Source organism: Salarias fasciatus, chromosome 12, assembly GCF_902148845.1.
Source record: "Salarias fasciatus chromosome 12, fSalaFa1.1, whole genome shotgun sequence".
In the NCBI taxonomy this organism is placed as follows: Eukaryota; Metazoa; Chordata; class Actinopteri; order Blenniiformes; family Blenniidae; genus Salarias; species Salarias fasciatus.
Genome location: NC_043756.1, coordinates 12,971,672 through 13,039,341, shown reverse-complemented (window position 1 = coordinate 13,039,341; position 67,670 = coordinate 12,971,672). Strand labels below are relative to the sequence as shown.

The window sequence follows — 67,670 nt, the reverse complement described above, 5'->3', positions numbered from 1 at the left end:
TTCAGTGTACCTCTTTTGTAGAATTGGAGTCGTTTATAAATTAACAGTAAAAAGTACAGATCATGTACAGAAACTCCAAAAATATTAATCATCATGCTTCAGACTAAATGGGACAAAATGTATGTTTCAACACAATGTGTTAATCACATCAACTGTGAAAAAGTCAATCCCAAATAGATACAGCACAATCGTTAAGCAACTCTGCTACATTTAGACTGATGTCCATCTAGACTCTGGACTGCATGTTGAAAAATCCACATTTTGTTTTAACTTGAGTCCTCTACGTGTCATTGCAGGTCGCTAACGAGACCCATGGACATGTGGGTGCAGATCTGGCTGCGCTCTGCTCTGAGGCGGCCCTGCAGGCCATCAGGAAGAAGATGGACCTGATCGACCTGGAGGATGAGACCATCGACGCCGAAGTCATGAACTCGCTGGCTGTCACTATGGACGACTTCAAGGTAAGACTTCATCTGGTGTTAATATAGGATGAGAGGAACCAGTGGTCTTCAGAGTCATTAATCCTGAACATTGGCTTTCAGTGGGCTTTGAGCCAGAGCAACCCATCAGCACTGAGGGAAACGGTTGTTGAGGTTCCCAACATCACCTGGGAGGACATCGGAGGTCTGGACGACGTGAAGAGGGAGCTGCAGGAGTTGGTGCAGGTATGACCTTTACTCAGCCACGAGAACATTTGTGAAAAAGGGAATTATACACAGAATTCAATCTCTAATTCTGTTTTATTCTTTTCTACTTCAGTATCCAGTGGAGCACCCAGACAAATTCCTGAAGTTTGGCATGACCCCATCCAAGGGTGTGCTTTTCTATGGTCCACCCGGTTGTGGTAAGACTCTGCTGGCCAAAGCTATCGCCAACGAATGCCAGGCGAACTTCATTTCCATCAAAGGACCTGAGCTGCTCACCATGTGGTTTGGAGAGTCTGAGGCCAACGTCAGAGAGATCTTCGACAAGGTCAGACTTGGATTTAACGTATATTGTGCAGTAGAGTCACAGCTTTTAGATTTCTTCTACTGTACAAGCCTGAGGTCTGCATCGATTTTGTTTAAGATAAGTTTATGTAATCATGATTTTGTTTTCAGGCCCGTCAAGCAGCTCCATGCGTTCTCTTCTTTGATGAGCTGGACTCCATAGCCAAGGCCCGTGGCGGGAATGTGGGAGATGGCGGCGGAGCTGCCGACCGCGTCATCAACCAGATTCTGACCGAGATGGACGGCATGTCGAGCAAGAAGAACGTCTTCATCATTGGAGCAACGAACAGACCAGACATCATTGACCCTGCCATCCTGAGACCCGGGCGTCTGGACCAGCTCATCTACATCCCCCTGCCCGACGAGAAGAGCAGGATCAGCATCCTGAAGGCAAACCTGCGCAAGAGTCCCATCAGCAAGGTGATCATCGTTGATACACAGACCGGAGGTGTCAGACAGGCCTATTAGAAATAATGGGCCCACAATGGCCTCCAAGTAATGTTACGAAGAGAAATATTAAGTTGTTTTGAACAAGAATTGTAAAGTATGTTTTTTTTTTTTTTTTTTTTTTATTATTGATTACTTAACTATTCTGACCAACGTTTGATCAGAACGTGCTCTGTATGGCTCCTCAGTGCTTTTGATAGTTATTCTTTTTGTTTCATTGTACTGAAGTAACAAGTAATCAGAGGTATAAATGGTGCATAGATGTCTTTTAGGTGTTACAGCTATAGATTCCTTTAAGTTTCATGCAGTTTGTGAACAGTTCAGTTCCAAATATTTTCTTTGCTTCAAAATACCTTGTTGGATTTGCAACTTGAATTTACAAAATATTAATTCTGTTAGGTAATTGGGGGAAACGAAGCTCAGTCAATTTCAACCTGTTTTGCTTTGGTTTGACAGGATGTGGACTTGGACTTCCTGGCTAAAATGACCAATGGCTTCTCTGGAGCCGATCTGACGGAGATCTGCCAGCGGGCGTGCAAACTGGCCATCAGAGAGAGCATCGAGAACGAGATCCGCAGGGAGAGGGAGAGGCAGACCAACCCTTCAGCCATGGTCGGCACTTTTCCTGTCATGTTCACTTTTCTACATCTGCATGAACATTAGAGCAGCACAATAAGAATATATTTATATGAATTGGGCCAAATTATCCAGAGTACATACATTTCTGTCCGGATCAGCCCTAATGAGCATCAGCACAATCGTGATCTGCTTCTGTGTTGGATCCTTTTGTTTTTGTTTTGGTTTTTTTTTATTATTTTTTAATTCTTTCCCCCTGTTTTGGTTCCCAGGAGGTGGAAGAGGATGATCCCGTGCCAGAGATCCGGAAGGACCACTTCGAGGAGGCAATGCGGTTTGCTCGTCGCTCCGTCAGTGATAATGACATCCGCAAATACGAAATGTTTGCTCAGACGCTGCAGCAGAGCCGTGGCTTCGGCAGCTTCAGGTACTTTTCCTTCACATTCTTAATCTTCCTTTCTGATAATTCAGGAACGACAGTGCAAGGTCGATTTATCTCCTTGCCCTGCTGTGATTATGAGAGGTTATGATTTACCATTTGATAAGCAGATCGCTCAGTTTCAGACAGATTATATAATCTGTGTTAAAGTCTCAGTTGAAGCTTTAATGTGTCAGTCAAAGTTTCTTTGCTCAACTCAGAAAATTGTCAGTCCTTACTACGTCAGTGCGTTGAATGGAAATAGTTTGCCACAGGCGGAGACGACTGGACAGGTGATAACCTTGTTCCGTGTCTTTCAGGTTTCCCTCCAGTGCTACAGGCGGCAGCGGGCCAAGCCACGGCTCAGGCGGGACTGGCAGCGGCCCAGTCTTCAACGAAGACAACGACGATGACCTTTATGGATAAACATACACTGCCCCGCGGTGGTCAGTTCCGGGATCACACCTGTACAAATTCTCACCAGATTCCACATTTTTAGGACTTTGTGCTTCTTTCATGTGTTCCTCTTTTTGTATGATTTCCCTCGGAGAAAGCATGTAGCCGCTTGGTTTGCCCTGGCTTTGATGTGGGTGGGGTATTGGGATGTTGGAAATGGAAGGTGAGTGACTGATGCCGATTTGTTTTTCTTTTTTCTTTTTTTTTTCTTTCTTCCCAGTGGGATGAGGGGGGCGGGGTGGGGGGGTTGGCGTTTTATTGAGTGGCCTCATTCTCCGTATATCACAACCAACATGAATGGCGATAGTGATGGGATTATATGCTAGACTCGGAAAGAAAAGACAAAAACATATTGCTAATGACTTCCTTTTTTTTTTGTTTTTTAAAAAAATAAACAGTAGCATATAATGTATTACAAATTTGTCAAGGTTATGTTGTTGAAAATAAAATCTCACGAAATTGAATGGTTTGATATATTTATTAAAACAGTGCACATCTCATCAGGTTACAGGAGCCTTCAAGATGTTTTCTGGATGTTTTGTCACATTCGAAGTCACAATTTGACAATTCTGAAGATGTTTTTTTTTTCCGCACTGTAAGATTAAAGTTAGCTCATAATGTGTTTTCAGAGTGGTGCAGTCACGTGTTAAAACATGTTAGAGGGTTGGATGAAGCAGCAGCACTTCTTTTACTGGCCACATAGTGTCACTCTGGGTATGGTGGAGAAATCAATGCAGCTGTTTACTTACTGAGGAAAGCAAGTAACACAAGAAAAGTGATTATCTGAAGATGGTTTCTTTCTAATTTCAGACTTAAAAAAAAAAAGTGACATCTTTGAGTGTAGATTCAGTAAGCATCGTGGAAAGGGAAATGAGGATGTCCTGCGTCTCTCCAGACTTTCTTCCCATCTCTCTGGAATTACAGAAAGAAGACTCGGGTCACAATCCATTATTTTATGTATCCGAAGAAGGATTCTAATGTAAGCCTGTGACTGTACGCCTGTGAGGACGCAGGGACAGCGCTGTGCACATCAGCGATGACTCCACCGAGCACTTTCCTCCTCCTGGCTTGGCTGGTGGAGGCTGTTATATATATAAACATGAAATTCAAGCTCGATGAGCCGTCTGAGGAGCAGTGACTCACCTCCACTGTGGGAACGATGAGGCGCTCATTACAGTTTATGGATTCAATCAGCTTCATGTCTTCTTGCGACAAGGAGAAGTCGAACACCTCCAAGTTCTGCTGAATCCTGGAGGGGGTCACGCTCTTGGGGATACACGCCACACCTCTCTGAATGTGCCACCTGGAAGTGTTGGGCAACCGGGTTACGCTCGTATGGGTGTGAGACGCTGAGGCTCGGTGGTTCGTCCGACCTGAGAATAATCTGGGCTGGAGTTTTCTGGTGTCTCTGGCTGATGGCCGCCAGGCGAGAATCCTCCAGCAGGCATGGCTGGTCAGGAGAGGCCCAGGGTCTGTCTCCACTGCCCAGAGGACTGTAAGCCGTCACACTCACTCCCACAGACCTGAGAAGACACAGCAAACTGTAGGAACTGTAATACAACAGCCTTGGGTGCTGCTAACAGGATTTCTTTGCATTTTTGATGTGATTTTTTAAAAAAACGTAACACTTGGTTTCTTTTTAATGCACTCCTACAGCAGCGCTGTATGTTTCGGCGGCATTTCACTGACCGACAGTGTGAGAGGAGATCTGTTTGAGACAGATAAGGATGACACTCCACCTGCAGCACAGAGAGACACAATGTTTGGTCAGAGTTTTACCAGAAACGCGTCGGAGAGCGGCGCCGTCTGGACAGTTGTACCTGGTTCACCACAGGCTTGTGTCTGGCTATGCTGATAACGTCATCCGTCTGCCTCGCGTTGAAGTTCGACAGCCCGACGGCCTTGACCAGACCTTTATCTACGAGGCTCTCCATGGCCCTCCAAGTGTCTCTGTAGTGTGTGTCGGAGTAACGGATACTCCCGTCGGCCCGTCGAGGCATCAGCTCCTGCCCGCGTCTGAAACACAAGGCTGGTCTTACAGGGAGTTGCATCTTCATGCAGAATAATGAGAAGCAGATCGGTGACAGTAATGTGTGGCTGAGTCTGCAGATCCTCACTGAAACGCCATGGGCCAGTGCATCAGGTACAGGTCGACGTAGGAGAGACCCAGGTGGGCCAGAGTGGTCCTGCAGGCCTCTTCCACATCCTGAGGCTCATGCTTGGTGTTCCACAGTTTGGAGGTCACAAACACTTCCTCACGACGCAGGGCCTGGAGTTTAAAATAAAGGATTGTAGAAAATGTGGACGTTCAGACATCGGGATCGCTTGGATTTGCACAGGCAGCAGGTGGACAGTTTGATCCCCCATCTCCGTGGGAGCTGAAAGCCCAGTAACTGTTTTTTGAGATTGTTTCACCATGCTGAGGTCAGGGAAACAAAAGCACTGCTGATAATATTTAACTGATCAAGCATGTGCCAGAGTCAGGGAACACACACTGGTCTCAGTCATATCACAGGGATTGAGAAAATTAAAGGTTAAATTTGGAGTCTGCTGCTCTGTCTGATCAGTTCCGTGTTTTCACGAGATTATTTTAGCCGGGCGCCAAGATCATTTCAAAAAGGTTCATAAATTGAAATACTGGTGATTAGTTTATCAAAATTTCTCTCCCAAACCCACGCTCCCCTGAATAAGTTTTGATTAAAAAGCATCAAATATTATCAACACCTATTGCTTGATCCAAGGTGAAAACTGTCTATGGGAAGAAAAAGTCTTCATGGATACATCACTTATCAGCAAGGAAGGAATAAAGAGAGTGATGAAAAGAAGAAGCTAAGTGTTCATTCTGGCATTCATAAAGACGAACTGTACCCTTGAAACTTGCAGTGAAGAAAGGCAAGGCTAAATGTAATTGGGAATAAAATTTGAAATTGAAGTACAGAACCATCTAACACGAGGTCTTGGACAAAATCATTGGAAAAAAATATACATAGTTTTCTGGCTCTTGACAACAACCCCGATGCCCTCCAGTCAGGTTTTTGTTCACAGCGGAGCACAAGAGAGGGATCAGCTCCGCTTTTACCTGATCTTAGTTCTGCATTTCACAACTGAAACAAATAGACTGGAACACTGGGTGAGTATCTCTGGCTGTGTATTAGACTGGTTTAAATAATATCTAAAGGACATTGATTTCTTTCGGTCACCCAATAAGTCCACATCTGATCTAATCAAAAGTATCTGAAGTTCCTCAAGCCTCCATCCTGGGCTCACTTCTGTTTAACATTTAACAGATGACAAAGCGATTAACATCTCTTGTTCACCAGGAGGATATTATTCCGATGTAATCACTGGATGAATTTATGGAATAAGACCTTTGTTTGAATGTGCCAGACTTTTCTTCAGGTTTAGTGCTTTCTTTTGATCTTAATAGAAGGTTAGAAGCAGAAACAAAGCAGCCAGAAAACTGTTGGCTTGAACTCTAACCTGAATCCGACTAGTCCTATTTAAAAAATTACAAACACAGTTTATCATCTAGTGAAGAAAATAGTAAGAGTGAACGGTTTGGAGTCTCAGCAGGATTTAGAGATGCCGATCAATGCATTTCTCTTTAGTCGACTTATTGACTGTAGTGCTTTCTCCACTGGTCTCAAAGAGTCTGTCAGACTGCTGCAGCTGATTGAAAACCCTGCTGCTTTATTCCTCACAAACACCAGGAACAGTTGGCCACATCTTGCCAACTGTACATGATAGTTGGTGTAACCCACTTTTTATTACCTTTCTGAAATATGCTTTATTAATACAGTGGTTTTGCCTTTTCTTTTTTTTTTTTTAACATGAAAATTTCCTGAATGTACATTTAGGATGAGACAAAAGATCTTAGAATGTTTATCTAAAAGTACAATTTATTGATAATTTCAAGCCCCTTCAGCTGCATGACAGCTGAGCAGAGCTTTCTTATTTTTAAAAGTACAAAACAACTGATTGATCGGACCTCAGGCTGACACTGCTGACTCCAAAGCCACAAATAACTCAGAAAAAATGTGTATATTTAAATAAAGAATCATCCGTTTCACCTTTCCAGGTCCGATCCACAGAGCCAGAGCCTCTCCGACCTCCTGTTCGTTGCCGTAGGCTGCAGCACAGTCGATGTGTCTGTATCCACACTCCAACGCTGCGAGCACAGCCTGCTTCACCTAAGAATGAACACAAACAACCCATTCACTTCACATCCGGTCGTCTATTTTTTAGCTTACAGAGGGTGAACGTGCAAACTCTAGACAGAAAGCGCCCCGAGCCCAAAATCAAACTGCAGCTTTGACCTTTTTCTTTTCAACAAAATGTAAAATGTAGATGTGGTTTCTCCAACAGGTCCTACCTGACCGGGGGAACTTTTCCACGTGCCAAGACCAACCATGGGCATCCTCTGGCCCGAGGAGAGGGTAACAAAGCTGCTCATGGTCCAATACTGAGGACAGACATGGATGGTGTGTGTTATCACCTCATATGTAGTCTCAAATGGAAAGGTGGGGTGGGGGGGGTGGGGGGGGGGGGGTGGGGGGGGGGGGGCAGTCCAGTCATCATGTTCAAAATCCCGTTACTCTGTCACTGATTATCACTCACATCTGAATTCATTAACTATGCAGGACAGCAGAGGCTTCATGCATGGATGGATGCTCCTCTGCGTGTGCAGAGTTTTCACAAAGCAAATGTAATCAGAAAAAATAACATTTGCAAGTGTTTTTTTGTCAGTCGTTGTGTGTTTTTCACCCCTACCAGATGAATGTGGTCTTTCAGTGGGAATATGAACCCTCTGTGAACTCAGCCATATTGCTACAAACGGCTGATGCAGCTATGTGACATCCTAGCACAGCATTATAATCTCATCATGTGACACACACACACACACACACACACACACACACACACACACACACACACACACACACACTTGGTTCATCAGCCACTGCAGATGTTTCACATGATCCTCAAGCTTTTGTTAACTAAAATCACCTGCCCCACTGACCACCTCCTGACTCCGCTGCAGCAGTGTGTAATCCAGACATCTTCAAACCCAGCGAACATTTAACATAAAGCTGTTCAGGTTTTGGTTCGTACCTGTGATGGCTCTGGTGGCTGAGCTGGTGATTGACTGCAGGCTGTGTCCTCCTGATTTTTAGCAAGCCGGGACCAAAGTCTGTCTTTTTTGCTTATCTGTTGTTCAGTCTGGCGGAAAATGTCCAAACTCCACAGAACTCGCTGTCAAACTGCTCACCAGTGCAGCAGAACATAGAAATAAACTTGAGCTTTATTGGTCACAGATCAGTTCTTTTATATACGAAAACATTACTAAAAGCTTGACACTGATTTTGTCTTTGACATGATGACATTTTTTGTCTTTATCATAACTGTAGTACGAGTATTGATAAGTGCAAATACTTGTATTGGTCCTGATCATATGTGAACATGTTTTCTTTCTTCACCTCTTCTCTTCTGCACTTCTACACAAAATCATTATATCTGGATAAATTATTGAGAAGTTTTTCATGAATAATAGCAGTGATACAAACATGTAAACACTCTGGAATGCAACTATTAGTCATATAATATTCTAATTATATGAAAATAAAAAAAGTATTAAGAAATACCAAACAAATCTATTCTGAAACAGTTTTCCCATTTCATCCAGACAGCTGTTAAATGTTGAGGATGATTCTTACTGAAAAACCAGTGACACAATCTGTTAACTGCACACATTTGTTTTATTTGTTTCCATTTCAAAAAGTTCATAAATATAATCAAATGCACATAAGCAGTGACAGTAACTCAACAACAGCAGCAGCATATGTGAGGTCTGCTTACAGCCGCAGTCCAGCGTCCTCTGAGGCTCTGAGAGGCCGGACGATCACACACTCAGACAAGTCATTCAAGTCGCTCATCATCTCATAGAATCTTCGGTATCTTCAACAACATGAAAGTGCATTTATCAGCCACAATGCATTCGGACATTTCCTCCTAAAACATAATAAGTGTTTGTATATGACCTACCAGAACTGTCTGCACGTTCCATACACACTCACGCATCTCACCTCTGCTGTAAACTACAGTAGGAAGAGCTGACGAGAGCTTTCAGCTCCCCCTGCAGCTGGGACAAAGAACAGCTGCTGCACGGTTACAAAACCTGTTTTCAAAACAGGGGTTTCTATTCAAGTCGCAGTACGTATGTAAAGTTCAGTGTACAGATGTCACAGAAGACAGAAGCAGTGATCAAATCACAAACTGAGGACTCCATGGGACCAAAAAGTAGACACCAGCGTGGTCTGTTTTTGGCACTGCTCACAGTAGCACCGAGACATGGCCTTCAAATGCCACAAGAGAAAGCGGAATATTCACATCAGAGTTGGGTTTCCCAGAGGACTCCCCATTTCCTTCATGCTCACATTCCTCTGGGATATCCAGCCTGTACTTGTATGGCACTTTACAAAGATGCATTGGCAAGAAACCCTCAGTCTCGTATCAAATCTCCCCCTACAAATGCTTATATACAGTACAATATTGACTTTACATTGCTTACATACTGTTTTTCTGAAATTACCAGCTCGCGATGGTAACGTCTCACACAGCATAGGGCATCGTCTGTTGTGCACTCCACATGGCTGTTGGTTAATATTACAGTGTGACCTGTGTGTGTGTGTGTGTGTGTGTGCGTGTGAGTGCGTGTTCACATGTGTGGTATGAAACTGGGCTTAAGGCACCGGATTGTCCCTCAGACGCTGAGCCAGGCCGTTTGGTGCAGAGTAGCCACACAGCTCAGAAGAGAAAAGCACCCATATTATTTGCAGTGTGTAATATCCTGCTGTTACAGTATGTGATTGTCATTCCCAGATTTCACTATGTAGCCAAAAAAGTACTACTATTATTTGATATAATGCAGGCTTTTCATGTGCGTCATGGCTTTGCACACATCAACTTATTTCGGGGGACACAGATCATACTAAAGGGCCTACAGACTTTCAAGCAACAATCCTTTAATGGACTGAAAACATGAGAAAAAGTCAGTATGAAGCAGGGGAAAGTTATGCTAAAACCAGGATTAGCACTGAACACACTGAAGCTGCTGGTACACTCAAGGTAAAAATAAAGAATCCTCTTTGGAAAAGAAAATATTGGAAACAAACGTTTCTTTAAAAAACATCTCACACTTCATCCTATCACAAAAAGACGAGGATCAGAGAGTCGGCTGGACGGCATATAAAACCACTGACAAATCTGTAAAAAACAGTTAAGAAAAGAAGGTCCGGTAGAAGCCATGGCTGTGCCGAGCTCAACCCCAGCACTGCTTCTCTGCGTGTGTGTGTGCATGTATGTGTGTGTGTGCGCGTGTGTGTCAGAGAGTGCCTGTGTGCACTTGAGCCACAAGACAAAAAAAAAAAAAGAATAAATTATGTGCAGATACTGCCATTCATGTTGACATTCTTACTTCATCCTCCCACTGGGAAACCTCTAAAACCGGCTGCGTCTGTTTTAACGCTGCTTTATCAAACACGGAACAAAGGAAAGCTAACTCTAATATAAAGGGGGAGCGATGAAGAAGAATGACGGCAGTTTGTTTCTGGGTAACACTGGAGTGTGTGGCGGTGGGGGGCTGGGGGCGGGGGGTAAAACAGGGGTGTCGTCCTACGACTGCGGCAGGTGTTGTCTGATAATCTCTTTGGACTGAGGGGGGATCCTGTCGGGGAAGCGGACCGAGAACTCCACGATCAGGTCCCCCCGCTGCGACGGGTTCTTCGGGAACGGCAGGCCTTCCCCCCGGACTCGCTTCACCGTTCCGGGCTTGATGATGTCGTGACAGGGGAGCGAGATGATGCGGTTCTCCAGCGTGGGAATACTGACTGTACAGCCGCACAGCGCCTGGAGAGGAGAGGAGAGGAGGGAGACACGGTTAACGTCGTCAGTGGGAATGAAATACCGGAGCCCAGAATATCTCCTTGACTTAATGTTTCCATGAAGCAAAAACTGTTTATCTTCCCCCCAGTACGTCACCACGAGACAAACTGTGCTGTGTTTTCATGGCGCCATTGAGTTTGAGGGCAAAAGAAACAGCGATTGTGTCTTTTAGTTAAATCATTGGGAAACAGTGGAGTCGAAACAGCTGCTTTTAGAACAACAACATTAAGAAATCATGACTTGGCAGAAAACATGTTTTCCTCTTTTCATGTGTGTGTGTGTGTGTGTGTGTGTGTGTGTGTGTGTGTGTGTGTGTAATTTTGTGTGCGGGGGCTGTTCTAGAAACCTAAATTTGTTTCACACGCTCTTGTAATGGGGTCTAGTCACTGTTGTGAGGACAGAAAAGCAAGTGGTGAAAATAATTTTCTTAATAAGCGAACACAAGTTTCAAGGTTCGAATATGGTTACGATCAGAGTTTACTGCAGAGTTTAAAGTAAATCTGCCTGAAATCAAGTGCCCAGGCATGAAAATACAGTGTGTGTGTGTGTGTGTGTGTGTGTGTGTGTGTGTGTGTGTGTGTGTGTGTGTGTGTGTGTGCGTGTGTGCGTGTGTGTGTGTGTGTGTGTGTGTGTGTGTCGGAGGGTCCACACATTGCACAGGGGGGTAATTTTAGCAACAGTCTCATAACTGGGGCTAATGAAGTGAGGCAGGAATTGGCTGAGCTCGTAAATAGTTGGAGCGCTTGTCAGATCCCCACATACATGCGCACACACACACACACACGCTTACAAACACACTTTTGCAAAGCTATCATTGGTAGGACATTGCACTGACAGTCATTCATTGAGGCCGACACGTCCGACATTAGAATCTTAACCTTAACCTGTCTTCATTTCACCATTTATATCAATCAGGACAAGAGAAAATACTGTTTTGACTGAGTCTGGTTCTCAAAAGTTTCCTGGTCCTGGCAAGACTAGTGGCTGCAGGAGAACTGGTCCCAAAGAGATAACAAACACAAGTACACAAACACACACACTAAGCCTTTCCTCCTTATCAAAATGCCCAATGAATCCAGTCAGAGTGTGAAAAGCTCTAAACTAAACACAGAGACCTGTGGTTATCACGACTTCACAGGCTTTCCAGTTAGCATCATTCACCAGATTAGCGCTGAGTAGAAAGAACTATTTAAAACCACGACTCTGTGAATGAACAGACACGAGTACAAAAAACTTCTCTTGCATAATGAATTTGAAGGCAACTGTTACCAACTGTATCCTCACACGTAACAGAGCTTGTGAAGAAATGCCATAAAGGTGTGAAGAAAGAAAGTCGTCACTGTGGAAGATCTATGCTTCTATGCTGAAAGTTGAAGGGTTCTGGTTGTGATTGTAGGTGAGATGGGGAAACGTGGACTCACAAAACTATCCAGGGATGAAAAACAGGTTAAACATGGAAAGTCAGAGGATCAACGTAGTCGCAATATAATTTGGAAGCCGACGGTCCACAGCTTTTGAACCAGTCAGACGTTGAACTCTCACATTTTTCATATTTTGTCAGGAACTGAGCAAAGCTGCAAAAATTCCGTCTATAAACAGATGAGCAAAATTTCAAGGGAATCTATTATTAGGTTGTTGAATTACTTTAGTCAGACCTCCAGTTCATTGACTGATGAACCACCAGACAATGAGTCATCCAGTTTGATGCTGACAGTCTACACTTAATAAAGATAGCTAATGTGTGATAAAAATCTACATTTCATTAACGAGACTCTATTGCATAAAATCCATATTCCCAGAAGTGTCTAACATCAAATTTACTAATATCGATTGTTACCTTTGACCACAGGTTCTCCTTGTTGTGACAGTAACAAGTAACTCTTGTACTGCATTGATTTATTTTAGTTCTTATTTTTATTTTGTTTATATTTTTTTGATTTTTTTCTTGCCGTTATTCACTTTTCTGCAATTGTTGCAGTCCATCTTCTGTGATCTAAAGCACACTGAATTGTCTTGGAGCTGAAAAGTCCTAGACCAAAAAGTTGCTGTGCGCATTGCACATTCACTTGCAAAACGTTTAATGCCAGCTCCACTGAACTCTAATGATGCAGTAATAATTTTTCTAGCACAGGCACATGCTTATCCTCTCGGCCCCTCAGTTCCAGAGGATAAGTTTGGTCCTCACTCAGTCGTGCTGCATTAAAGGCTGTTGAGGAATTTTCTTGTATCATCTGGTTGCTTTTCTTTTTCTCTCCCCGTGAGCGGAGCAGCTGCTTTACAGCATGGATCGAATTTTCCAGCCATGACATCAGTGTCCTTTTACCCACGACATACATTACAGGCTGATTTATCCCATGACTCCCATGGAGACTAGCGGCTCGTCCTCCTGTTACCAACAGTTTCATTGACAAACACAAGTCTTACACACAGAGACAGGTTGCCATGGCACTCGACACACACCGCCAGCTGATCAGGGGGCCCTCTGATTGCATAAGCCTCAGCTCAGACAACAGGTCTATAGAAACTGACAGAAACAAACATACATTCCTACTTGTTTTTTTTTGTTATTTTTTGGGCCATATTTGTATGAACATTCTTGATACTTTAATTAAATCCATATGAGCTGTATGATCAAACAGAACAGCTCTGCTTAAGATTGCTCTTAAAGCATCCTCAGCCTGCCATCAAGATTGTCATGAATATTGGCTGCTTATGCTATTTTTAGCCAAACTGACAGGATTAAAACACAATAGAATTAGAAAAAAATGATGCTTTCCCTTGCAAGATTTCACATTTTAAGTATGAAGCCACTGATGCTGAGAGGCGGAGCTCTAAAAAAAAAATGTCTATTCATCTTTGGAGCCTGACAGCTATGGTTAACACACATCTTTTTGGATGTGGATTCACTGCTGAAAAGAGGGCTGCCTGGGCTTCAGCTACAAAAGCACTGCTGCAGACGACTGTGGCACAGTGCAACGTCACTGTATTTATAATGCCATGAAAAACCTCGCAGTGAACTAGGTGGGTTTCGTGAAAATGTGTCGTGTCAAAAGGTTGCTTGGCTGTCTTAGGAGCAAAGACACTGCAGGGCGGAAAGTCGCCTCTAAAATAGCATCTCTGTGGAGTTTACAGTGTGGTCAAAGCAGCATAGCAGAACAAACCTAAGCTGCTTGTCAGGAAGAAGACAAAATCCTGCAAACAATTAACAGGATTTGAAAAAATAAAATGAACATAAAATGTGTATACATGGCATCATGCTTTCCCTTGATTTATGCACTGGCATTTGCATGCAAATAGAATCTTCTTGGTGATGCAGTATTATTCAAGAGTGCATTTAAAGCATGTGCAGATTTCCATTTGGCCGGTTGTCTGGTGACCATGCTTCATGCAGCTGTGTTTTCACTGCACCATTTAGCGTCGCATCTTCACGAAAGCAGAGCAGACTGGAGCGGTGGAATATGAGCTGCTGTTTGCTTTGGATACTGAATCATCTGACCCACTTCCCTAATATTCCCTCGACACCCCCAACCCCAGCCACATCTTCCCTTCCCTCCACATCTCGTCCTCAGCAGCATCAGACTTAAGTCTCTTATCTGGCTGCCGTACGTGCGGAGGGCTTTAGCTGAGGGGGTTCTGCAGCCCAAACTTAATCACCATGCAGGTTTGATCAAGTACCATCTCCTTCCTATTGTGACTCAACAAACTCTAATGTGCTCTCATTAGCCGCTCATCACGGAGCGCCTCGGTGTGCAGGCACCCAGAGCATTGCCTTCTGTGGTGATTTGTGAGTGTTGTGTAACTTTTGGAGGGAAGCTGTTTGAAATTGGCTGGGGAGTCGAGTATAAACAGCTCCCCTGACATATCCAGCTCTTTGAGAACACCTGCCATTAGGCCGGTCATGTGGAGAGCAGGCGAGTGAATGGCAGCGCAATTAGACACATTAAAGCTTGTGTAATTCACAAGAGCGAGCAGAGCTGTGCCGGACTCGGTGCCCTCATAGGAGCAGCTAATTAAATGACCTGCCAGTCACAGTAATAGCGGGCTGGATTGTCACCACTGTCACACTACAATCCATCTTTAACGCTCTCTGCAAACGTCTACACCGGCATGCTTGTTTATGGCCGTGTGTAGCTCGTGTGTGTCTGTGTGCATGTGTATGATTTTATACAGCAGTACAACGAGGGATGCACGGGCTTTGTGCCAGTTACACGAGGACACCAAATTCCTGCCTCTCCTCTCTCATCGCAGTGGAAGACTCTGCCTTCACTGATCTCACCCTCCAGCAAAGCACACACACACACTAACAGGCCAGTCCTCAATATGTTCAATATGACCACCCACCCGGGACATAATCCAATCCTTAAATTACCGTCACACCACTCTTCTGCAGCCGATGTCTGCACAGGCTGAGTGAAAACCGGCAGGAAAAACGAGCAAAGACACTGCAACATTTTTTGATATTCACTGAACACTTTCAGAACTCCATGGAAGAATCACGTTTTGGATCGTTGGCTCCACTGAGATTCAAACTCCCAAACTCAGCAGCTTTATAATATCTACTGTGAAAGGAGAAAGGTTTAACTGGACAGGTCGAACTCACCTCTTTCAGACTGATCTTGCAGTTATAAATGATATTGGAACCGTCTCTCCTGAAGTGGGCGTGGCCTTTGTCTTTAAGTACAAAGGCTATGTCAGCAGGAATGTTCTCCGGAGTCTCGTCCCCTTCCTTTGGGAAAGTAATCTTGGTCCCCTCCTTCCAGCCCTTCTTGATAATAATGTTGAGGATCTTGTCCTCCGTCCTCATGCTCCGCCCATCCGGGTTCAGCCTGCGACGGGTGATCTTCATCCGCTTAGTGCAGCCGTGGAAGATCTCTTCCAGCGAGACCTTCAGCTCGTGGACCACCGGCGGATCCTGGTGCTTCCGGCTGGTCCCGAGGCGCTCCGACGGCACCCCTCTCCGTCTGCGGCCCTCGCCGGGAAAGCCATTGTTCATTCCCCCCGGGAAGCCAAACTGCCTCCCAAAATGAGTGAAGGGGTCGTCCTCATCCATGTCCATGTCCTGCTCTGCTTCGTTACTGTGGTCGTTGTGGAAGGAGAAACCGTTTGAGCGGCTGTGGCCGCGGTTCGAGCCAAAGAACATGTCGAATGGGTTGGAGCCGCCAAAGAAGGAGGCGAAGGTGGCGTGAGGGTCTCCATGGAACGTGTAATGGTATGTCGAACTGCCAGGAGCGCCCGAAGAGCTGGTGCCCCCTGTCTTCAAACCTGAGAGGGAGAAAGAAAGAGGAGCGTGATTCCTAACACACACATGTACGCATTTAAAACACCCACCAGCTGACAACGATCACGCCAGCCTGAACTCAGACGCAGGACCCAGTTCAGGAAAAACACCATGTGCTGAAAAGTAGAGGTAAGAGTGGAGCCCACGTGGGAGGGAAAAATCCCACAGCATCACTGTTCTTCCAACTGTGCTGGTCGTGGAGGAACTCATCACTTCGTCCAACACACTCACGCAAATACACACACCGACACGCACACCTTTTCAACTGAGACGCATGCATAAAACACCCACAAATACAAACCGCAGCAGTCGCCGCTATTCATATCTCAACCACGTAATAATCTTAAGCCATCTGTCTGTCAGCTAACACACACACACACACACAGACAGCAGTAAGCGGTGAGGTAGAACATAAAGTATCGGAGCTGGTAAGTGTTATTGACACTGCAGATAACAATAGACAACCACACACATTCCAGCACATAAACACACAAACCTGGAGGAGACGGTGTTATTACTTCAGCGGCTGAAACCCACCAAGGTTCTCCGCTGTCATATTAGATGGTGAGTCTGTTCCTCAGCTATTTCAATAACAACTTAATCCATCACGGAGCCTGTTTAACAAGGCTTCACTGACAGAGCTGTGAAGCCAGATCTGCTTGCACTCCCCGACTGCCCTCAAACACAGAGTCGGCTGCCTGCTCACCTTCTTCTCCGAGCTGATCGTAGACCACCCTTTTCTTGGGGTCGCTGAGAACCTCGTAGGCCTCTGCGATCTCCTTGAACTTCTCCTCTGCATTGGGATCTTTGTTCTTGTCCGGGTGGAACCGGAGCGCCATGCGCCTGTACGCTTTCTTGATCTCTTCCTCGTTGGAGCCCCTGGAGATGCCCAAGGTCTTGTAGTAGTCCTTTCCCATTTTTGCGCTCTTCGGACTGGGACCCCCCACGTCTTCAGCTCAGGCCGTGGTCAGTCACTGGTGAGACAGAAATGTAAGAGTCTTATAATACTTTGAGGTGATCACTGCCCAAGTGGCTAAATGTGACCTGGCAGAAGTGCTGCATGCACTCAAATGCACTCTTTCCAGGTTTTGACGGAGAGGTGTTCTTCGTGATAGTTGAGATGATCTGTTGCTATGAGGATGTGGCTGCTGTGCTGATGCAGAGTCAGGTGGAGCGTGCAGAGGAATCCCCATCATCTGCTTTAGATCTTTCAGCCTCGTCTGGCAGGTGGCGGGTAACTCTCACATTATTTTATTTCAAACCCACCCATTTAGAAGCGAAGGCGACTTTACAGCTATATAAATAAAGATGGACCTGGCTGACGCAGATCTGCCTCCACCTCTGCCGTGCTGTGTTTATCCAGCCGGGCAGAGACATCCAACCTGACAGCCAGAAGAAACCCCCTCACTGACACACACACACACACACACACACACACTGCGGTGATCGGGACACAGTAATCCCCGGCTGGACCACACAGAAAGCCTGGCTACATCGAAAATAATCCAACTAAAATAATACTAGTGTCTGCTGCTGCTGCTGCTTATCACAAAGAGCCGCAAAAAAAAAAAAAGAGAGAGAGGCGACAATTGACCAATCACTGGGTTATTCGGAATAAATGGCACGAGGCAGCCCTCATAATAAAAATAACAGCACAGGGTTTGGTGGAGAAATAAGAACAAAGCAAGATCCTACCAGAAAGCCCCGCAAATGACTGTAGAATCAGATGAGCATGGTCCTGCTGCCTCCCCCTCCTCAGCCCCTGCCTGCCTGCCTGCCTGTCAGACCGCGCTGCGCTGCGCACGCGGCTCCGCCGCTTCTTCTTTTATAGCGTCAGGGGCGCCGCGCGCGGGGAGGATCACCGCCTCGGAAATAACCGGTGACCGAACACTCAGCTCCGCCTGACGTTTCCCTGGAAAAAGAGCCAGCCCCGAACCTATATCCATCTCCACATCACCGCCGCCGGCATTCACCGAGAGCTATAAGGAGGCTGCCATCACTGTCAGTGTAAAAAAACCCAATAATTATTAAAAAAAAAAAGTTTATATTCAGCGCGTGACTACCAATTAACTTACGCATGGATTAGACCCTTACTTCACAATGTTTCCCAACCCGCCTTCTGCCCAATCATGATTATGATCCAGTGAAGACAACTGCATCAGTAATACACTCAAATAGCTTCTTCTTGACAAATAAAATGTTTCCTTACCGAGCCTGCTGCCGCTGCCTGAACTGTGTCCGATCCTGGCTGTGAAAACTGCAGCCTTGGAAAAGAAAACCCAGCCCTCTCTCTCTCTCTCTCTCTCTCTCTCTCTCTCTCTCTCTCTCTCTCTCTCTCTCTCTCTCTCTCTCAGCCAACAAAACTCTTTGTTCAAGGTCTGCTCACAAACACTGTCCGTTTTACAGCCAGAATTTACTTTGAACGGAACTGATGAGAATCAGAATCACGGATTGGTGACACTGTTTTAACTTTCTCCTTTTTTATCAGGCAAGAGGCTGTGGGTCCCCTGTGCTGAGTCTTATTTGGAGAGAGAGAGAGAGAGAGAGAGAGAGAGAGAGAGAGAGAGAGAGAGAGAGAGAGAGAGAGAGAGAGAGAGAGAGAGAGAGAGAGAGATGATGGGTCATAGTTTGATGATTTTCGTGAAAATCATCATCAGGCTCTGTCGTGCCTGCATTGAGACTGCTGAGTCACGTTATGAGTCCTCACGAGCATTTTTACCATCCATCATCCTATCTTCGGTCTATCTATAACCTCACGCCTCCCTCAACAATCACTAACTAACCACACTTTAAAATCATGGCATTCAAAGTAAGACTAACTCAGATATGAATGAACTGTCTAAAATATCCTCAGATTGGTGGCTCTGAGTTGACTGTGTTTCTCTCGGTTTTCCCAGTGATGGACATGTCCTCCGGGATGGATCCAGCCTCAGCGGTAAGCTGGGTCCGGCTCCATCTCCTCATGGTTTTAACTTGACTGTTCTGATAAGAGGCAGCATCCCTTTAAAGACACGTGGCCAAGTACAGTTGACCTGATTGAATTTGCTTTGAGAGACTCTCTATTGACAGCACTCTGCACGCTGATGAGTAGCGAGTATTTGTCATTTGACACCAGCATCACCATTTTCCTACTTCCATTGGCTACATATCAAGAGAGGTGCCACATGTTTCCCTTTTTGCACTGTAAAAAAGTAGGGAAAATTCAAATTAATTCAAACAGAAGGAAGACAGTTGGAATGGGGTGTGCTGGGAGTTTTACAGTGCATTTTCAGTGAGTTCACTGGATTGTTTTTGCTTCAGCTTCTTTCCCACATGCTCATTTACCAATAATTTTTTTCTTCTATTTTTAATTCAGCATCGATATTGATAATGCCACATTACTTGTTGTCGTTTTGCATTTAAGCAAATGACCCCTTTCTGGGGTCCCCACTGCAGATTTCACATTTTTGGTTTTGGCCCAAGGCCTTGCTCAAGAAGTAACAGCAGAGACCCTTTGACAGCAGGATTCAAACTAGCAAACTTCTGTTTAAATAACCAAAAATGGAAAAAAAAAAAAAAAATCTTTAACTCACCAAACCAATCAACTAACTTCCTCTAACCTAAACTTTATTTCTTCTAGATACCACAAAAAAAAAAAAATAAATAAATAAATAAATAAAATATATATAGGCCTACAGCAGATTAGAATAATGAGGATATAGAATCCTCTTTGAGTTGTGAACACATTAACAACAGTCCATCTGCTACTCTGGGATGTCAGGTTATGTTCACATACCCGCTTTTACCATTCTAACAGCCTTATTCTTGCGTTAAGTTGAACTACAGTATTCCAGAATGAAGAATCCGTGCTGCGATCTTCAGGTGAGCTGACATCGCCACTACTGTACATCATCTGGTTCAACAAGATTTTCTTGTCAGAGGAGGCTTTTTATTTGTCGTTTGTAGTTGGGGGATGCAAACGCAACACATAGTTGACCTTGAAGGTCAAACATTCCTCCGTGACATTATCACGGCGCTCAGCCCAGAGCGACGCGACACCTGGCCTGCACAGCTTTTAACAAAGGAAATCACAAGTATCGCAACTGGAGGTCTGAGTCATTATGACTGATGTGCCGTTAAGTGCACGGAGAGGTACACTCAGCAGGGCGAAGTGTTTCTACTCTGTATGGTCAATGTGAGCACAAGAAGAAAAAAAAGAGAGAGAGAAATAAAGACTCATTTCGGTTTGAGTCATCGCTCCCCCTCAGCCTGGTGAGGAGGTGCGGGAAAAGTGGGTGTTTCAATGGAGGTGTCTGTCTGACACACACACATGCACACACACACACACATTCACTTAACATTCATAACAATGCAAGCATGCAGACAAGTCCCAATGTTGTATATATGAGCAGGAGGAATGTAGAGACACTCCTGTATGTGTGTGTGCGTGTGTGTGTGTGTGTGTGTGGACTTCAGGCCTCTGCAGCTGTCCACGAAGAGCAACTGGTTAACAAGACGATCCCGAGGCCTCTGCTCAGACTGTGACTGAGACTAAAACACGCTGGAATCGGCACTAATGCTCTCAGGGAAGGGAAACATCCGATTGCTGTGAGAAATTTACATCTGCCTGCGGAAGGTCAACGTGAACGTTATACAATCAACTATTCTTACTCATTACTGACAGTGGCTCTTGCATAACTGTTCAACTTTCAGGAAATATAGAGACATATATAGATCAGTAGATTCCTCCTGCTTCAACGCTTCTTGACTTGTTTCCATCCATACTGATCCGTCCCTCTCTCCATCCAGTCTGAGTCCAGAATAGTTGTGATCTTTCAGGCGTGAGTGTTTATGTCTACACCACCGACCAATACTCAATTTCTTTATTTTTTATGAAAAGAAATAAAACTTCAATGGGTTAAGGTCAGGTCTGCAGCTCTATGGAGGCAGTCACAGCAGTTCCTGGAAAACATGTCTCTTAAATTCTTACAATTTTTCCTTCTTTTCTGAGCACAATTAAACTTGACATCCGATGACAAAATGATTGCTGGACAGAGACCTATAATTTATACGGCCAAGAATTACCAGTGGTTACTTGTGGGTCCACTGAAAGAGCCCAAGATTCCTGATTATATCTGCTGAATGCTTTGTGAAATGCACGCAAACTTGAATTATGAGAATTTCAACACAGATTTTGCTTGGACTTTTGTTACTAATTCATATAATTTAACACATTTTTCTGTCTCCAACTACTTGTTGTTTTAGTTTGTGCGTTATGCCCCTGCCTGGGTTTTATTTCAGACACTGCTGCTTCCTACACCTGTTCAGTAACATCCTCCATTTTATTTGACTGGTCAAGCTGAAATTGGTTGTATTTGTAAATGTGAGTCTGTGAGACAATCTATTTTAGTCATCTCTGTGCTTTACTGGTCATCAGTCCAGGAAGGTCCTGTTTCCTTCCCTCTGTCGACCCATCAGGGTGGTTGGGAAAATGAAAATTATTGCTGACTGAACACAATTAATTATGACACTTCAGGTTTAATACATTAAATGTATTTCACTGTACTTTTTTTTTTATAAATAAGGTTCATGTCTAAAAGCAAACTATCAAAAAGAAATTATATTATCAAAAAAAAAAAACAATATAATGACTTGATTGAAAAAGTTCAACACAATAGAAATGAAGTTTCTATTTTGGGCAGAAATATTTCTATATGGATTCTCAGGTTTCTGAGGTTTAAATACAAAATATATCATTGCAGATAATTAAAAACTACTGCAGAAACCAGTTGCTTCAGGAGCAAACCTCACTTAGATATGACATTAAGATAACTAATCGTGTTGACCGTTTGTGAGCATCTACATGTTGTTTGACATTTTCCTTTTGAGGCAAAGAAAGATTCACACCTTATTGTTATATTACAGAGCTTAGTAAATTTTAAGGACTCTGTTTTCTGATTCAGGCAAGAACTATAGAACTATATTATACCTTGTTTTAGAAAGGATTGTTTGCATCAATGCTTCAGCAGTTCAGAAGTGTTTGCTTTCATGTAATTCATCATTTTGGATCTGCATTCTTTAAAACAGCAAATACGAAGGTGACTCGAACACATGACCTACCATATTTCAGTGTTAAACATTAAAATCTTTAATTCTGCTTTTCAAACCCAGTGTCTGTTGGGCACATCAACATTATTGATTGATAATATCAAGCATATCCAGGCTGAACTCTGCTGTTTTGACCTGGAATAACCTTACAGTGCAGTTGGGCCTGCTTTTCTGTGTACGGGACCTAATTACCCGTGTTGACCGGGCTCAGCCATGTGCTGCTCTGATGCTGAGTGTGCACGACACAGTCTGGGAGCAGCTATCCCATCCTGATGCTGCGTTTCCATGGTGACCCGCCAGACAGCGATGCGTCTGCCAACGAGCAGCGACCGTCTCCGCGATGAGCCCGGTCGGCACGTGCACGCATGTATGGAGTAAAACTGTATGCGCGTGGGCGCAGAATAAGATACTCCGGCAGGGCTAATTATTTGAGAGCAAGCTGTCGCATAAACACCACTACTTGCGTGAACTCCGGCTGAGCTGAGAGACAGAAGGTCGACTCAATGGCAGCAGCTGACGGAGCGGGCGACACCGAAAGCCGGATTCAAGAGGAAAGTGGGTGCAGGAGTTAAGTATATGCAAGAACCTCCTCAACCCCCACCCCACATCCACCCCACCCCTCCTTTTCTGTCCCTCTCACAGCCTCAGAACACCCCGTCCTCGCCACCTCCTCTCTCACTTCTACCCTTCCCGTAACCATGGAGACCACTGTAGCCTGAAGAGAGGTTTTCTCCCAGACAAGACGTGTCGGTGTCAGATGAGGATACTGGATGTATGCATGCACGAGTGCACTCAGCTGGCTTTATACACACTTCTCTCCATAGATCTGGGTGAATGTTACACTTTATTCCAGTAGAGCAAAATGCACTTGCTCCATTACACAGACAGAGAACAAAAAAAAAAAAACAAACATAACGCAGATATAATGCACTAAGATCAGTCCTCGTCAGAGCTCACTGTGATGGGCATCCTAGGTAAAGAACTCTCAGTCTGACAATTTGCACCATTATGCATTGAAAATGTGAAAATTTAAGGTCACTTTTTCCTTTTTTTTTTCAGATGGTAGAGACTCCACAGTGTATTATGCTGCTATTTGCTGTCTGAACCTCTTTGACTTACTCGCTCGCTCCTCTCAGCTCAGTTTAGAGTCTTGTTTTGGACGTGTCCTCACGTGACCCCCGGCCTTCAGATTTAGACCAGTCTTTGTTGTCTCCGAGGCTGCATGTTGTACGTATTGTAGACCCCAGATCACTGCATCGCACTGATAAACACCAGCTGTGAAACATTGTTCCATTTATTGTGCAACGTTTTCTCCTTTTGTGAAGCCCATCGCCGCGATCCCCCCTCCTGCAGCAGCCCCGCAGACCCATTCCTGATCAGTGAGTCATTAAAAAACCAGAAATGCTTCTGACATTACCAGTCGCCACTTAACACCGGCAGCAAGGCGAGCTTCAGGCTGCTAAAGTGCAGCTGGATTATTACCAACATGGCACAGGGCAGCAGAAGTGACAAATTGACAAGCTTGATTAAATATGAAAGCTGTCTTCAGTTTACAAAGAGTCTAATTGAAAACATGCTTCCATTGTTAAATGAGAGTCTTGAACATACACACACATACACACACTTCTTCAGCTTCGGCGATCTGAAGGGGAGCGCTCATACGACTTTATAAGGAAGCCAAGTATCGTGGCACTTTGTAAGTGGAACGTAGTGTATGTTCCAGACTGGGTGTGCTTTTTCAGAGAGACCAGAGAAACAACCTGGGTATACGGAGGAGCGGGTTTAAGCAGAGCTGAGCAGATGAAAATAACATTTCTTTGGCAGAAACAAGGAAAGCACTTTTGGCTGGACATAAACAATACTGGCTAATGTTCTCTTCTTGAACACGATCCACCGGATTCATCTGAATTTGTACAGTACCAGAGATTGAGACATTGTAGAGTAATTGTAGCTCTTATTGCATCATGAGCAAAGAGTAACATCAAGCAGTGAATCCTTATTACCAGCTTTCCTGGTATGTCTTCAGCTACTAACTACTTACATAGATCTGTCCTTCAACTTGATCCAAACAATCCATATATAGTCGTGAAACTCACACTTAGCATCCAGCGCTGAATCCTGACTCACAATTTCTACTTCAATAAATATGTGCAACGGCCTCTCAAATCAAACGTAAATGACGAGATGTTTAAAATCCACAGGCATCAAATGCAAAAAGCAACAAGGCATAAACATAGATGCTAAAAGGTAAAGTGCTAACAGATGTCACAGATAAGAACATGGGATTGCTCGGGACTGGTTGTGATCTTTTGATGTTTGAACCAGTCAAAAGGATTTTTTCTCAGTCGGCCGTGATGAGCAGACAGTTTCTGCCACACAAAGCCTCCACTGATCATGCCTTTAACTTCCGCTGATTGAAGGACAAAATTGAATCAGTCGTAGTCTCATCACTTCAAAGCTCCGTGCTGCGGTAGAGCAACTGTTTACTGTTCCTACATTTGACATGGAGATGTAAAGTCCTGGAGTCTCCAGCGAGAGTCAAGTTAACGGATGATGTGCAGGTATCTGAGTTCGGGGTACAGGAGGTTGGCGAGCAGCGCCAGCAGTCGGGGTCCATCTCTGAGACAGTGTCCCGGGTATCGGATGAACTGGACCGCCTTGTTCACAGCATCTTCTAACTCAGCGTACTGCTTGTTGCTGGGCATGGCCTCCAACATCCCCAAAGTCTGCATCCACATTAAAAAAAAAATCCAAGGCAAACAAAAAAGACATCTTATTTTTAGCACATTAATGGAGACAAAACACTGAAAATGCTGCCGTTTTGTTTTTGGTTTTTTTTTGCATACTTGCTGTGCTTTTGCAGAGAGCTGCAAGTCACTGGTGGGTTGGAGACGAAGCTCGGTTTCTGACGACACCTGGATGCACAGGAAGGCTGCGAGACTTCGTACCACTACTCTAAACCTGAACGTACAGAACACAAGCAACAAAATAACTGTTAAATTACTACTATACTCTGTTTTTGCAGCAGATGTTCTTATTTGCACATGGAGATGACTTGGCTTACCTATTTGAAACAGGAGATCTTTTCCCGAGGCCTATCGCTCCCAGCAGCCCAGAGTTCAGTCTTTCTTCGCCGAGCTGCAGCAGCCTGGTGTGTAACCTTATCAGACCCAGGATGACCCCTGAGACTTCGGTCTGACCTGCTTGCGGCTGCAGCTGCTCCGCTGACAGATTAAGCGCTTTGTGCCACCAAAGGAACAGCTTGGCTTCATCCCCTGGACCGCTGGACGTAAAGAAAAGCACATCTTAACATGCAAAATATTAACACTGATGACAGAGCCTCCATCCTGATGCCATAAATAACGAGATTCAAACCTGGGAAAAACCTGCGTGGTCCACGTGTTGATGAGAGCCAGAGTTCTCCTCTCGTTGGCTGCAGTGTATTCAGTGTTGAGGCGCTGCAGGATGAAGGCGTAGAGTGTCAGGAAGCTGCCGGCCGACTGGCTCTCAGACAGAAAGTCTTCCACTGTGAGCTCAGGCACTTGTAGCGATGCCAGCACAGGACCCCAACCCACAGCCTCCTCCTCCGCTGGAGAGAGACACAGACGGGAGACGGACATGTGTTTCTAAAGTCTTACACTCCGACAAGAATTTAACCTTAAGCTTAACTTTTTATTTTTGTTGAATTAGTTTCTTTGTCAACTGAAAGTTGGCGATAAAAAAGAAGCAGAGGTTAAATAAAAGTGTATTTTATTCAAAAAACTCTGTTGAAAAAGCTGAAACTGTTGCTTTTGTTGTTTACCGTGGTTAAAATACGCCGTGATGCAGGCCTCCATGATGCGCGTCATGTGCCGCACAGACGCAAGACATCGGGAGCAGGCTGTGAGGAGGGGCAGTATGGGGAAGCCCCGCCCCTTCCTGTCGAGCCAGGTGATGACATGAGCAGCAAGGGCCTCGCCCGTGGAGACGCCCACGCCGTTCAGCAACGCCAAGGCGTCGCTGAACAGGCTGCAGAAAGCCATGTGCCTCTGCTCCAAGCCCACCTCTGCAGAGGGAAAAAAACACGTTACAGGTGAGGTGATGAACAGATTTATTCATTATGGTCGCAATGACATCGGTGAGGAAGAAAGCGATAATTCACCAGCTGGATTGAACGTGATGATGCTCTCCAGAAGCGTCTCCAGCTGGGCCTCCAACCCGCTGAGCGTGATCCCGCCTCCTTGCTCCAGAGTCACCAGAGACTGCACGCTCCAGCAGACGTACGCTGCGGCCTTCAAGGTCTCCTCCTGACCAAAGGGAGGGAATGCACACTTGTAAATCTTCTTGTAAATCTGGTTAAGATCCCTATTAGTGACTTTAGATTACTAGATGGCAGCAAAGTGCTTCCGGTGTTACTTTTGTTCTGTACAGAATGTGCATAAACTGCCATGAGCGGAACACAAACACCACCTCAACTGCATTCTGAGAAAAACCAGTTTGAGCCAAATTCACAACGATAGGCGTTTGATGTTTTTTGAAATGTGAGTTTTAGAGACCTTCAGATTTCTCATGCTGATTTTTGCTTTAAAGATTTGTGGCCTTCTTTGCTAAAATTCCAGGCATGTAACATAAACTTGTAGAACCCTGTAGAGATATTAAAGAAATCTGGTAAGTAGCAAAGACAACTGAACTGTTTAGGTCTAAATTTAGTGTGGATGTTACAAGCCTCCCACTTTCACACATGTGCCATGCTTCAGGCGACATAAGAGATTCATGAATTTTTAGCTGTTTTCACTCTATAATCTATATATATATAGAGTAATTTCCATTCGTGTTTAACGAAGCAGTATACAAAACCCATTATAGGAAGCAGGAAGCTTCAGCTATTTTGTACTTTTGCTGTGTATAATGACAGTTATCTCCACCACTTGAAATGTTAATAACATGTTTCGACGCTTGAGCGGTGATGCTCTTGAGTATTTGAAACCATTTTATCAGTCATACTTTGTTTTTAATACCTAAATGACTGACATGGTGAAAACAGGAAGGAGTGAATAAAAGGCAAATGACTCAGAAATGAATACACTATTAAAATTGCAAGACTGCAGAATACTTCAGGAATACTTGATAATGCCTGAACAAATCTGAGCTTTGATTAAGAAAACAAGCTGCGCCGGACTGCCTGACCTGGTGTGGGGCTTCGCTGGGGTGGGGGTGAAGCCCGGCGGCGCTGCGGAGACACTTCAGCAGCAGCTGAGGCGCAGACTCCGAATTAAGCAGGAGAGAGGGGGGGTAGTGAGTGCTGACATATCCCAGAATGCTCTGGTATGAGGACAGGTCCAGCTGGTGCCAGGGCAAAGAGGTGGACTGAACCAGCAGACTGAGCAGAGGTGATTCCTGGAGGTTGAAGAGAGGAAAAAAATAAAAAGTGAAGAAAGGACAAAAAGTGCCTGACGCCACCTCGCCATCGCAACAACTCGGACTTACTTGTTGCGTGAGGAGCTGTTCCTCCTTCGCCAGACAGACCAGCATGTACAGCAAGTAGACCAGCATGGAATGTGACTCCTTCTGCGTGTCTGGCAGCGTCGGATAGGCTTTAGCGCCGGACGGCGTTTTGAAGTGGTCACTGAGGACGCTGACCCAGTTCACCTCACAAAGCACCTCTCCCATGAACAGAAAGCAGTTCTTGGGACTTCCTCTTTCAACCTGCAGGCGCAGAAAGGCAATAACCAACAAGACCAGAACAACAAGAAGGGTCAGAGGTGAGCGGGCAGAGTGCCTTACGCTGAAAAGCTGCTCCATGAGCTGAGTGTCGGGGTGCAGGTATCTCCAGGGCAGGCTGCGGAGGTGTGTGTGGTACAGGTACAGCAGGTACTCGGGCGTTCGGGGAGAGGTGCAGCTCTCGCAGTACTGCGCCATACACAGCCACAGAGCGCCCCTCTGACCAGGGAGCAGACGGTCTGTCACACAAACACACAGCGGATTAGAGGATAATTCTTTAGATTTAACATTTCACAGCAGAAGAAGCCTTGTGAAAATAACTGACCTCTGAATTTGTGATGAAGCGTGTCAATCAACTGAGTGTAAAGGCCGACCAGACATCCTGCTGCAGCTGCGTCCGTCTCCAGCCAAGGGTAACACTTCACGCTACTGCAACAGAGACATGATGGCTTCATTTGTGGTGTTACTTTGTTCGTGCCTTTTCTTTTCCTCCCCTCAGTGCAGCACTGGAATGATCACTAACGATATTGATCGGAGAGTTTAGATTGTGCCAGAGCAGACTAAGAAGTGCAGCTCAAGGGTGAACATTAAAATCTCTAACTATAAGCGTGAATGCATATGAATGAGTTTTAAAGGACTCCTGCTTATGTTGAGTAAAAAAAAAACAAAAACCACAAGAACATAAGCTCGATCTGCAAAAATACAGATGATTTTTGGTTAAAACAATTATCAATATTATGATTAAATATGAAGATTTTTGATGTGTTCTCCTCTCTGGAGTTGGCTCTGTCTGTTTTCACATCTGTTTCACACCTGTCTGAACAGCGGACACCAGCTCAGCTCTCTCCACGGTTTATTAGGCTGCTGCGACTGTGCAACACTCACCCGCCTTCACCTGTGTCCAGAGGAAAGATCCATGGCTGAAATAACTTCACAATCTTGCTGTGCAGATCCTGCAGAGCTGCATAACGGCAAGGCACAAATCTTGGATCAGATCAGATGAATTTTATCCTCCGAAAGTGACCGCAAGCCACAATGCAGTTGGTTACCTTTCATGATTTTGCTGCTGCCTACAGACTCTCTGGCACAGTTGTTGAGCTGCACGCTGATTGAACAGCTGATCAAATGGTCCCAGAAAGAAACTACATCGCTGACGTAAGGAGTCCAGGTGGAGTAGAGGCCGAAGCTGCGGAGGTCGGCTTTGCTGAGACGGCTCTTCATGAAGAAATCGCTCAGCCAATCCACGGTCTCGTCCACCTGTTAGCAAGGGAGGAAAAGCAAAACCACAGCTTCAGCATTTTTAAATTTCATCTTGAAGGGGGCACACAACGACAAGGTTCGAATCTACAGACCACAGTACCTGCTGGGGGGAGAGGCTGATGGAGGGTCTGTAGGTCGAGGTCTGGGGTCCGACAGCACGGCTCGGGACCTCAGCGCCGCTTGGGGATTGTTCACTTTTGTTCTTGGAGCTGCGGGATGGAGGTAAGCATCCCAGAACTCGCAGAGTCACTTTCCAGCACTCTGGACTCAGCAACTGGTCGGAGGAGCCTGATATGGTTTAAAAAAAAAAAAAAAGAGGAGTTGCTTCATTTTTATTGAAATGTTCCACAACAATTGTGAAATATTCTTTTCTTAAATCATGAAATAGCCAAGTCTGTTTTGCTGGATGACTCAATCAACACACATTGTAAATAAAAGTCTGATTTTCCTGATTGATAGGTGGATACAGCTAACTTTGGCTTTTGTTTATTATTCACTTTAATCTTTTGTTCTTGGGTAGATGAGTAGGTGGTATTCTTTGAGGAGGAGGAGTGTGTTTGACTGTGAATCACTTAAAAGATGAGCAAGAGGACTTTTTAGAAAAGGTCTTCCTCTTCGAGTCAAAACACAACAAAACAGACAAGGAATGAAAAGATGAGCCTTCAGGTGGCTTCACTCTTTAGCATGAAGTTGAGAAAGAAAGAACATTCACTTTAAAATATGCTTTTGAGAAAGGCGTCATTTGTGGACATTAAGAACAAAACTATATATACGTATATGAGATTCATTGATCTTTTCATTTGCAAACTAAACAATGAAAGATTTACTTACTATTCATGAGCAGACGCACACAGTCGCTGTAGTGGTCAGGGAAGTGGTGGCGTAGGAGCCAGGTCCAGTGTTTGGTGAAGAGGTGGAAAGGCGTGAGAAGCTCGGGCTCGGGGTCTCGGCCACAGACGCACAGCGCTCCGTGCACCAGCTCCAGCAAGCGGGTCCTCTCCGAAAACACAGGGTGGGCTTCATTCAGCCACTGGGGCAAATCAAACTGCAGAGGGGAGAGAGAGACGGAGGAATGACGACAATGGAACGTTGTCGTATTCACAGTGTGTGTGTGTGCGTGTGTGTGTGGACTGACCTTAGTGAGCAGCATGAAGACAACGTCAGCACTGTCGAGGTGCAGCGAGGTCACTACGTCCTGGTAAAGGAAGACGAGCTGATTGGGAGCCGCGTTGGGGGTGAAGAAGGGAGAAATGAGAGGACAGAGATGCCGCTGCTCCAGAATGGCCTCCAGGACACGGCCACACTCCTCTGCATTGCCCTGGATGAACACCTGAGAAAACAAGAGTTCGACTCAGCAATCATTTAAAGAAGGAAGTTTTTGCTGAATGTAATTACATATTTAGTGGTGTTTAATCTGAAGTAGCTTTAAATAAAGCTTTCTGGTGTTTGCTCAAAAGGATTCCAGAGCAGGTGGGTTCATTTGTGTTTGACTAAAATGATCCGTGTCCGCTGGTTCGCACTGCTTGTTTGGATTGTGTGCGGCCACCTGTCCCAGTATCTCCACACACGATGAGAGGTACTGCCGGGTCGGGGGGTGTCGCAGCGTGTCCTCACACACAAAGGAGACCACCTGGTAAAAGGCCGACACGCCAACTTGCTGTACGGCCAGAGATTTTTCTGCCTTGTGCATGTTGACCAGAGCCCTGAGGACAAACAGAGTGCACGCGTGTCAAATTATCCCTGCTAAGAATGAAACATTTCAGTCTTCTTTCTCGGTTTCATTTTTCAATAGAATAAAAACGTTCTGCACTGACGTGATGAAGTTCTCAGTGTGGACGGCAGCCTGGGCCAGACTCTGAGGAGGAGGAGCCATCGCGTCCGTCTGAAGCTTCTTGATGTCTCTGCGCAGTGAAGCTATCTGAGTCTGCACCGCCTCCTGTTTCTGGACACTCTCGCACTGTGGAGTTAACCATAAACATTCATGAAACAATCAAGGCAAAACGGTACAACACCATGTTTCTATAGTGTAAGATTGGTCATACTGTGAAGGTGATGTTTGCCGCTCCCTGACACGGCTGCCCTCCTTTTCCTTTGCACACCAGAGGCATGCTGATCTGCTCTGGTTGGTTCTTGAACAGTAAAGGAAGACTTTCGAGCAGCTCCTGTTCCAAGGCTACCTGCTGAGCTTCACGCGCCACAGCAATCCTGTTAACAAGCATTTCAGAATCAGCTCACATTTCTGTGTCTTCAGACCAGAGAGCATTTTCCTGTGATAATGACATGTTGTATTGTTAAACGGTCGCCACATGCCTGGCTTGTTCTTGCAGAATGCTGAGGTCTTGCTGCAGCAGCTCAGCAGCAGCTTTGCTGTCAGAGAGGCAGGAAGCGGGGACCTCGGCCACTGGAGCCTTCAGCTGCTGCAGTTCGGGAGCCGAGCGGGGAACTGGATGCTTCTGCAGGTTGGACAGGATACGCTCCTTCGCTGAATGGGAAGATATTAACAATACACAAACAATTCAACAATTTTCCTTAGAAGATCCGTGCAACAAAAAACAAACAGCTTTTGTTTTAAAAAAATCCTGACATTTGTATCCGCTTTCTCAAGAATTATATCAGCAAAAGCAATGAGTCACGCAACCTTTCGGATGTTGAGTAAGAGCTGTGTCTATACCGTTGCTGAGGCTGGTGTAGTCGGTGAAGCCAGGGTGCTGGGTCTGGAGGAAAACCGGCTCACTCTGCACCTTCTCCCAAAGAGACAAAACCTCCTTCTCATCGTACTGCAAGCGCTCCTGGTCAACATACTCCAGCCACAGTTCCTACAGAAACACGTCGTTACACACTGAACGGATGAGCAGGATCCTGCTTTGATGACTACAATCACAGTAAATAATCTAACAGCCACCTGCTGCCGCTGCATGACCTGCGCCAGTCTGTGTGGCTCGTACTCTGGAGGAAGAGAGGGGAGGTACACCTCCTGCTTCTGCAGAGTCTCATCGTCCAACCAAATAGCAAACACTCCAAACAACCTGTAGACAAAACGGCGAAAGAGAGAAGCTGTGAGCAAACTAATGCTGCCAGAAGCCTTCCGGACAGAGAGCAGGAATGTGAGTGTGGACGTTCAGCCTACCTGACCAGCTCTGTGTGAAGCTGCGGAGAGGTGAGGTAGGACGTCTGGGTGTTACTGGGGCTCTCGTCACCCTGGCTGTCTGACGATGGTGTCTGCGGAGGGGGCACCCTCAGGGCCTGGCTGGCGGCGTAGTGGAAGTCAGACACTTCTTGAATCCTCAGCTTGAGATCTCTGAGCAAAGCAGCCTGAGACGAGGTCTGAAAGAATCGTCGGCCGATGCATCCCGCCGCAGCCAGCCTGTCCGTCATCACATGTACAATAAATATAAATATAAATGTTATGTTTTCGTTTCAGGTTTTTCTGGCAGGAGATTTTAAGACATCGGTGAGCAACACACCCATACTCTGGTCCCGGCTGTCTGAGGTACAGCTGGAGGAACTTTTGCCATATGAGGGGAAGCAGAAGGTGGTCGGGGGGTGTGGCGACGGCCTGGCACGCCCAGCGGTACACCTGCAGCCGCTGCAGTGACGGGGCTACTGGCAACTTCAGCCTCTGCTGCGCCTTCTAGCTCAAACACAGAAACACCCTTAATGCCATACAGCACTGGAGGCTGCATCACAAACCGACAGAATCCTGAACATCCAGCAATCATCTGGGCTTTGTCTTTACAAATAGTCTGTATTCTTTCATTAAGATCACAAATTACATTAAAAAGAAAAAAAAAACACTTTGTCTTTCAATGCTGTACTGTAACATTTCTCGCTATAATACGGCCATGAACAATCGTCACTGAAAGCAAATGTATCATGCGATGTGTAACTTTAGTTTTTGTGTTTTCTACCTTCAAGGCCTGGTCCGGGGACATGCTGGGCTCTGACAGGAGCTCATGCTCCACACAGCGCCTCAGCTGAGAGTCCTCCTCAAACACGCCCTCCATGCTCAGCACCAGCCAAGCAAACCAAACCTACCAACAGCAACAGGACCGAGAAAGTCAACAGTTTGATCAAATGCATTCTTCCACATACTGCTGCGACTCCGGGGACCCCCCCCTTACCTCTTCACTCAGGGATTGGCCTTCGATAAAAGAGGGTGTGACGTTCCCAGCAATCCAGCCAACCAGAGAGGAGAGCAGGCCACGGTCTCCATGGTAACCCAAGGCATTCTGCATTCAAAACCCAATAAATATGGTTATTGCGCCTCATCTCTCGCTCGCAAAACGCTGCTCTGTGTGTAAGCCATTCAATGTTCATGTAATGCTTGTAATAGTACAGAAGGGAGCGCACGGGGCAATATTCACCATCTGCACCTGTCGGCCCCCCGAGAGTCACTAAATTATATAAGCCAAACAACACCTTATGCTGCTGGTAGAGGAGTTTCTGCACACATTCCTCCTGGTGGTGTTTGAAGGCGGCGCAGCAGATCTGATCCATGAGGAATAAGACCGTTTTGTCTCGGTACCACAAATTCTGCTGAGTCAGAATTCCCACCCAAAACTCCAGCACCGCGGCCGTCCCCACACGGCCAGGCTGTGAGCTTTCCACCACGTGACTCTGAAAGACAAATCAAACACTTGGTTTGTTAATCAGAAAATACGCTGAGCAATACAACACCTGTATTCACATTTCTCCACGACTAAAACATGGAAATAATTATTGTGGTTGGATTTTTAAAAAATGAAAACCCAGCAGTTTCTGTCTTCTAACAGATCAAAAGATGAGTCAAAAATGCATTGAATATTCTTCTTTTGAGTATATGAAATGCATTTTATGTCCTTGATTTAGGCCATGGATGTTTCAGGTCCACGCTGCATTCACTGATCAAACTGAATAGGATCTATTAGGAGTCAACTTATGCTTGATATTCAGCTCCACAGAATGATTCAAGGACCCGGTTTGTGTGCTTGGCGCTCGCCACAATTCAGAGGCAGTAATCACACCTCTTGGGTGACACTAACAAATTGAAAATTTGAAAAATGTCAAGAACATCTTCAGGAATTGTATAGATTTGATTGAAAAAAAACAAAATACTTTCCTAAAGGTTTCAGGCTGCTTCCCATTCAACTGACAGTTTCGAAAATGCTGTATGTCTATTGGATATATTGAACACAGCTGAAGAATTGCACTCTATATCATTCTATGATGGCGCAAGATGCAAAGCCGTTTTAACGTAGTTTTTAAATACCTGAATGACACTGTTCAGCAGCCGGACGTTTTCTCCATAGGTGGTTCCTGTGAGGAGCGGCGCTACTCGGTGTGTGACCTGCTGCGTCACACCCTGAGGACACACACTGTCGTACTGCAGAAACAACTGGATACAACTGACAAACCTGGCATTGACAAAAGGAAGACACAAAAGGCAACAAGTCAGTGTTTGAAACACTAAAACTGCAGCAATTTCATCTTATGTAAAGAATGAAAGCTGGATCTTCCTTACTGAGAGTTGTTGAGCAGGTAGAAGCTGAGGGGGTAGGTTGGCGGCAGGATGTTGTCCAGCAGATGCACGGCGGCTCTCAGGTATCGAGACTGAATGAGACTTTTGAGCAACCCAACTCCGTCAGTGCAGAAATGCTCCAGACTGAAAACACAGTGAAAGTCTCCATCAATGCAACGTCTAAATGTGAGAAGAAATCCACCTTGAAATACTTCGGAAGAATTTGTGAGTACAAACCTGTGTCCTACAGTCGTCATCGCAATGGACAGGTAACATCCAATAGGGATGCCGGCTTTTACAGCCCTGAGAACAGAGTGCATGCTGGGTGAGTGTGTAAGCTCTGGCGGTGGGTTGGACGCCGAAGCAGGGACGAGCCAGGCTCCTTTGGGATTCTGGGCGTTGCCGTGGAGCTTCAGTCTCAGTAGGAGCTGCCACGCCCACTGACTGAAGGAGGCTTCAGGAGAAACGCCCAGGCGGAGGACACTGGCAAGGTAAGACACCTGGAGAGAGGCAGAGGCGCAAAAACACACAGTGTTACAGCATGTTATGAACAGACGCTGCTTCACAGTGAACGTCTTCGAGCGCTTCACCTGTTTGATCCCCTCTGATATGAGGCCACTGTACGGTTTGTCTGTAAGGTACTTCTGATAAGCTTCGGCCACCAGCAGAGCCACCTCGCTGTGGAGGAACGAAGGCAAGGCCAGAGATCCCTCCTGCAGGGGCGAACACGAACCAAACAAGTCACGACTCAAGAGGTCTCAGAAAAGTCTCTTTTCTTAAAGAAGATGCGACTCCGGTACCTGTGTGTAACCCCAGTTCAGGCCCTCCAGGATAACACAGGCCAGACGGTTCTCCACAGCAGACAGAGGATGCTGAAGCAACCAGGAGCCAATCACACATATTTCCTCCGGCCGTGGCTGCCACAAACTCAAAGGCAGCTCCTTACACAAGTAGAGCGCCACCTAACAAGCATAAAAATCAAATTAGTCTGAAATACTTTATAATTGCCATAGATTGATTAAAAATAAAAGATGACACCATTAGAAAATACCAGTACCAACCATTCCCACTGTCTGGATGGTCTCTCTCAGTCGCTCAAGGATAACAGAGATTACATATGGGTGGGCCGCCGCGATGGCGGCCAGCAACTCCCTCCCCACCTTGGAGTAAATCTCTCTTGTTGACACGCTCACATAAGACACCTGAGGAACAACCAAGAATATCCTGATGATTAATGATGATGATTAATCAAGCAAGTTGAATCTTCATAATAAGCGATGTTCTTTTTAATATTCTGTTCATATATCAAGCTCCTGAGAAGAAAAGGTTACACTTGATATGAAGCTAAAATTCTGCAATAATCAGGCTGAATAAGTTGCTTCACAAAAGATGAGAATTTATCACCTTGATTTTGATGGACATGTCAGTTTAATTCAGACACTGGGTTCTGCTCTAGTAAATTGGCAGGAGTTCAAATGCTCGATATTTTAACTCCTTCCAATACCTGGTAAATCAGCATGGTTATGGTGGTGATGAAGGTGGGGTCAGAGTGCTGAGTAGGAGTGGCCATGTGAGCCAGGGCAGTGAGGAGGGAGATGCCGTCAGAACTGTTCACCTCACACAGCCACTGTTCAAACCTCTCGTGGTGCTTCGGATCTGGAAAAAAGGAAGGGAGAAAAAAAAAACAAAAACAGTTTTTATTGTAATCAGTAGATTTAACTGATTATAAAATTTCAATATATGACTCTGCATGACTGCATCTCTGTTTATTTTTAGAGTTTGAAAACACCACTTTTCATCGGTTAGAGCTGTATAATGATACCTCTGAGCGCCTGAATGCAGGAGTGTGTGTCACGAGTCGAGCTGAGTGTGTCGACTCCTGCCGTCTCTGCACACTGCATCACATACAGGACTTTCCACAGCATAAAGCTGGACAGCGTCCCATATGGCATCTCAGACATGAACAACCAAATGCCCAACCTGTGAGGGAAGAACACAATGGTTAAAAACAAACCTCGTAAACCGCTAAATGAAGTTATTACGAAGCTAATATTAAAGTCTATAAACTAAATTGCTTGCAGGTGAGCTGGAAACTTGGAACCAGCTTCTTACCTTTTGTTTCTGAGCACGTGTAAAACAGCTCGGAGGAAAAGATGGTCGTACTCCAGCTGCAGCTTGTCCAAAGACAGAGAGTGGACGTGAGAGCTGGAGCCGCCATCGTCAGTCACACTGACATACTGAGCCCAGTGATCACTGACGTAACACACTGTCATCCTGAGGGAGTCAGGAAAACAAACATGTTATTGCAGGTGAGGCGTTACTTGACAATAAAGTGCAGCCTTAAAGTGCGAGAGCTTAGAGTTTGTTGTAGAACTGACCGTATGATGTGTCCGATTCGTTTGACCAGCTGCCTGTATCGAGCTCGGTTATACGTTTGGAGGCCAAGAGCCAGGATCTCAATGAGCGAGGAGGCGAAAGCGAAAACACGCATCATCTTCTGACTGGAGCAGGCCTGGGGCTCATACACACCTGGAAACATTACAACTCTCAGTTCGCACAAATGGCTGAGGTGCGCAGTCAGACGGACAGGACAGACTGAGCTGCCTACCCTGCTTGCTCATCCCCAGCATGTGTGAGTAGAGCTGCTGGAACGAGAACTGGGAGAGCAGCAAGATCAGGTCCTCCTCGCAGAGCAGCAACCAGCTGCTGTCTGGGTCCTCGTCCTGAGCACAGAGAGCGGCAGGCTGAGTGTGCACAAACACCTCGCTTTTCACAGAAACCGGCGCCGATATGCCGTCGCGTTTGCAACAAGACAAGGGAAAAGATGTGAATGTTCTCAAACACAATAATGTGAACTGCTGAGACTTTGAAAACAAAGTAGTTTCTAGGCAACACATTAGTGCTGGCAGATTAAAGCCAACAGACTGATATTTAAATGGTCACAGGTTCACTTGTCACTTATTCTCAACAGCTTCAAATGTGACTCAGCAGAGCAAAAACAAAAAAAAAAAACAACAACAGAACGTTCTCTTTTAAAAATCAATGTCTACACATCAACAACCCACAACACTTTCTCTGAAAATACTATCTCGACTGAACATGTGTCATCAGCTACACGGTAAATATCGGAAAATAAACAGCACAGATAACAGTAACATGCTGTAACATGTCTCTGTTTACACAGCACACAGAAAACAGCACATTAGCATTTACATAATAATGCAAATAAGAATTACACACCATGATTATCTTATTACAGCCACACACAAGTTTCTGCCTCTGTCAAAACATTAACTGCACAAGTTGTTTTGGACTTCATGCAGATTTTCTGTAGATCCACTAAACAAATAATACACAACAAATTCAGGATGTGATTCAACATTTTTCTGAGTTCCATTCAGTGAGAACTTGGAAGACTTGGACATTAGTCAGTCAGTCCCTGGAGTGCTCTGGCTACGAGCTCGGTAAACAAATAACTTGTCCCAAATCCACAAATGCTGGCCATACAACATGTTTTGGTGTTGCAAACTAATTCAGATGCATCAATCCTATTGTTGTTTTGATATGCATATCATCAACTATTGTGTCCAATCCAATTTATTTGAGCAAAATATATTATGTCACTGCTGCTGAAACTTTTAAAACTTAACTCTTTTGAACTGGACTGAAATATAGGTGTTGTCATCTTAGCCTGTGAGGATTCAGGCTCCATCATTTTTGTTTTCCTTTTGTTTGAAATGCAGTATCTGCCTCTTTATGTTTACCTCCTCTCCACCTTCATCCACCAGGGTCCAGTTTCCAGAGTCAGGTCCAGAACCCGTTGAGCTCTGGGTCTCACAAGGCTTCATATGGCCTAAAAACTCTGCTCGATGTCTGGGTCAAAAATAAAACAGCAAAAAGTTAGAAATGTGATATAAGTAGGCTCTGAAATAGTGATTTTGACACACAAAGAATAGATGGACATTTTCAGTTTTCAGTTCATATATAACTGATATTTTCTGCTCGAAAGGTTTCTACGTTCACCTGGCAGGCGACATTAGGACAGCTAGAGCTTGCATGAAATGCTGCACTCCACAGGCGTTTCCCCAAACTTGAATCTGGAGCAGACAAAAAAAAAAAAAAACATGCAGTAAACTGTCTGCATGACCAGTGACGACAACGGAAATCAACAGAAATGAATAACTGACCTGAAGAAAAGAGGCGGCCCACTTTCCCACCCCAGCAGGACAGCACAGCAGGTGACACAGCAGGTAAAGATGCTCCCCCGAGCCCCCAACGTGCAACAGGACAGCAACCTGGAGAGCAGACATGGAACACTTAAAGTCACACAAACCAACCGCCTTGAACAGAGACTGACCGGAAACACGAAGTGGTGAATACCAAACTCTCCAGCCAATGATGGATGTCTGTCTGGAACTGTGCGTCATCCAGGACTCTGCGCGTGAAGCTGAACAGGACGCTGATGGCCTCTTTCAACGGCTGGAGGGAAAGGTGCTCCGTTTGGCTGCCAGAACAATCTGAAACAAACAGACAAAAGAATTTTTTACACACTCAGCAAAGCAGAATAAGACGGTCGTAGTGTGAGATTTTGAAATGCAGTGTAAAGAAAGCCTACCTTTCAATAAGCGATACAAGTATGATTCCACCTGCAGGCGTGACAGCAGAGCAGTGTACGCATGTAGGACCACCTTCTGATGCAGCAGCTCACTGCAAGCTTCAAGCATCCTCCTCAGCTCAGCCAGCACACTCTGGTTAAACTCCGCCTGCTGGAAGCGATGGTATCCACACACCTTGGACTGGTCTGCACACAAACCCTGGAGCAAAGGAAATGTTATAACAACCTGCTATTACAGATTTGTGCACAGTAGCTACTGATTGAAAACACACACACACACACACACACACACACACCTGTAGTGTGAGCTGTTCATCTCTGAAGCTCCAGAGTCGGTTTTGCGTGCTCTTGCAGTCAGACGTCTGCGTGTGCAGCTGCGTGTGTGACTGTGTGAGCTGTCGGCGGCAGCGCCAGTAGTTCTGCAGCAGTTCAGTCAGTTCGTGGTTCTCTTGGCGGGCCAGAGCACAGAACTGAGTCGCACAGACCTCAACTCCTTCAAGGAAACTGCGCAACCCTCCAGCTGGCTCCCAAACACTCAGCTGCTCCAGGGAGAAGGACTGCAGAGAAAGAAACGCACGACGTGTGAAACAACCAACTACCAGAATTCTTACAATTTCTTATTAGAAGCCAACACTCTTGTTTGTAAGAATATCCCATACAGTTTAACATCACTTTAACATCAAACTATGCAACAATAATATCAATAATAGGTTTCAAGCACTCATGCATTCATGTTGCTGGAAATCACCTGAATCTCTGGAGCCATTTTCGGTAACTCCGGATAGAGTTTACTCCTTGAAATTTCAGCCACAGACTCCAAAGGCTGCAGACTCGGAGGAGAAGATTCTTGCTCAGGCAGCGCCAACACTGCAGGTTCTTTAACACAGCTTTTCGCCGCTTCCTCACAGAGCTGTATCACTGGACCCTCTTCCAATGTGGGGACAGACGGGTACAGTGCAGGGGCACTTGGAACATTCAAGATCTCAAACTGAGCTGAAACACAAGGGTGCACCCATGCCTGTGCATCTTTTCCTAGCTCAGTGGCTGGTGGCACAACTTTTAGCTGAGACATCTGAGCTTCCACTCTAAAGTCATCCTTCTCCTCTTTTTTTGACTCTGCTGACACATTCAGATTTGACTGCAGAGCCTCAGACACGACTGACGTGGACAAAGTCTTTGATGCAGCTTGTTCATCCTGCGAGGGTGGGTCTGATGCTTGTGTGGTGGTCTGAGGCGTTTCAGCTGGACTCTGCTGCTGCTCCTCTGGCTCGTGATAAGGCAGACTGAGGGGAATATCTGTGAAGTCAGAGCTGGAGGCCTCATCGCAGACAGCAGTGGGAGCGGAAGCTTTCTTGTCTTCCTCTACCTGCTTGTGCTTCTTGGCCAGCTGAGAACATACACGAACAGACAGACAAACAAACATTACAAATCCAGAGGTTGCATAATCACTTTCACTCAACAGTGAAAGTGACTGTGTTAAAAAAAAAGGAAATAGTAGATTCAACTTAACCCCAGAGAGTAAAAAAACAAACAAAACAACAGTCCCTCAATTATATTCTAAATCGATTCATTAAGTGAAGAGTAGAACTTTTTTTAACAGCACTTCAAATATTTTTTTACCAGACTCAAATGAGGTATTGTTGCTCTAAACCTTCTCCCTTTTTCAAGTCACCAGTTCACTTATGTGGCTATTAGCTTTCTTTAATACATAAATCACATTTGACAGTTTTCTTTGTGCTTGGCTTTCTACAGCATTTGTTACACCTCTTAATGCATGAAATGCATGAAATCCACCAGTTGATATAGGAACACATTTTATTCTCTTTGCTTTACAGTCCATGTAATGAGTGTTGTTATTTAAAGGTGTGCATTAAAGCAAAAACCTCAAACCAACACAAAAATGTATTTAACCAAAAACATAATTTGAAAATGCAATAAGAAAACATTCTAAACACCACAAGACAGCATCACATTGCTTCACTCTCTATTCTTCACAAACTGTGCTTGTGCAACAGTTTTCCACACGTGGTACAACGTGTGACTGGAGGACTAACACTTTTCGTAATCTGGCATTAATTAATGGATAACAGTGCATGAGACTGAAGTGTTTTGTCGAGCTTGATGTTTATTTATTTCTGAAGAGTTTGGTTATGAGTGACTGTGCATAAAGTATTTTGATTGTTTTTTTGAAATTCGAAACTTATAAATACAGAGACGAAACTATTACTAAAATGCAGAGTTATGTACTAATTCCACATGTGAAAAGACAACAAAGAAAAAATAATCTGGGGTTTATTCACCTGAGATTTTCCGCTGGCTTTTGTTTTACTCTTCTTTTGTCTCACGGCCTCCATTTTTCAGTGTTCGCTCGCATCAGCTCGAGTCCTCAGCTGACTGAAGCGTCTCCGGGAGGAAACTACGCCGATCGAGCAACAGAAACCCGCTGATCAGCTGAGAGCGAACAGTCGCTGGACGTAAACAACAGACCACCATTAGCCGGAGCAGCTAGCCTCGTCTGACTGTGATAAGCTGACTGTGTTGTCGAGATAAACACTGTCAGCGACCGGAACGAACACACTCTTTTGTTTCCTGTCACCGACTGGTGATGACACACAGTAGTTCTTAAATATACACTAAAATCACATTTTAGGAAAAGAAAACGATTCCCTTCTTATAAAACTCTACATGAGGCGAAGCTAAGCTACGCTAACGCTTAGCAGGTCAAGATCTACATTGTATTTCTGCTCAGTAATTATTCTCCTGCGACGCAAGTCTTCACATACGGCCGGTGGCATTATCAGAAATAGATCTCAACAGGTTGAAGTGAGTGACACCCGACAGAAGTTCCCCGTTCGCTGCTTCACTCCCGTTTGTTTTGTTTTGTTCTGTTCCAGGAACTTAGCAAGCGCCGCCTGGGACCACGTGACTAGCCCACCTCTCTACGGCATCGTGGATAGGACAAACATCATCACGCGAAGTGCGCAAAGTGTTTTTTTTGTTTTGTTTTGTTTTGTTTTTAGCTACATAGAGTCAAAAGAGTGAAGTAGATTTAGGTAAGAATAATATTTCGTCACTGTTTATTGAGAAATACCAAGAGCCAAAGTTGACAAAATACAACAACTAGCAATCACCATCACCACCATCATCATCGTCATCTTCATGATCAAAACCTCATTTGTTTGAGGAAGCAGGAGTCTTTCAAAGACACTTCATACTAATTCTTTGAGTGAGAGATTGGAATTGAAACTTAAGGTTCAATAACAATCTATAAACATTAAATAATATAACAACTCTCACTTTTCAATCAGGTGAACTGATAGAGGTGGGAATCCATTTTTCCTTTTACTCAGCGTTTTCATTGTTATTCAATGTGTGTGCAATGAAACATTGTGCTCTCCATGCAGAATGTCCATGTACCACAACAAGAAGTTTTATGGGAACAGAGCCCATATCAAAGAAGATGAGGCAAAATGCAAATACAATTTAAAACTAGTTGCTAGGCCACTTAGTGAAAAACAGGAATGGATAAGTTCACATTTCAGAACATTCACGCTGATCGCTCAGTGATAGACTGGGCCTGACACTGACCCCAAAGATTCCTCTGATGATGTGTGTGGGCACCACTGATGGCAGCTGTTTCCATTACTGTGTGGGCAACGCGATTGTGTTAATAAATAGATGAATGTGACAGATCATGGGAAACATACTGAAACTGCTGTCTCAGAGATTGATCTATTAAATAGAATAATTTCCCTGAAGCTGCTTATGTTGGAAAAACAGGCCAAACTGAAGTTCGCTTTATTTTTTTCTTGAAAATGAGATTTGTTCTTATATTCTAACTAGGAAATCTTTCCATAACCATTTGGATCCCAGTTGTGTTAAAATGGAACTTGAGTTAATAAAATTTCCAGCATATTTTCTCAAAAGATAAACAGAAATAAAGATGACTGCATATTTGTAGTTCTGAGAACTGCAAAGATAATGAAACTTTTTTGTTGGGAAAAAAACACATTGTTTTCTCCAAAGCAGAGTGCAGCAAAAAATCACACTGAGAGAAAACATTTAAATAAAAGGTACAACATTTTTGTTCATGTAAAAATAGGAAAATAATAAACTATGTTTTTGACACTTCATCTAAACAAAAAAATGTTTTTTGAGAATGCTACAAATACAATAATTGCTCTTAGTGTTTAGCTGCAAAACTGAATTTGACATTTAAAAAAATATTTACGAGAGAAATAACAAATAACAAAATGCTAAATGATGATTAATTCTAAAGTAAAGTATCTATATTGTTTGCAAAAAATAATGAGCCGTGAAACATTTGATAGCTTGAAAAAGTATATCCCTGCTTTTTTCTTTCTAAATTTTAGATCATGAGTCCGACACTGTTCATCCTGTATTGTCAAATTTAGTCTATTCAAAAACATTTAAAGAAACAAAAGCCTTATGTGAGCGTGGTGAAGAGCTGCTGGACGTTGTGTGTGTGTCAGATGTTTGACTCTCTGTTTGCTCTGTGCTTTTATGGAGGGCTGGTGAAGGACTGAAGGGCGACGTTATCTTGCCTTCAATGTCCTGGCTGTATAATGTGTGTAAAGGGAGTTGTTCTTGTGTGTACGAGTGGCTCGGTGGGTCGCTGAAGACCTCAGGTGTGTGCTGAATATACGCTTGGCTCAGAGCCAGGCTGAGGATCTCTGTCTTTTCTTTGTGGAAGCGCAGCTCTGTGCCTCGACGGCGGGCCAGCGTCAGCTCCCTCTGGGCCGCCTGCAGCTCCACTCCCAGCAGCCCCGGCGATCTCTGCTCCCGCCCGAGCCAATCCAGAGCCATGCTGCTGCGCATGCACTCATCAAGCCCTCGCTGGGAGTAATAGGCAATCACGCTCTGAGGTGGAGGAAAATAGGAGGTCAATTAGAGCAGTGTGGGGGATGCAGGTGTTTAATCACAATTTGTGGTAATGGGACCTGTACCTGGCGGGAACACTTCCTCTCCCTGAGCGCCTTCAGTGTCCCGTTCCAGTGCAACAGCTGGAAAACTGTCATCATCTCCTACAGTGTGAGAAAGACAGAGAAAATCAGTGAAAAGTGTCACACAACCCCGTGAGTAATAGCTTTAATGACTAAACCAAACATCCAGAGCGGTGGATGCAAGTCGTATGGAGACATACTGCAGCATATTGCATAGTTAAACTACGGTTCATTAGCTTGAAGAAATAATATGAATCTTTATGCATCAGGGAGGTTTTAATCTGTTTTATAAAACACTGTCTGGGTGAACAGCTGCCAAGTGTTGGAAGCGACTGACGTAAGTGTTTAACAAAGTGTCAGTGAAATAACTAAACCTGACCTAACACGACAGGTGGAAAACGTCACAGTCTGGTTAATCTTTTTTTTAAGGTTGTTATTAATAATTCTGCATGAATGTCAAACTCTTCAATACCTTGACCTCTACAGATCACAGACGCATGTCACACTGCTGAAGCTGTTTGCGCACAACTTCTTGTAACTGTGTGAGAATTTCAGTGTTTGCACGGTGTGTGTTTTGCTTAGAAAATTTTCCTCTTCTGTAAGCTTTGTTTCAGATAAAATGACATCGAACCCATCTCAGACTGAAAACTTCCATCTCTGCAGACGTGTTGATAACACAAAGTTAGAAATATTAGGTGCTTCATTCCTCCACTCCCTTTCAGGGTCAGAAAGATTTTGCTGAAAGACAGAAAGTATCCAAATTCTAACTTTTAAACTGGTGGTGTTGTGAACATGATGCTGGAAATCGCTTTGCAGTACTTCACAAAGACTTTGAGGAAAATCATGATTTATTATAGCATTACACCTGTCCCCACATGATGATTCCACCTCATTTCACACCTTTATACTTTACCTGGAACTCCAGCATGGTCCTCCCCATGTAGGAGTGTAGCAGCAAACTGTAGGTTCCTACACTTGTGCTTGAATCGCAGGCGTCCTCTAACGAAACCTTCGCAAAGACAGCAGGTAAAGGTCAGTGTGGAAGGAGACGAGGTGCATTACTGACTGTTGACACCGACGGACACCTACTGCGCTTTCTTTGGCCGCCTGCTGCAGACTCTGAGCGATGAACTGAGGGCTGATGCGTCGACATGGCAGCTTGTTCACAACTGAATTCATGAGAGCCACACGAGCCGCGTCCCTCCGAGCCTCCGCTTGAGTGTCGCACTCCTGAACAAGGAAATAATGTTGAGGAAAATAGCAGCAATAGCAAGTAGCATACAGGCCAGTTGTGTCTGTACATTCTGAATTATTTTACACTTGATTACAGCTAAATCATGGGACCAGAATTCAGATCACTGTTGAGCTTAGGACATTGTAGAGCCTCACAGATAACCAATCACATGCCTTCTTTGAGCTGCGGGTGGCTGTCTGGCTCACAATAAGCCCATTGAGAAACATCATGAGATTCGAAAGTGAAAGAAGTGTTTATTCCCACTAAATGTCCTTCAAAAAGCCTGCAAGTCATATTAGTCTGAGAGTGAAAGGGAAAGAGACACAAGGTGAATAAAAATAAGTTAAAATAAAATGTGTGCCAAGAATGGCATTATATCAAATATATGAACATCACCTATATCCTGAAAGTATTCATTCAAACTTTGTGTTTGAGTGGTGTTATCAGCAGCGTAAAAAAGACAACTGGGGCTCATTCTGACTTCTAGTAACAGTACAAGCATGTCAAATTGACCACCATGTGCAGAGACGTGGCCAGAGAGCACCGATCATAACAAACCCACCTTGTAGTTACCAAAGCAGCTCCCTCCAGGAAGCGTGACGTAGCAGACGTAAGGAGGACAGGGCGAAGGTGCCGATTCGTACAGAAGCAGACTCTCAGTCAGTCTGGCTGCTTTTCCACCAAAACCATCTGATTTATCAGGGGAGCTACTGAACTGAGCCGCCTGCTTCTGCTCCCAGAAGTTATGGAGCATAGCCACCACATTCACTGCCAAAAACATGAAGGAAAGACAACTTTTAGGTAAAACTGGTGTCAGTGATCAGTTTATCTGCCTTAAATTTTAGACCTTTTGATAAGTCTTCTGTTATTTTGTCTTAGTAAGACACATATGTTATCATACAGCTCAAGGCCAGCTCATTCCCCAAACTGTGATTATTTAAGAGGAATTAGGAGGTAGAGAATACAGTCCATGACCTGAACAAATCAGCATTTCAAACACTCACAAATCATTCTGACACTGAAAAAATGTTTCTCTTTCTCTCATCTTTCAGTTTAACTTTTTCCCGAACAAACAAATCTGTTATGAAACACATGCCTGACAATGGTTTGGGATGTAATAAATGAAATGTATTATTTGTGTCAGATGTGTGGTAAACATGAGTTCTGATCATCCAGTGAAACAAACATCACATCTTCTGACAGTTCCTGAGGTACTCACGGTCTTTGTTGCAGGCGTCGGGCTCACTCAGCGAGAGGTAAGACATGATGCTTTCCTCCACTCTCACTTCATTCATCCTCACCAAGTGTTTCGTTCCTGCTTTAAATGCTTCCTCCTGCAATGATCCTCTAAAACCAGGACCCTAGAAACAAGCAGCCTCCTCCATCACTCTCACTATCAAGGATGAGAACATCAACTGGAAAACTCTAAACCTGATTCTCCTTCTCCTCCACTCCCCAAACTCCCTCCGTCTCTCCTCCTCCTCGCCTCCTGTGTGAACATCTCGCTTGGGTTTCTCTTTTGAAGCAGACCACCTTTGTCCCTCTTTCTGCCAATTAGCTCAGAGGGCCCCTCACTCCCTCGGCACATTGCTTACACACAGAGGTGCAGAGCTGGAATGCCGAGCCCCTCCCCTCGAGCTGTGCAGCTGGCTAATCCCCCAACAGACAGACAGGCACTTTAAACCCTCAACAAGGTTGTCAAACTTAAACCAAACGTTGTGGGAAAAATCTAAATGCCGTCAGTAGTAACAGACGCTTCTCCTGCATCACCAGTATGATTTGTTATTTATCCAGTTCTCCCCCACACGCAGTGTCTGAGGGATGTTTTTTGACTTCACACCCAAATCTGAACCCACAGAGCCCAGAGCCTGAGCTCCATTCACCCACTTCACCATGAATGGCCTTTGTTGGAGTCTGAATTCAAACACTCTCAGAAAAAAAAGAAAAGGAAAAAGCCTGTGCTACATAAATTAACTAAACTCTGACCAAGAGTGGTTTTTCAGCTCCCAAGTTCATCCATGTTTTTACATTTCAATGTGCCTCATTTTGAAAATATGGGTCATCTATATGGAAAACACGATGATTGTAAGAGAAAGGCCTGGAATTTAAACAAAAGATTAACCAATGCTCATCTTGAACATGTTTTTTTACGCCATGCCTGAATTAGTCACTCCAACAAAGTAAGACAGTCTGACTTTGTCATCCAACAAAGGAATGGTTTAAAACTTTCAGTGTTTTGCAGACATTTTGCAGGTTTATGTCCTAGTTTAACTGACAGCATTGATGCAGGACGAGTCCATTAAAGGTTTCATGTTTCTTTTCATTATACGTATAAAACAAACAGCTGAGCAGTAGAGTTCAGTTCAATGATTTATCATCGCTTTATCATAAGTGGTTAATTATATACCCTATTTTCAAAATATTGAGCAGTTTCCTGGATTTCAAAAACGCTGAGGCTTCAAAACAAGAAGGTAAATAAAGTGGAGAGCAGAAGCCATTTATTAAAATTTTATTTTAGTTGATTTTTTTTCTGTTATGATACAAAAGAGGCAAGGTTTTTTTTCCACCAGCATTCATCATGTGTTCAACCTCAACTGTTGAGACAACAGAGCAGAAGAACCTCAGAACAGACATGAGCAAACAAGCAGCCATGTTGTCCATCTGTCTGCCACTACAGTCATTAGTTTTTTTTTTTTTATCCCCAGAAGTCGGCGCTCTCCATGCTGGACTTGATGGTGATTTGGTTCTCCCGTCTGGATTTGGTCACCAGGTTGGCCTCTCCCTTCTGCAGACGTCTCCTCTGCGCCGCCTTCTGCTGCTTGCCGAGTTGCCTCCGCACCTTCTGACGGACCACGTCCTGCAGCACAAACAACGGCAGCAGCAGGTGACTGCAGACGAGCGTCTCCTCGGTCCAGACACAACATTACTCAGACAGGTTGCCCTGTTACGAGTGCTATTTATTTACAAACTGTTGCACTGTGTGAAAGCTCCTCAGCGTCACCTACAGGACACTGCAGTGAAACAATCATCTGAACGGCAGTTTATTTGGCGTTGTTCAACTTGTTGGAAGCCATTCCTCACTCCAGTTTAATGGCCAAGTTTAAAAAGAGCTGTTCTTTATGTTTAGGTGGTATTCATAAACATTTTAAAGTAGAGAGGAAGGCACTCCAGCAGTCGACTGCTGAATGAAAATAAATATTTGTTTGTTTCATCATTTTTGATTGCAATACAGAATAAGCTGTGAGATAACAGATAATGAATCTGAATAAAGAAGCCAAAGGCTTGAGGAACGTATACGTCTGTTTCGAGGTCTGTATCACAGTAAAGCAGACACAGAGCCTTGACTCACTGGAGGGATTGTGGAGCAGCTCCCGACACTTCCCACTGTGGCTTCACTGTCGGTCCTCCTCCTCCTGTGTTCTGCAATCTGTAGGAGACTGTCCGAGTCCCTGCGGGGATAAAACAACAGCGGCTGTCAGCTTATTGTTCCTGGATTTCTAACGTTGCCAGGCGACATGGATCCAGCAGGAACCTTTCTGCAGGTTTACCTGAAAGGTTTGAACTCCTTGTTGGAGGCAGAAAGGTCTGTCAGCTCTGGACAATCATCCTCTGCTTCTTTCACCTCTTCCTCTAAAAGCTTTTCTGTTTCTTCATCGCCTCGTGTTGCAGACGTCTCGGTCTCTTCTTTCTGTTTCTCATCCTCTTCTGCTTCCTGCTTGTGAGATTCTGCATGTGTGACTTTCAATCCTTCCAGCTCTCGTATCGCAGAATCATATTCCTCCATGTCCAAGCTCTCCTCTTCATGGTGTGCTCGCTCTTCAACACTCTCTTCTTCTTCTTCTTCTTCTTCTTCTTCTTCTTCTTCTTCTTCTTCTTCCTCGTCATCATCATCATCTTCAGGTCCAGCAGGGTCCAGCAAAGCACCATCTCTCTCCAGGTCTTTGGTGAAACCACTGGCTGAGACTTCAACGTCCAGAGAATAAGACCTCCTGCAGAAAAATACAGAGAAGAGAGATCAAGTATTAAAGTCTGCTTTCAAACGAAGTACAAGCAGAAATATTCTCTTTATGCACGGGAGAAAAACTGTTACCTGATGTCTTTAAAGGTAGGGAAGAGCTCGCTCTCATAGTTAAATCTCTTTGCAAAGAAATCTCGGATACATTTGACATCTCGATCAAAGTACCTGCGAACAGAAATGACAAGTAAACAAAATGCGCAGCAACTAATTATGGCACGATTTTGAGCTCGATGGCCGAGAGACCCACCATTCAGCATTGGGGTGTGACGTGGAAACCATTTGAGGGAAGTCAATCATGGTGATGTGGTCCTGGTCATCCAGCATCAGGTTGAACTCATTGAAGTCTCCATGAATCAGGCCATTATTCGCCAGTTTGACGATAAGCTCCATGAACTCACTGTACAGGGCTGATGGATCCTGCAGCTCATGCACCTGACACCTGAAGGAGAGGCAGAATGTGATGATGGAATTATCATAACTTTATTCAAAGCAAGATAAAGAAGATTGGCTTGTTGACATACAGTGGATATCCATTGATGAGCTCCATCACTACAGCGTGTCTGTTGTAGTCCACAGGTTTGGGAACAGGAAAGCCTCGATCATACAGGGCCTGCAACAAATGAAAAGATAAATAAAAAAAATTGCACAACATAACAAAATTGCACACCAAGTGTAGTGCTAGGGATGTTTTTTTTTATGTTTTACACACAAAAACACCATAAGCTTCCCCTAACTTGTTCATACCTTCATGTAGGCAAACTCTTTCATGGCAGAGAGGCGGGAGAGGTAGAGCCAGGACATGTTCCTTCTGTGTTTGTGATAATCTCTCTTGTTTTTTAGGTTCCTGAAGGAGGTACGGCCAAGTCGGTGCAGCTTCAGAGCGTACTGCTCTCCATTTGGACTTGCCACAATGTAAATATCTACCCACGGAAGACAAATTAAAAATTTGTTTCAAGTGAGATAATGTGACAAACAATTCTCTTGCATTTGTTTGAATTTCAGAGCATTATCTAGATGGGAAAGCCTGAAGTACAAGTCAGAAAAAAATCTCATCTTGAAAAAACATATACTACTTTGTAACAAAGAAGGTATGATTGTTCTCTAATTTATAAGAGTCGGATTAATTTACATTCATTACAAATGATATAGCATCCACTGAGCTTTACTGTAAAAAATATAATTCAATATCTTTACTGATTTGAACTAAACCAGTTGGGTAAAACAAACAAACATCATTCATACATACAGTGCATCTAAAATTACAAATACCTTACATTTTAAATAATTCTTACCTGATTCTTTGCCAACACCCATTTGATTGCCGACTGACAATATCACTTCCCTGGAGCACAACGTCTTCAGCGCCAAGTAGTCATATCCGCCGTAGTTCAGTCTGTAGCCCTGCACAGCTGAAATCAGCAAACACAACATTAGAAAAATGTTCACCTCTATATGTCATCCACTTTTAGAACATTTGTAGTATTTCCCAGGTTTTTCTTACTCTTCGAGCGCTCATAGACTACAAGTTTGTGTTTCACAAGCTCTCTGAGGATCTTGTTGCAGCCGCCATGTTTGAGGCTTGCAATGGATGACAAGAGACTGACAGGAACAATCTCGTGGTTCTTCATCCCCATCTCAACCTGTGTGGGAAGAAATGATAGAGGTGACAGAGGAAAATAGCAGTGTAGAACCATTAATGTGCAAAAATTCCCTCCTGCACAAATACATCTCTGTATGTTACAACTCAACTCAATACAGATGAGTGTAACTCCACTTTAAGGGGGATCATTTGGATTTTTTCTGAGATAATAAAAACATGAACCAAAAATTGTGTGTGTGTGCGTTTTTCAACACTATGGCTTGAAATTTGTTGATGTATGGAGGTGTGATTGTCTCTTCTTGTAAGCTCTGTAACAACTTTTGATAAGGATCCACAATCAGGATCATGAGGAATATTCCGGAGAGTAAAGAAAAACTATTCGTCCAATGCATTTAGATGCATGTCAACACAGAAATAATGAGACAGAACACAAAACATAACAGTCATCATAAACAGCCTATTACTACACCCAAAACGTGATTTTAGAGTTTAAAACATGGCTCGATTGTTTAACGTTTTAAGCACACAACAGGCATTTGTCTTATTAAACTATAAATGGATTGTTGAAGGGGTATTTTGTTGAAAATTATAAATACGTAAGCAAATGTAAAAAAGAGACATGATCCAAGTTAACCACCGAAACCGCGAAATATTATTCACCAGCTGGTTGTCAGCTTTTAGCAGAAAAAAAATACTTTGTACAATTACGCTATTATTACATGATAAATGAAGAGAAGCTACCTGAGAACACCGTAACATGCTAGTACATAAACTGCCAGTTTAAGTTTCTTACCGCTGTGAGAACTCGAAAATCATCTCGAGATAAATATCTCAACACTACGACGTTCAGCTTCCCCATATCACCACAACTTAACAAACAGCGAAGCTGTAAAAACTGTTTTAGCTGAGACTTCGAGATAGCACTTTAGTAAACACATGTGCAAGGCGGAAGCTGAAGGGAAGCGAAGCACGCCTGTTCCGGTTTACGTCAATACGTCATCATACGTAATCAGTGACGATGCGTATGAAGCAATCCTGTGAGCTATTAATCACTTGTTTAAAGTTTATATTCCATACAGTCAACTCTATATACTCCTGGTAATTTCATTGTTGTTATATACGCATCTGTTGGATCGGAAATGCAGAAATATGCTTTAAAACTCAACTAAGGGTAAAACTAAGATAATACCAACTTTCTATTTGTATTTGAATTCTATAATATTTTTGCAATTGATATACACATTGCACAACCCACAGATATAGATAAACACTGTATATGTATTGTATAAATTATATAAATCTATGGTACAATCAATGTGACGTTGCGGCTCCGTGCATTGAGCAGAAGGTGGCGCTGTGGTTACATAAAGAGTGAGGGAGAAGAACCGACTTCCGGCCCAATTCCGTATTACTATGGCGGCGCCCTACGCTCTGCAGATAGGCGCTATTAGAAGTTTCAACCAGAGCAGATCGTGTATCGTTAAGGTAAGTGCTATTTTTATTTTATGCATAAAGCATGTCAGTCTGTAATAATAACCACATGAAAGCCGGTGTTGTTACGTTTGCAGCTTTAAAAGAAAATGAATTTATGAGCGACAGCACTTGGTGTTTTGGTCAGGAGCAGGGGCGTCGCTACGGGATAGGCAACACCATGGGCAACACAGACGTTTGCCCCGAGGGGCGGCTGACATCAGTGAATTTCTATGGACTTTATGCACAACTTCACCACTTCCTGAACTTCAGGAGGCTCCTTGTTTCCTGTCTTTCATGATAAGATGAGCTGATTAATCCAGGTGTCGCTGACCTCTGTAACAACAACAGTAATGGCCAGACACACCTGCATTAATCAGCTCGTCCTGTCATAAAGACAGGAAACAAGGAGCCTCCAGGAAGTTCAGGAAGTGGTTGAGTTGTGCATAGAGCCCAATGACAAATTAAAGGCGCTACACTTGACGCTGCAACGACAGCATGTCGAAAATCCCCCGCATGGGGCCCCTTTCCGAGTACTCACTAGTTAGTTTCTAGTAGGGGGCCCCGACATACGGCGGATATCAGCGACACAACTTGAAACTTTAAAACTGATACATTGTTGCAAACTCCTCACTTAGGAACGTTCTAAATGACGTCATCTTCTAATTTGTATAGAGGCTCATTTGCATATCTAGGTCAAATCAGGTGATGACGTCATTTAAAACGATACATTGTTGCAAACTCCTCAGTCAGGAGCGTTCTAAATGACATTTTCATACAGAAAGAAGGAATCATTGGTGCAAAGTGAGTCACGTGAAGTGTCAGAGCTACAGCTATATATCCAAAGGCAGCTTTTAAATGGAAGTACACATCTATTGTCATACATCTATTGTGTTTTATTATTCTTTTGCAAATGTATAAATGCTATCTACAGGTACACATCAAATTTGATTGGTGCCTTGTCTCATGTTATCACACAGCGACATTTGAATAATTTAGATTGATTTGAATTGATTGAAAGTCCTTTATTTGTCCCATAGGGGGAAAATGCAGTGTTCCAGCAGCACAGAGAAAAGAAATATAAATGGAATAGAAATGTGAAATTTACGAAGCCCAACCATACATAGAAAAATTTAATATAATTGTAATATAAATTTAGGATAGATATAATTATATAACAGATATAAACTAACAGATATAAATTAAATAGAATTTACATATACATCTAAGACAGATACAATAAAATAAATAACAGATATACAGTAACAGATATAAATTAAATATAATTTAAATATACTTTTAAGACAGGCACATATGTACACTATAGTAATAATAACAGTTATAAATGAAATATAATTTAAATATACAGTTAAGACAGACACATATGTACAATATAATAGAAAAATGTGAGAAACACAAAAAATATACACAGGCGTTTCACAGAGCTGAATGGATGATGGAGGATGATGATGGATGATTGCACCCCCAACCCATCCCATCACTCTCTAGCAGACTGTAACAATGGGTTTTTTTTTCCATTGATTGTTGCACTATTTTAGCCCGCCCCTTTCCTTTTTGATTGACAGGTAAGTGAGAGGTTTGCAGACATGTTTGATTCCTCGAGGTTCCATAGCAGCCGCACACCAGACAAATTTACACTCAGTGCATGAGACTTGAGAGCCCTTTGAGTTTGCATGGGGCTGACTTGACTGTAAGCCCTTGAATCAACATGCAGTCAGTGTTGTCAAACACACAAAATGAAGCAGATATATCCCTCAGGACACGTTAAGAAGAAAAAAAAAAATCCAGAAGAGGATGAAAAGAAAAAAACATGATAGTTGTAAGTGAGAATGTGTAAGCTATGTGTGTTACATTATAAAAAAAAGGTAGTCCCAGTTAGTCCAAGGGACTTTGTCCCAAACTCCCAGTCATCCACCACCAAGCACCAGAAAAGTTAGCTTAGTCCTTGTAAAGTGAATTCAACCATTTTCTTCAAAACACATTAATAAAGTGTGTGTATAATCATTCACATTGTTTGACAGCGTGGTTAACAACACACTTCTATGGTAAAACAAACTTAGAGCACATATTTACCTCTGCCAACGGAGGTAATGTAATCATCATGGTTTGTTTGTCCGTCTGTCTGTTAACAACATAACTTCCAAACTATGGCGTGGATTATGACCAAATTTTCACCGTTATTAATTATAATATTTCTTTGCTGATCCTTCGTCCTGATTCATTCATCATAATTCTGGGCCTGATAGGCCCCATAGTCCCTCATGGGCCTACGGCCCCCAGGGGGTCTAGAAACACCCCTGGTCATGTTTGTTAGCTAACTATGAGCTCAGGATGTACAGAAAAATACATAATTACATTTCTACACGGATGGAATGTCCATTAACTCTAATAAGAATCCATTATTTGCGCAGTGCCATTGGTAGATGGAACACATCATCCAAAAGCTCCAGAAACATAGATTGTGGATGCATAGAGAGCTGTAGTGCCCTCCTCCTTTATGGAGCTTTATTTCAGGAAAATATTATCATTGATACAGACAAGTATATATTAGGTTCCGATTAAAATTCAGCCCTGAATCTCATAGATACACTGTTCAGGATGGACCTCAGTTCGGACTCTAACCTCCTCCCTGAGGAGACCACCTGCAGAGAATCCATCTCCACCCCCTCATCTCTGGTCCTCCTCATTAGTTGGTTGAGCCTGTTGTTGTTGTTGTCAGTTGCCCTCAGCCTGCTGCCCCAGCATGCAGCAGCGTGGTGGATGGCACATGCCACTGCTTACTCACAGAAGACCTTTAGCATAGTGTGACAGATGTTGACGGACCTTAGGAAAAAGTGATGCTGTGGCTTTTTCGGGGGTTTCTAGCCCAGCACAGTTTGATCATGCAAATAAAACTGATGATTGATTTTCATTCTTTCCAGATGCAGTCCTCTTTTACCCAATCAGTGACTGTTGATCATTCATATGCGCTCCATCCGGAGGCCTGGATTCCCACATTATTGGATATTGAACATCGATATGCACGTCCACCAAACGTCTCTGAAGGGACTACAGACTGTTCTGACACAGATCCTCCCACAGAGTCGCCCAATACCCCAACAGTTACTGCAGAGTCTCTTCTGTCGCCCTCAACTACAATCTCAGAACCTCCCAGGTCCCCTTCTCCTTCACATACAGAAAAGGCCTCTCTTACATACCAGAATGCAACAACTGTGAAACGTAAAACTTCCCGTGTGAACTGTCCTCACTGCTCCATTGAGCTCCTCAAGCGGAATTTAGTTTTACATATTCAGAGAAAACATGGGGGGCCAAAAGACATCACAGCGGCACATCACCTGAAAAGTGTTCTTGTTGATAAAAGTCGCGGGCTGTACGCCGTCAGGAAAACCTCTTGTGGTTTCAGTGTCCCGGTACATGTGCAACGAAAAACCTGGGGCCTTCAGCATGTAACAAAATGTGAGATGGAGGCATGTGGGCAGTATCACCTGCTTGCCCTGCAGAGTGGCCTTTCTCACAGCTTGTGTGATCATATTCGCTCTATTGATTATTGCAATATGATCGCAGCCGAGGAACAGCTCCAACACAAAGTGCTTGAGGAAATGCTGGAAGAAAATATTTTTGATGAGCCTGTGGCAGCTGTTTGCAGAAAGAGGCAAAGTGAAGCCGAGGAGGCTCATCTGCCATTCTCTGTGTTGGTGGATCTTGGTAATTCACAAAATAAAATATGCCTCTCAATTAATGAGGCAAAATTAGATCGCTATAACTCATTAGGTAGAGTCATAGTGACCTACAACATTGAAAAAAAGTCGTGGCATTGCCCCTGTGCCAAGTCATGTACATCTTGCCCTCACAAAGACATTGCCATGTGGCATCTTTTTCAAACTCACAGAGAACTCTTTCTGACTGCACCGCCAACCGCAGCGTCAGCAGTGACTGCTCCCTGCCTTGACCATCTCCACACTGCAGAGATGGAACGATCTGTTAGGTATATCTATGAGAACAAAACAATACCTGCTGATCTTCCTGAGAGTGTCACGGCTCCAAGAGCGTTGACGGACTACCCTCATCAGCTGATTCCGGCAGAAACCGCATGCAAGCTGTGTCCGGGAAGTCCAGAACTCGGGGAGGCCATCCAAATCACGGACAGTGCCAAAATCGTTGGCATGGATGGTGTAATCCCAAGTAAGTGGTAAGTGGTGGAGGATCTGTTTGACTGTCTGGCTCATTTCAGGTCTTAATGTTTACATTTTTTGCCCCATTTCAGATATCGCAACTTACAATCGAAGGTGTACGGAGTGCAGGATGGTGTACCGGTACCAGGAGTGGACGGATGGTCTGCATAATTTCAATGACAGGGTCATCCTTACTCTGCAGCTTTGCTTGTACCTGAGGGATAATCTGCAGGTATGTTTACACTGTGTCATACCAAATACGTGGAGTTGTCCCTTGTGTTGCCTGCAATATATATGCTTTTTTCAGTTTATACTATAAATTGACACATTTTTCATTTGTTGTTTTAATGCACTTTGAGGTACAATGATTGAATTTGTACAGTGTCATAGAGAAGTTCAATTGTCATTGAACTGTTTTGTAGAATTCCAAATGTTTATATTTCCTCCTCTGTTTCTATGATAGAATCATGTCTCTGTCTCTCAAGTCATCAACTCTCTGGAATCTTTGTTCAAAAAGACATTTCCCTCACCCGACCCCATTCTTGAAGGGTACTGCCAGTTTGAAGCACTTTGTAAAACAGGGTACAAATACTCCTGTATTAACTTCGGCTTTTATCGTCCTGCTGTGACGGACCACCACAGAACAGGAGAATCCTCCTTCGAGGGTATGACTCCTTTTTAGTTCCAGAGATATAACTAGCATGTAAATGCAAATTTGATAGAAATAATTTATTCCTATTGTATTGGTCGCCCTAAAGGAATTTTATTTAGCTTCTCTTGTATTTGGGACTTTCAGTGAGTGAAGAACAACAACCAAATGATGAATATAATGAAAAAAACACTGAAGAATCTGTTCATCTTCATATGATCAGCAGAGGATTTTCAGAAGGTGAATATTTCAAAACACAGTATGGCAGTATGTGCTCCTCACAGTGAGATTTATTTCAGTGCTTGTGGTTTTCATGAAGACTCTTCACACAACCCTTTTATTGTTCACCCGCATTACGAGAACTGGGCCACCTGGAGTGGAAGGGAGACTCTCAGGAGCAGCACGGAGTTACAGAAAGAGCCACAGCAGCCGTACCCTGCCCACTCAGGGCTTGCAGAATGCACAAAGGAGCACTTGGTAAATGAGCTGCTGAACCAGAAGGTAAGATCACTCAATAGATTGTTTCTTATTTTAGACTGAATAAAATTGCACATAAACATTTAATCAAGTTGCGTAGGGAATGCATTTGTCACAATTCACATGTTATACTAAACTCCTCTACCCTCACCAAAGAAAACCAGTGACCATTTAATTAAAATCTTTATTTTTTTTTCAACTAAATAAATGTTTTCCAAAGCGTTCTCCATCCATGTGTATTTGATGTGCTTTATATGTCCTTGTACAGGTAGCCACTCTCCGAAAGCTCTGTAAATCCTGCAATGTGGACACTAAGGGGTCTCGTATGGATCTCATTAACCGGCTGAGGGAGGAGATGAAGAGCAGGCCGGTCTTTGATCAGGCTTTTCAATCAGTTTCGTAAAGTTGTTTTCTAAAAAGTATATTTAAAAGATATGGACATGTTTAACAATGAAGGGATGAATCAGAAAGTAAAATGCATCTCCTGTCTCAGGACCTGCTGCAGTAACTCTTGTTTGGAGACACCGATGGCCTCCCCACCCTGAAGACTCCATTCTGCTTGAAGCAGGACTTGAGTCTGTGACCTGCTGTCCCAGGCTGTGGATCAAGCACTTTGTGGAGCGCTGTTCTGCTGGTGTCACTTCTGCTGGTACCATGAGAACATTGTTATACACCAGGAATCTATTTTTATAGTGCTTCTTCTACTTATTAATTGATTTGCCTGCTCCTCATCTGCACTTTGCATCTATTTTAAGCAAAAGTGACCATTTTATTTATTCTTTGGTGCGGTTTAACTGCCAGAACATGTGTTTTTTGTATGTGTGGGAATGTGAGACAACACTGCCTTAAAAGGAAAATAGATTTTTTTTAAGTTCATATTTATTTATTTATTTATTTGTTTGTTTTGGGGGGGGGTACATAAACACTGTGTATGTATCTGAATTGGTAAATAGGTGCTTCTTTATTTGTGATGATTTTAACAGAATATTTGTATTGACCATCACTGAGAAGATATTTTTGGAGCATGTTTACCTTGAATACATATAGAAATAGACTCAAAGCAGACTTTGCGTGTCTTCTATATTCTTATGGGATGCATGTATTTATAAATATATATTTTTTGTTTCAGATGAAGGTTGATGGTTCAAATAAAGAAAGTGTTTCAAATTTTCAAAACTCAGGAAAAACTACCTAAACTAGTTTGACTGAAATGAATCTCTGTTTCCCTGCTGTATTGCTTGATTATGTATTCTCAGCTCCTCAAATCTGATCAAAAATCGATAAGTATTTAGAATTTTCCTATCAGTCCTGAAGGGTAAACAAAGCAAAAGCGCTGGAGTTATTTCTGCTAATTATGTGTAAAGACAGGGTGCACCCTGGACAGGTCACCATTCCATCACAGGGCAAACGCCATACTCGCCTGTATGGACTATTTGACAGTATATATGTTGTGGGAGCAGCACACAGCCTTTCTGTCAGTCACAGAACACCCTGGAGTCAACACACACTGCCAGACAATCTCCTGCTCACTGCGATCTCGTTTGGAAAGTTGACTGAGCCGATAGAAAAAGCTGGGAAGTGTCCCAAAGTCATTTTAAGCTGCAGGGACCCCTCAGAGAAAGCTGAATGTGTGGGAGCAACGTGGCTTTGAGGAAACGCCAGATTCAAGTTTCACAGTAAATTAACAATTTCTACATGGCGGAGCTTCCAGTTTAATACTATTTAAATGTTTTGCAGATACTTTTTTATGCAATGCAGAGCATCTCTGATAGGAGAGAAACAAATCGCTCTTGAATTATTTTAACCGTAAATGTATGAATTTAGAGATGAAGCCAAAATGAACAGGTGGCGTCACAAAGAGAACTCTGTGTTGTAAAATACAATTGAGAATCTTACAGTAAAAATGACGTGCTTGTTTATGCCTATTCTTCCTTCATTTCATCTTCATCTTGGCAGAGAGAAGAGGATGAGGAAAAAGTGTGGATTCAGAATTGCACTCATTTTCCCACCTAAAGAAACCAGTGAATGATGGCGCATATTCCAGACCAGAGGCCTGGTCAACGCCAAAGCAGAAATGGGCATAGAATAAAGTAAAGAGTAATATTGAATAAAAATGAAAGGTAATCTAAAACATAATGTTCTGAAGTGATTGAAAGTGTTCAGTTGTTCCTCATCCCAACTCTAGATGACGCTGTGACTCTGTCGTCCACTGAATCTGCAGCTGCTGCCTTTTGTCTCCTGCACTTTGTTACTCTTTGTACATCAGGGAGGATATTTGTTCATTTTATTAAAAACAGTTTCCAACAGTGTCTTTGAAGAAGGACAAGGAGGAGAACATGAACTGCAGAGGTTCTCAAAATTCACATTTTGACTTTTGTACTTCACAGTAATGCAAAGGATACTGGAACATTTAAAAGATCATTTCTGGTATATACATCCTTTCATTGGTAAAAGTGTGGAAAACATATTTATTTATATCCCACTTCCTTATATAAAGATGGTTTTGTTCTGTGTCTTAATTCTGAGTGGTCTCCTTGTAGAAGCAGCTGCTTGGCCTCTGGGAACGCTTCAGTGTCTTTTCATCATGCACATCTTTGTCTCTTCAGCTCAAATTTATTTTTGCTCTAATTTTTTTTTTTTTTTTTTTTTGCTGGAAGCCAATTTGAAGCACATGATAACTGTTTAACTTGATCAGATACCAGTATTGTGAAGGCCACAGGGATGTTTTGATAAACTGAGTTTTCTTCTGGACAGATATGTTATTGATTTCTTTATGGATTGATTAATTGATTGATAAATAAATTAATTGGTTTGGCAGGCTTAGTGTGTTATCCACTGATGAGTATCATTTGATTTCTGGCTGTCAGGAATTGCGATGTCTCCAGGCAGAAAGCCTCTGACAGACAGGCACAGTCTTGTGTTGGACTGACTTTCACCAGTTGCTCACAAACACAACCTGAGTGTCTGGTGTGTGAAGGTGTGTGAAGGTGTGTGATGGTGCCGCTGCCAGCTCAGAGGCAGAGTGCTGCCCCGCCTGTGTGTGGAATCATCTCGAACGTGGTTCAACGGCCATTCCTGCATGCGCGTGCCCGCGAGCGGACACACACTCAAACAGTGAGATAGTGTCTTCTTTCCAGATGTGGTGAGGGAACTTTTTCTTTTTTTTTTTTTTTTTTTGGCCACGCTTCCACACAAAGCAGCTCTCTTCTCAGTCCTCGTCTTTTCCCCCTCTTACTCTTTTCCCTTCCCCTCAGTCGTGCAGCGTTTAACACACCTCTCTGAGAAGTGGCCAGAGTGTCTTTTGTCAGATCCGTCTGCACCTTGTGTGTTTTTGGGAGCACTCATGGGCGCTCGCAGGTCCTCAGATGTATTGTTTGAAACGTGATGACCCTATCCAAATTCTGTATATAAGGGGGGGGGGGTTTGAATATTGTCAATGGACCTGAGGTGAATCGTGATCCTTTGATTAGAAATTAATGAGTCCCTCGTTACTGTAAGATGAAAGCCAGAGCTCTCTCTAGGTCAAACTGATGAAAGGACCACTGCAGCAGTGAAGTGAAGAGATCTCCACATTCAATACACACGTAGTGTATCAAAGCTATCAGCCCTTCCCCCCATTATCACGTTCACGCCAAGAAAAACACTGGTTATGGTGTTTAAATAATGTATGAGCGCTTAAAGGTGGCGGCTCGTCTACCTTATCTGTTGTTGACCCCCCCCCCCCCCCCCCCCCCCCCCCCCCCAACATTTACCGCATGGATTTTATGGATTTGAGCATAATCACAAATCTACAACAAAGAAAACTCGACACAAAGCAAACGAAATTACAGAAAAATGTTGCTGTCATAATATTTGCTTCTGTATATGAGCGACAGATCTCGGATCAGTGTTTCCAGAGAGCCTGTGTATTTGAAGAGTTGTTTGTGTGTGTGTGTGTGTGTGTGTGTGTGTGTGTGTGTGTGTGTGTGTGTTCTCCCGAGGTGTTTGAATTTCCCTTCGCTGTGTTTCTACGGAGTAAACACTGGAACATGGAGTTGCCCTCATCTGCCCACAGAGGATGTCTGCTCCTAACACACACACACACACACACACACACACACACACACACACACACACACACACACACACACACACACACACACACACACACACACACACACACACGTGCAGTGTTAGGCCGTTAAATTGCTTTCCCGTTGTTTTCCAGCTTTAAGCTTCAGGGAGAGAATGCTAAATTGAGGCTGGAATTGAAGGAGCTTAGGTAAGTCTCCAACAACAAGTGTGGGCTTTGTTCCCGGGTTATCATCGCTGTGCCTTTAGCCAGCTGCTGTGTGTTTGGAAGCATCAAATTTGATTAGATTAGAGGACAGAAGAGGAGATCTACTTTCTCTGGCTGCTCTGCTGCCAGTCTCCCAAACAGTAATCTGCTCTCAGGTGCTGCTATACAAGCTTCTGGTAAACGAGGGGCCGAAACAGGAATATGAGGAGACCAAAAACCTGCTGCACATATGTGAAATAGTGCCTGTTGTCAGTTTTATTATGCAGAAAAAACCTTGTTAGAACATAAACAAATAGAAGGCTGAATCCATATTGTATATTTCACAGTGGTTTTTGTATCTGAAATGGTCTGATTGCTACAAACTGCCTGCATGTGATTTCAACCATGTGATTTGTGCACATTGGACACATAGACAAAAATTCAGTGAAATAGCCTGTAACAGAAATCCTGGTTAACATTTAATAAAGGCTTATTATTGCCTTTGGAAAAGACACATTTGTTTTTTGTTGGCTGCTCTTGTTGATTCGCAGTAGCTATGTGCTGGCTGGATCCGTCAGCCTCACTCTCAACTGGCTGGGTTAAATTGTGCCTCACTCCCAGGTTGGCACTGCACAGAAATAATGAGGTATTGGGAGGGAAGGTTTGCATACAGATAAAGAACAGTCTACTCAGAGCCACACCCAGTGTTGGTGTTTCAGTTACTGTTGTGTTGTTTTTTTCCAGGAGGTGTCTGTAATAAAGCTACTTTCAAATGTGATTTATTGTTGTCAGATTAACCATGTGCAGTGAGGCTTGTATATTTCCTTATTTAAAGCAAGTTTGGGCATCCTTTTAAGCTTTAATTGAGACGTGCTGCATCACACATAATGCTCGTGGCCACAGTCCCTTTTTGGTTTGAATTTAAAGTCCTACTGAGAAACACATTGTGGGACATTTGTTGGCCAAGACAGCCAGACAGCTAATGGAGAATTTAAAAAAGCCTCAGCCAAGAAATACTCCCAACAGAATTTGCTATAAAATCGCATAAAAAACAAACAAACAATGATTTAAAATATTTTGCATTGTGGATATTATGGAAATTGAGTGTTTTTTTTAGGAAATTGTAATCACAATTATCATTTCGAGCCAGACTGGCTTTCTTCTTCTAGATCCAGGACGAACTTATTACATCTAGACAGTGATGAGAGTGTCCATCATTTCCTCTGATTCTCAACAAAACAGCAAATAAATGTATTTTCCTCTCACTTTGTGGTTATGAGAAATGATCAGTGGTTGCAATGGATGGAAACACTCCTTGTTGCACAGGCTCGAGCGCGTGTGTGTGTGTGTTTGTGTTTGTGTGTGTGAGTATGAGTGATGTGACGTTGGTTTGTTGGCAGATAATAACATGCCACAGTGATCGAGAATCCAGCTAACTAACAGCAGATGATCTCCTTCGACACACACACACACACACACACACACACACACACACACACACACACACACACACACACACACACAAACCGTGCTCGTCAGGCTCTGGTAATAGGATCACAGAGGGATTGGTCCCACATCAGTCAAAGCGTAGGTGAGAATATGTACTCTCGCACAAAGCTACAGCCGTATCATCTTGAGGCTGAACACGACTGTGTATCACCGGTACCGGAAAGCTGCCATTTCTGTCAGACACACACGATGGGTCAGGCCATCAGATAACAAGCGACACGTTGCCGCTGCATTTTTGTGCGAATGTTTCTGAACATGTGCGCATTTCTGTGCATCTGCATGTTTAGTTTAATAGCATTAACTCCCGCAAGCGTGAAATGAGACGGTCTGCCACTATCTGTCTTTGAGAGCAGGGCCGAGAGAGCAGTCGCTGGAATTAGATGATGGATCATGCAGGCTTTCAGTCAGATGAGCCTGTTAGCGTTCAGTGCAGAAGCACCTCAGAATGAACCACAGGGAGAGCACTCTGTATGGGACCGGCTTCATTCTGTCTGATTGCATGTTATTTTCATAGGAAAAGTGTGGAAATAAGTAGTTCTGACTGCTGCACAAGAGTTTGACCATCTCATCTTAAATCTCGGGTTCACCGCTTCAGCCTTTGAGAAGTCAAATAATCAAATGCATGTCAGTGTTTGTGTTTTTCCCTCACAGTGAGAGAACAGGCTGCGTTCTGTAACAATTATTGAACTTTCTACACTTTGGTAAATACAAAAAAAGCAATGTTGGAAGAAAGGCGATCCGGGTGCCAGTCATCAATACGATTACGACGTACAAAACCTCAAACGCGTTGTCTGAACCCGACCGGCAGGCCAGTGGACACAACGGCTGTGATAACTGGCAGAGACGACAGGAGTCCACAAAGTCATCACAGAAATTGCTCAGTGTTGCTTTTTTGTCCTTCAGTTTTTCAAATGAAACACTTGTTTTGTCGTGTACTTCTGCATTCGCCCTGTTAGAAATAAAATAACACACACACATACACACACACACACACACACAAACACACACACACACACACACACACACACACACACACACACGTACAATTTCTACTCAAACAGATACTGTGCACATCACAGTAATCATAGTGCAAGGGATGCTGGGTAATTTGGTTACAGATGTCAGGAACGTAAATCACCTCCAATCAGTTCTGCGCTCCCATTGGCCGATCCTCCCTCCTCCGAACGACTCCATTGGTCACTTGTTTATCTCTGTAGGTCTCTTTCAGTTGTTGCTCGCAGGACACAGCCACTTCCTCCAGGCTGCAATATGAAAATCAAAACACAAATAGCTACTTTGTGCCGGCGCACACGGTCAACAGCAGCAGGGTGTGCCGCTCTGAAAGGGGGAAATCAACACTTTGACAAACGATGTTCATGTTTGTTGGGTTTATGGAACGAGTACTACTCACCAGTGAACATGCAGCCTGGAAAGGAAGGGAAACAGTTTTATTACAAATTACAGAAAACTTAGTGTCTGCTTCTTTGATAAATAGAAGAGTTGCTTTATTAGTTGGCGAAAAAAAGCACTATTGTTTGAGAAAGTGACAGACACATCTCTTTGAATTGTTTCTTGTAACTGCAGTGCATTAATAGTTGTTTTATGGTGTTTCAGTGACACAAAAGCTGAAGTGTTTGCTCTAAGTAGGTCAGTCTAAGAGTAATCAAACTCATTATAAATTACATATTTTGAGGTCAACTTTGAAGTCAGCGTGTTATTTTGGTGTCTTCGAGCTCATCGCTAATAAAGTCCATTATTTCCAACTGCGTGCACACGGGGACTTTCACTAGTTCTTCAAAGAGACGGTTTTTGAACTAATGAGGACAGGAAGCAGCAGCAGCTGAGATAAACTACCAGCATGCAAACAGCAGCAGACAGGCTGACAGTGAGACAGCAGGACAGAGAGACAGCAGCTCCGCAACAGAGTTTTCATTTTAACATGTGACAAAAGTATCAAAGAGTGAAGAGTAATTGCTTTTCTTATTAATCAGTTAAGAAGTCGTTACTGTGAAAAGAAGTGGTCTTGTTCTTAGTGTTATGTTTCTTATGTTACTTTGTGAGTGAGACTGCAATAAATTTAACTGAAGCTTATCCCTGTGCTCACTGTCACATTTTGCGTTAACTGAGGTGTGATCAGGTGTGTTGTTGTTTTGTGACCTTGAGGGAGCAAGAGCACCTGAGGAAAAAATGAAAAAAAAAGAAAAGCAGGCTTAAGCCGAAGGCAGCATTTGACTGTCATTTGAGTACCACGCTCTGCACCAGCACAGGCAAATCTCCAACTCATTTACAATTTGCTTGGCACTGATACAACTGTGCAACAGCAAACAGACATGCAATAAAAACTTAAATCAAACATAAATCCTCCAAAGTAACAGTGATTTGCCAGGACGCTTGTGCACCTGGCTTTTAAGAACCACACTGTAATTGCTATTTGTCGGAGGAGGATTGTGCAGAATGGATGGACTGCTTTAAACACAGGTGGCGGTTTATAGGCTTTAAATTACCGTATATGTGATAGCTGTTTTGTTGGTTCGCCCGCTTAGTTTGGTTATTGCGCCAGTTTAATGAGGCAATGAATTGTGCTTAGCACTGATTATCAAGACAAGACCCGAGAAGGGAGTTAATATGTTTGAAAAGAAATTGAGAAGGGGAGAGCTTCTACCTGCCCCTCCTCTCAGACGTTGTATTGTCTTGTATGTTTCTTGATTTATCTTTTTAAAATTGAATTTCCGTATATTCTGAATAAAATCAAATCTAAAGACTGTGCTGTTCTCACTGAGGTTTTTGGATGAGTGTGACACAATTCTATATGAAATCTGCAAAGCTATATCTTAGAGGCTAACCAGAGAAGACACTGTTCATTCCACCCATTATCATTGCATTCTTCCAAGATTGCACACATTATTGTTAACCCATACTGCTAAAACGAGGTGAACCGTGATGCCTCATCCACTTTACAGTCCTGATTTCACACCTTCAGACTTCAGTTTCACATGAGGATGTCGTGGTTACAGGTTAGAATCCAGCTTCTATCGAGCTTGCATGATCTCCCTGTGCACGTGTTGGGTGGGTTTTCTCAGAGTACTCTGGTTTCCACGATCCAAAAGCATGTATGGTGATTCATGACCCTGAAATTGATTGCCTGTAGATGAGAATGTGATTGATTGTCCCTCTCTGTGGCAGGACACATCCTGCTGAAGACCCGGAGGAGGTTAAATCAGCTGTAACGTCATGGACCACAAATTAGTTTGGTCGGGACATCGTGTGGCAACATGTTTCTCCAGAACATCGGAAAGGAATGAAGGAAGGAACATTTGCTGTGTGTCTGTAAACTGTCAGAATTACTTGGTCGAGTTTCTTTTTTCAGAAGTGGTTTAAGTGTGTCAGTTTTCATCAGTGATGGAACAGAACCAGACTGAAGGGTTGTGAAAGCGATCAGAGGGATCGCTTCAGAGATGTTTGTCTTGACCAGAGCAGACGGAAAGGGGTCCAAGGTGCACGTCGTGGGCCTCATCTTTCTGATGATGTCCAGAATCTTCTGCTGGGAGGCGAGGAGGAAGGAATCAGAAGCTGGGAAGTTGCAGACTGCGGCTCGGCACTCGGTAAGGCTCAGTGCTGATTTTGTTTATTTTGGCTCAGAAGGAGTCCAAAAATGTATTGCACTGATCTTCTGTTAACTCTCGAGCTGAAGAGGTATGCGGTCTCGGGAGAAGGCGAACTGTGGTAAAGAGCTGCTGGAGTTACCTGGACTGCATTGGACGATGTTGGCCAAGTACAGGTTTGCATCTTTGAGGGATTTTGAGTACATCATGGGAGACTTGTTTGTGTACAGTGAGGCCGGTTGTTAGGAATTCACAGTACATACCCTGATGCTTTCATTTTCTGCTGCTCTTAGTTGTACCAAGGGTTCAAGCAGGAAAAAAGAAATGTTGATCTGTTTCTGATGGAGGCATGGAGGTCTGACAGACTGCTCAGGGTTTTATTCAACTGTCGAAGGAAGGTTGTGTCGGCCAGGATTTCAGGGTTCCTGAATG

At 43.8% G+C, this 67,670-nt stretch overlaps 7 protein-coding genes across 12 annotated transcripts in view; 2 read left to right on the top strand and 5 right to left on the bottom strand.

Annotated features, from left to right (window-relative positions):
- vcp (valosin containing protein) overlaps nt 1-3,366 on the top strand; it is an 8,271-nt gene extending 4,905 nt beyond the window's left edge. The window contains exons 11-17 of the mRNA XM_030105097.1: nt 297-461; nt 543-665; nt 760-972; nt 1,101-1,409; nt 1,893-2,048; nt 2,285-2,439; nt 2,751-3,366. Of these exons, the coding sequence (XP_029960957.1) occupies nt 297-461; nt 543-665; nt 760-972; nt 1,101-1,409; nt 1,893-2,048; nt 2,285-2,439; nt 2,751-2,856 (1,227 nt within the window). The 3' untranslated portion in view covers nt 2,857-3,366. The remainder of the gene's footprint in view (nt 1-296; nt 462-542; nt 666-759; nt 973-1,100; nt 1,410-1,892; nt 2,049-2,284; nt 2,440-2,750) is intronic.
- A 366-nt stretch (nt 3,367-3,732) lies between these two features.
- Nucleotides 3,733-7,339, bottom strand: akr1a1a (aldo-keto reductase family 1, member A1a (aldehyde reductase)). 3 transcript variants are annotated; one of them, XM_030105104.1, is made up of 8 exons: nt 7,259-7,339; nt 6,957-7,076; nt 5,004-5,155; nt 4,707-4,920; nt 4,576-4,625; nt 4,260-4,409; nt 4,026-4,189; nt 3,733-3,794 (listed from the first exon to the last, which is right to left on the bottom strand). In XM_030105104.1, exons 1-8 carry the CDS (start codon nt 7,337-7,339, stop codon nt 3,733-3,735), a joined length of 993 nt encoding a protein of 330 aa, XP_029960964.1. The 3 variants fall into 3 exon arrangements, with proteins under 3 accessions (XP_029960964.1, XP_029960962.1, XP_029960963.1); XM_030105102.1 differs by having other exon boundaries at nt 4,707-4,902; XM_030105103.1 differs by having other exon boundaries at nt 3,733-3,798; nt 4,030-4,189; nt 4,707-4,902.
- A 2,432-nt stretch (nt 7,340-9,771) lies between these two features.
- Nucleotides 9,772-17,881, bottom strand: dnajb5 (DnaJ heat shock protein family (Hsp40) member B5). Its single transcript, XM_030105101.1, has 4 exons — nt 17,801-17,881; nt 16,812-17,079; nt 15,428-16,089; nt 9,772-10,791 (listed from the first exon to the last, which is right to left on the bottom strand). Exons 2-4 carry the CDS (start codon nt 17,020-17,022, stop codon nt 10,558-10,560), a joined length of 1,107 nt encoding a protein of 368 aa, XP_029960961.1. The 5' UTR covers nt 17,023-17,079; nt 17,801-17,881; the 3' UTR covers nt 9,772-10,557.
- Nucleotides 17,882-23,249: 5,368 nt separating this feature from the next.
- epg5 (ectopic P-granules autophagy protein 5 homolog (C. elegans)) lies at nt 23,250-42,130 on the bottom strand. Its single transcript, XM_030105096.1, has 45 exons — nt 41,565-42,130; nt 40,013-40,651; nt 39,561-39,821; nt 39,265-39,463; nt 39,030-39,166; nt 38,837-38,944; nt 38,673-38,746; nt 38,414-38,522; nt 37,258-37,372; nt 37,028-37,178; nt 36,762-36,923; nt 36,472-36,629; nt 36,154-36,305; nt 35,711-35,851; nt 35,450-35,611; nt 35,240-35,362; nt 34,887-35,149; nt 34,653-34,793; nt 34,401-34,545; nt 33,572-33,769; nt 33,274-33,381; nt 33,061-33,183; nt 32,617-32,783; nt 32,280-32,516; nt 32,055-32,178; nt 31,824-31,968; nt 31,463-31,634; nt 31,195-31,357; nt 30,967-31,109; nt 30,699-30,855; nt 30,288-30,482; nt 29,984-30,197; nt 29,253-29,440; nt 28,942-29,149; nt 28,778-28,853; nt 28,218-28,321; nt 27,956-28,131; nt 27,659-27,877; nt 27,359-27,568; nt 26,334-26,478; nt 25,995-26,237; nt 25,568-25,781; nt 25,257-25,475; nt 25,039-25,153; nt 23,250-24,918 (listed from the first exon to the last, which is right to left on the bottom strand). The coding sequence occupies exons 1-45, from the start codon at nt 41,616-41,618 to the stop codon at nt 24,736-24,738; spliced, it is 7,740 nt and encodes a 2,579-aa protein (XP_029960956.1). The 5' UTR covers nt 41,619-42,130; the 3' UTR covers nt 23,250-24,735.
- Nucleotides 42,131-42,338: 208 nt separating this feature from the next.
- Nucleotides 42,339-47,357, bottom strand: LOC115397741 (protein limb expression 1 homolog). Its single transcript, XM_030104198.1, has 7 exons — nt 47,319-47,357; nt 46,682-46,823; nt 46,025-46,230; nt 45,318-45,458; nt 45,142-45,237; nt 44,232-44,309; nt 42,339-44,145 (listed from the first exon to the last, which is right to left on the bottom strand). Exons 1-7 carry the CDS (start codon nt 47,355-47,357, stop codon nt 43,681-43,683), a joined length of 1,167 nt encoding a protein of 388 aa, XP_029960058.1. The 3' UTR covers nt 42,339-43,680.
- A 761-nt stretch (nt 47,358-48,118) lies between these two features.
- Nucleotides 48,119-52,031, bottom strand: riok2 (RIO kinase 2 (yeast)). Its single transcript, XM_030105655.1, has 10 exons — nt 51,874-52,031; nt 50,982-51,120; nt 50,773-50,889; nt 50,225-50,400; nt 50,002-50,090; nt 49,728-49,919; nt 49,553-49,645; nt 49,011-49,451; nt 48,812-48,911; nt 48,119-48,319 (listed from the first exon to the last, which is right to left on the bottom strand). Exons 1-10 carry the CDS (start codon nt 51,937-51,939, stop codon nt 48,158-48,160), a joined length of 1,575 nt encoding a protein of 524 aa, XP_029961515.1. The 5' UTR covers nt 51,940-52,031; the 3' UTR covers nt 48,119-48,157.
- Nucleotides 52,032-52,478: 447 nt separating this feature from the next.
- LOC115398815 (uncharacterized) lies at nt 52,479-60,487 on the top strand. 4 transcript variants are annotated; one of them, XM_030105777.1, is made up of 8 exons: nt 52,479-52,565; nt 55,493-56,760; nt 56,836-56,975; nt 57,207-57,408; nt 57,540-57,632; nt 57,712-57,893; nt 58,138-58,263; nt 58,363-60,487. In XM_030105777.1, the coding sequence occupies exons 3-8, from the start codon at nt 56,874-56,876 to the stop codon at nt 58,375-58,377; spliced, it is 720 nt and encodes a 239-aa protein (XP_029961637.1). In that variant the 5' UTR covers nt 52,479-52,565; nt 55,493-56,760; nt 56,836-56,873; the 3' UTR covers nt 58,378-60,487. The 4 variants fall into 4 exon arrangements, 2 of the variants coding, with proteins under 2 accessions (XP_029961637.1, XP_029961636.1); XR_003932604.1 differs by having other exon boundaries at nt 52,485-52,565; XM_030105776.1 differs by having other exon boundaries at nt 52,485-52,565; nt 55,493-56,753.
- Nucleotides 60,488-67,670: the final 7,183 nt, after the last annotated feature.

What these genes read in the sequence shown, in the direction of transcription:
- akr1a1a (XM_030105104.1), bottom strand. Translation starts at nt 7,339, where the DNA reads ATGAGCAGCTTTGTTACCCTCTCCTCGGGCCAGAGGATGCCCATGGTT. An exon ending in GATCTCCTCTCACACTGTCG is followed by an intron (nt 4,410 to 4,575) that starts GTCAGTGAAATG and finishes GTGTCTTCTCAG; the next exon opens with GTCTGTGGGAGTGAGTGTGA. An exon ending in CGTTCCCACAGTGGAGGTGA is followed by an intron (nt 3,795 to 4,025) that starts GTCACTGCTCCT and finishes AATTCCAGAGAG; the next exon opens with ATGGGAAGAAAGTCTGGAGA.
- dnajb5 (XM_030105101.1), bottom strand. Translation starts at nt 17,022, where the DNA reads ATGGGAAAGGACTACTACAAGACCTTGGGCATCTCCAGGGGCTCCAAC. An exon ending in CGATCAGCTCGGAGAAGAAG is followed by an intron (nt 16,090 to 16,811) that starts GTGAGCAGGCAG and finishes TCTCCCTCTCAG; the next exon opens with GTTTGAAGACAGGGGGCACC. An exon ending in GCAAGATCAGTCTGAAAGAG is followed by an intron (nt 10,792 to 15,427) that starts GTGAGTTCGACC and finishes TCTCCTCTCCAG; the next exon opens with GCGCTGTGCGGCTGTACAGT.
- epg5 (XM_030105096.1), bottom strand. Translation starts at nt 41,618, where the DNA reads ATGGAGGCCGTGAGACAAAAGAAGAGTAAAACAAAAGCCAGCGGAAAA. An exon ending in CTGCATTCAGGCGCTCAGAG is followed by an intron (nt 36,306 to 36,471) that starts GTATCATTATAC and finishes CCTTTTTTCCAG; the next exon opens with ATCCGAAGCACCACGAGAGG. An exon ending in CCCCGGACCAGGCCTTGAAG is followed by an intron (nt 32,784 to 33,060) that starts GTAGAAAACACA and finishes TGTTTGAGCTAG; the next exon opens with AAGGCGCAGCAGAGGCTGAA.
- LOC115397741 (XM_030104198.1), bottom strand. Translation starts at nt 47,357, where the DNA reads ATGGTGAAGTGGGTGAATGGAGCTCAGGCTCTGGGCTCT. An exon ending in GAGCTCAGGCTCTGGGCTCT is followed by an intron (nt 46,824 to 47,318) that starts GTGGGTTCAGAT and finishes GCTTGTTTCTAG; the next exon opens with GGTCCTGGTTTTAGAGGATC. An exon ending in GGACCATGCTGGAGTTCCAG is followed by an intron (nt 44,310 to 45,141) that starts GTAAAGTATAAA and finishes CTCACACTGTAG; the next exon opens with GAGATGATGACAGTTTTCCA.
- riok2 (XM_030105655.1), bottom strand. Translation starts at nt 51,939, where the DNA reads ATGGGGAAGCTGAACGTCGTAGTGTTGAGATATTTATCTCGAGATGAT. An exon ending in CCTACCTTTAAAGACATCAG is followed by an intron (nt 49,452 to 49,552) that starts GTAACAGTTTTT and finishes ATTTTTCTGCAG; the next exon opens with GAGGTCTTATTCTCTGGACG. An exon ending in AAGGAGTTCAAACCTTTCAG is followed by an intron (nt 48,912 to 49,010) that starts GTAAACCTGCAG and finishes TTATCCCCGCAG; the next exon opens with GGACTCGGACAGTCTCCTAC.
- LOC115398815 (XM_030105776.1), top strand. Translation starts at nt 52,494, where the DNA reads ATGGCGGCGCCCTACGCTCTGCAGATAGGCGCTATTAGAAGTTTCAAC. An exon ending in GCAGATCGTGTATCGTTAAG is followed by an intron (nt 52,566 to 55,492) that starts GTAAGTGCTATT and finishes CATTCTTTCCAG; the next exon opens with ATGCAGTCCTCTTTTACCCA. An exon ending in CATGGATGGTGTAATCCCAA is followed by an intron (nt 56,754 to 56,835) that starts GTAAGTGGTAAG and finishes GCCCCATTTCAG; the next exon opens with ATATCGCAACTTACAATCGA.